Genomic DNA, 69,989 nt, shown 5'->3' with positions numbered 1-69,989 from the left:
ATTTTCTATAAGATTGCGGTCAGGGCTTTGTGATGGCCACTCCAATACCTTGACTTTGTTGTCCTTAAGCCATTTTGCAACAACTTTGGAAGTATGCTTGGGGTTATTGTCCATTTGGAAGACCCATTTGCGACCAAGCTTTAACTTCCTGACTGATGTCTTGAGATGTTGCTTCAATTTATCCCCATAATTTTCCTCCCTCATGATGCCATCTATTCTGTGAAGTGCACCAGTCCCTCCTGCAGCAAAGCACCCCCCCAACCGTGCTTCACGGTTGGGATGGTGTTATTCAGCTTGCAAGCCTCACCTTTTATCCTCCAAACATAACGATGGTCATTATGGCCAAACAGTTCTATTTTTGTTTCATCAGACCAGAGGACATTTCTCTAAAAAGTATGATCTTTGTCCCCATGTGCAGTTGCAAACCGTAGTCTGGCTTTTTTATGGCGGTTTCGGAGAAGTGGCTTCTTCCTTGCTGAGCAGCCTTTCAGGTTATGTCGATATAGGACTCGTTTTACTGTGGATATAGATATTTTTGTACCTGTTTCCTCCAGCATCTTCACAAGATCCTTTGCTGTTGTTCTGGGATTGATTTGCACTTTTCGCGCCAAAGTACATTCATCTCTAGGAGACAGAATGCGTCTCCTTCCTGAGCTGTATGACGGTTGCGTGGTCCCATGGTGTTTATACTTGGGTAATTTTGTTTGTACAGATGAACGTGGTACCTTCAGGCGTTTGGAAATTGCTCCCAAGGATGAACCAGAATTGTGGAGGTCTACAATTATCTTTGAGGTCTTGGCTGATTTCTTTTGATTTTCCTATGACGTCAAGCAAGGAGGCACTGATTTTGAAGGTAGGCCTTGAAATACATCCTCAGGTACACCTCCAATTGACTCTAGTGATGTCAATTAGCCTATCAGAAGCTTCTAAAGCCATGACATCATTTTTGGGAATTTTCCAAGCTGTTTAAAGGCACAGTCAACTTAGTGTATGTAAACTTCTGACCCACTGGATTTGTGATACAGTGAATTGTCAGTGAAATAATCTGTCTGTTGGAAAAATGACTTGTGTCATGCACAAAGTAGATGTCCTAACCGACTTGCCAAAACTATAGTTCGTTAACAAGAAATTTGTGGAGTGGTTGAAAACGAGTTTTAATTACTCCAACCTAAGTGTATGTAAACTTCTGACTTCAACTGTATATACACATTGCATTTGGAAAGTTCACACAATACCCCACAATGACAAAGCAAAAACATGTTTTTACACATTTTTGCAAATGCATTAAATCAGGACAGACGTTCCGCTAGCGGAACCCCTAGCCAACAGCCAATGGCATCGCACTGCGTGAAATACAAAACCAACTAAAATACCACAATTCAATTTTCTCAAACAATCAACTATTTTACACCATTTTAAAGATAAGACTCTCGTTAATCTAACCACATAGTCCGATTTCAAAAAGGCTTTACAGCGAAAGCAAAACATTAGATTATGTCAGGAGAGTACCCAGCCAAAAATAATCACACAGCCATTTTCCAAGCAAGCATATATGTCACATAAACCCAAACCACAGCTAAATGCAGCACTAACCTTTGATGATCTTCATCAGATGACACTCCTAGGACATTATGTTATACATGCATGTTTTGTTCAATCAAGTTCATATTTATATCAAAAACCAGCTTTTTACATTAGCATGTGATGTTCAGAACTAGCATACCCACCAAAAACTTCCGGTGAATTTACTAAATTACTCATGATAAACGTTGACAAAATACATAACAATTATTATAATAATTATAGATACAGAACTCCTTTATGCAATCGCTATGTCCGATTTTAAAATAGCTTTTCGGCGAAAACACATTCTGTAATATTCTGAGTACATAGCTCGGCCATCACAGGCTAGCTAATTTGACACCCACCAAGTTTGGGGCTCACTAAACTCAGAATTACTATTAGAAAAATTGGATTACCTTTGGTGTTCTTCATCAGAATGCACTCCCAAGACTTGTTCTTCAACAACAGATGTTGTTTTGGTTCCAAATAATCCATAGTTATATCCAAATACCTCCGTTTTGTTCGTGCATTCAGGTCACTATCCGATGGGTAATGCGCGAGCGCATTTCGTGACAAAAAATTTCAAAATATTCCATTACCGTACTTAGAAGCATGTCAAACGCTGTTAAAAATCAATTTTTATGCTATTTTTCTCGTAAAATAGCGATAATATTCCAACCGGGCAACGTTGTATTCATTCAAAGGCTGAAAGAAAAAAATTGAGAAGTCTCGTGAACACGCATCTCAGTCTCACTGTCCCCAGGCTGACCACTTACAAACTCTGCTGCTGTACTTTGCCCAGAGACAGCAGACACCCCATTCCACTTTCTGCCGGCTTTAGAGAGCCAATGGAAACCTTAGAAAGTGTCACGTTACAGCACAGATGCTGTAATGTTGATAGAGATGCAACAGAAGGACAACAAATTGTCAGACAGGGCACTTCCTGTATGGAATCTTCTCAGGTTTTGGCCTGCCATATGAATTATGTTATACTCACAGACACCATTCAAACAGTTTTAGAAACTTTAGGGTGTTTTCTATCCAAATCTACTAATTATATGCATATTCTAGTTTCTGGGCAGGAGTAGTAACCAGATTAAATCGGTTACGTTTTTTATCCGGCCGTGAAAATACTGCCCCCTATCCCAAAGAAGTTAAAAATAAAAAACGGAAATATCACATTTACACAAATATTGAGATTCTTTACTCTGCACTTTGTTGAAGCACCTTTGGCAGCGATTACAGCCTCAAGTCTTCCTGGGTATGACGCTACAAGCTTGGCACACCTGTATTTGGGGAGTTTCTCCCATTCTTCTCTGCAGATCCTCTCAAGCTCTGTGAGGTTGGATGGGGAGCGTCGCAGCATAGCTATTTTCAGGTCTCTCCAGAGATGTTTGATTGGGTTCAAGTCCGGGCTCTAGCTGGGCCACTCAAGGATATTCAGAGAATTGCCCCGAAGCCACTTCTGCGTTGTCTTAGCTGTATGCTTAGGGTCATTGTACTGTTGGAAGGTGGACCGTCGCCTCAGTCAGAGGTCCTGAGCACTCTGGAGCGGGTTTTCATCAAGGATCTCTCTGTACTTTGTTCCGTCCATCTTTCCCTCGATCCTGACTAGTCCATGCCGCTGAAAAACATCCCCAAAGGATGATGCTGCCAACACCATGTTTCACTGTAGGAATGGTGCCAGGTTTTTTCCAGACGTGATGCTTGGCATTCAGGTCACTGAGTTCAATCTTGGTTTCATCAGACCAGAGAATCTTGTTTCTCATGGTCAGATTCCTTTAGGTGCCTTTTAGCAAACTCCAAGTGGGCTGTCATGTGCCTTTTACTAAAGAGTGGCTTCCGTCTGGCCACTTTACCATAAAGGCCTGATTGGTGGAGTGCTGCAGAGATGGTTGTCTTTCTGGAAGGTTCTCCCATTTCCAAAGAGGAACTCTGGAGCTCTTACAGAGTGACCATCGGGTTCTTGGTCTCCTCCCTGACCAAGACCCTTCTCCCCCAATTGCTTAGTTTGGCCGGGCAGCCAGCTCTGGGAAGAGGTTGGTGGTTCTAATATTCTTTAATTTAAGAATGGTGGAGGCCACTGTGTTCTTGGGGACCTTCAATGCTGCAGAAATGTTTTGGTACCCTTCCCCAGATATGTGCCTTGACACAATCCTGTCTCGGAGCTCTACGGACAATTCCTTCGACCTCATTGCTTGGTTTTGCTCTGACATGCACTGTCATCTGTGGAATGAGTAGGTGTGTCCAAAGAGTTGGACTGGTGGTGTGGGGGTGCTTTGCAGGTGACACTGTCAGTGATTAATTTAGAATTCAAGGCACACTTAACCAGCAGGGCTACCACAGCATTCTGCAGCGATGCGCCATACCATCTGGTTTGCGCTTCGTGGGACTATCATTTGTTTTTCAACAGGACAATGATCCAACTCACCTCCAGGCTGGTAAGGGCTATTTGACTAGGTGGAGAGTGATGGAGCGCTGCATCAGATGACATGGCCCCCACAATCACCCAACCTCAACCCAATTGAGAGGGTTTGGGGTGAGTTGAACCGCAGAGTGAAGGAAAAGTAGCCAACGAGTGCTCAGCATATGCAGGAACTCCTTCAAGACAATGTAGAAAATAGTAAAATAAAGAAAAACACTTGAATGAGTAGGTGTGTCCAAACTTTTGACTGGTACTGTGTGTGTGTGTAATATATATATATGTATATATATATATATATATATATATATGCACATACCTACTCATATATATATATATATACACAGTGGGGTCTGAAATTATTGACACCCTTGATAAAGATGAGCAATAATTACTTTATAAAATAATTAATTCAAATACTGAGCTATATTGTACGCTACATTTTTGCGGGAATTGTATAATTTTCGATTTTCTACTATTCAATTGGTTAGAGAATGAGATTTTGTTTAACAAATTTTCCTCTCAAAAAGATAGGGGTAAAAATTGACACCCTTAAAGATTCTCATAAATAAAGTTGTCAAAAGTTTAGTATTTCGTCCCATACTCCTAGCACGCAATGACTACATCAAGCTTGTGACTCTACAAACTTGTTGGATGCATTTGCAGTTCCTTTTGATTGTGTTTCAGATTATTTTGTGCCCAACAGAAATGAATGTTAAATAATGTGTTGTGAATTTTTTTGTCACTTTTATTATAAATAAGAATCAAATATATGGATGCTACCATGATTATGGATATTCCTGAATGAATCGTGAATAATGATGAGTGAGAAAGTTACAGAGGTTCAAAGATCATACCACCAAGACATGCTAACCTCTCACCACTACCAATAACAGAGGTTATGTCTTGAGGGTATGATTTTTTGGGGAGCATACAATATAGTTCAGTATTTGAATTATTTATTTTATAGTCATTCTTGCTCATCTTTATCAAGGGTGTCAATTTCGGATCCCACTTTTTAAATATTTTTTTTTCTTATTCTTGCTGTGTGATTATGCATGAGTAATCTTGGTATAATGGCAATGTTTTGGTTACTTCTAATGTGATGGGTGACTTTTTATTTCAGTTTTTTTGTTTAAATATAATGCTAAGGAGTTGTGATGCCATGACTGTTTAAATGGTGGACTTTTTCAGTAAACTTTGGGACAGCTTTTACTGTTCACTATGTACTGTGACTTTAAAATGTACTGTGTTTGACAGATACCACTGTATACAAATAAAAGATGTGTCTTCAAATGAAATAAAATGTTATTGGTCACATACACATGTTTACAGTGCCTTGCAAAATTATTCATTCCCCTTGGTGTTTTTCCTATTTTGTTGCATTACACCCTGTAATTTAAATTCATTTTTATTTGGATTTATTTAATGGACATACACAAAATAGTCAAAATTGGTGAAGTGAAATAAAAAAATAACTTGCTTAAAAAAATGTAGAAAAAAAAAATGGAAAACTGGTTTGACTCATTTAGAGGTGCAATTTGAGTAATTTAGAGGTGTACCTGTGGATGTATTTCAAGGCCTACCTTCAAACTCAGTGCCTCTTTGCTTGACATCATAGGAAAATCAAAAGAAATCAGCCAAGACCTCAGAAAATATATTGTAGGCCTCCACAAGTCTGGTTCATCCTTGGGAGCAATTTCCAAATCCTGAAGGTACCACGTTCATCTGTACAAACAATATTACACAAGTATACACACCATGGGACCACGCAGTCGTCATACCGCTTAGGAAGGAGACGCGTTCTGTCTCCTGGAGATGACCGTACTTTGGTGCGAAAAGTGCAAATCAATCCCAGAACAACAACAAAGGACCTTGTGAAGATGCTGGAGGAAATAGGTACAAAAGTATCTATATCCACAGTAAAACGAGTCCTATATCGACATAACCTGCCACTGCTCCAAAACCGCCATAAAAAAAGCCAGACTACATTTTGCAACTGCACATGGGGACAAAGATCGTACTTTTTGGAGAAATATCCTCTGGTCTGATTAAACAAAAATAGAACTGTTTGGCCATAATGACCATTGTTATATTTCGATGATAAAGGGGGAGGCTTGCAAGTCGAAGAACACCATCCCAACCGTGAAGCACGGGGGTGGCAGCATCATGTTGTGGGGGTGCTTTGCTGCAGGAGGGACTGGTGCACTTCACAGAATAGATGGCATCATGAGGGAGGAAAATTATGGGGATATATTGAAGCAACATCTCAAGACATCAGTCAGGAAGTTAAAGCTTGGTTGCAAATGAGTCTTCCAAATGGACAATGACCCCAAGCATACTTCCAAAGTTGTTGCAAAATGGCTTAAGGACAACAAAGTCAAGGTATTGGAGTGGCCATCACAAAGCCCTGACCTCAAGCCTATAGAAAATGTGTGGGCAGAACTGAAAAAGCGTATGTGAGCAAGGAGGCCTACAAACCTGATTCAGTTACACCAGCTCTGTCAGGAGGAATGGGCCAAAATTCACCCAACTTATTGTGGGAAGCTTGTGGAAGGCTACCTGAGACGTTTGACCCAAGTTAAACAATTTAAAGGCAATGCTACCAAATACTAATTGAGCATATGTAAACTTCTGACCCACTGGGAATGTGATGAAATAAATAAAAGCTGAAATAAATCACTCTAATATTATTCTGGCATTTCACATTCTTAAAATAAAGTGGTGTTCCTAAGTGACCTAAAACAGGTAATTTTTACTCTTATTAAATGTCAGGAATTGTGAAAAACTGATTTTAAATGTATTTGGCTAAGGTGTATGTAAACTTCCGACTTCAACTGTACACCTGTTCTGAAAGGCCCCAGAGTCTGCAACACCACTAAGCAAGGGGCACCACCAAGCAAGCGGCACCCCGAAAACCAAGGAGCTCTCCAAACAGGTCAGGGACAATGTTGGGGAGAAGTACAGATCAGGGTTGGGTAATAAAAAATTATCAGAAACTTTGAACAGCTCACGGCACACCATTAAATCCATTATTAAAAAATTGAAAGAATATGGCACCACAACAAACCTGCCAAAAGAGGGCCGCCCACCAAACCTCACGGACCAGGCAAGAAGGGCATTAATCAGAGAGGCAACAAAGAGAACAAAGATAATCTTGAAGGAGCTGCAAAGCTCCACAGCGGAGATTTGAGTATCTGTCCATAGGACCACTTTAAGCCGTACACTCCCAGAGCTGGGCTTTACGGAAGACTGGCCAGAAAAAAAGCCAACGCTTAAAGAAAGAAACACGTTTGGTGTTCACAAAAAGGCATGTGGGAGACTCTCAAAACATATGAAAGAAGGAACTCTGGTCAGATGAGGCTAAAATTGAGCTTTTTGACCATCAAGGAAAACACTTTGTCTGGCACAAACCCAACACCTCTCATCACCCCAAGAACACAATGTTTTTCATCGGTAGGGACTGGGAAACTGGTCACAATTGAAGGAATGATGGATGGCGCAAGATACAGGGAAATTCTTGAGGGAAACCTGTTTCAGTCTTCCAGAGATTTAAGACTGGGACAGAGGTTCACCTTCCAGCAGGACAATGACCCTAAGCATACTGCTAACGCAACACTCGGGTGGTTTAAGGGGAAACATTTAAATGTCTTGGAATGGCCTAGTCAAAGCCCAGACCTCAATCAAATTGAGAATCTGTGGTGCTAGTGATGGTATGACTTAAAGTTTGCTGTACACCAGTGGAACCCATCCAACTTGAAGGAGCTGGAGCAATTTTGCCTTGAAGAATGGGCAAAAATCCCAGTGGCTAGATGTGCCAAGCTTATAGAGACATACCCCAAGAGACTTGCAGCTGTAATTGCTGCAAAAGGTGGCTCTACAAAGTATTGCCTTGGGCGGGGGGAGTAGTTATGCATGCTTTCAGTTTGTTTCACAAAAAAAAATATTTTGCATCTTCAAAGTGGTAGTTTGTGTAAATCAAATTATGCAACCCCCCCCGAAATTCATTTTAATTCCAGGTTGAAATGCAACAAAATAGGAAAAACGCCAAAGGGGGTGAATAATTTCGCAAGCCACTGTAGCAGATGTTATTGCGGGTGTAGTGAAATGCTTGTGTTTCTTGCTCCAACAGTGCAGTAATATCTAACACGTAATATCTAACAATTTCTTAACATATACCTAATAGACACAAATCTAAGGAATGGAATTTTAGAATATATAAATATATGAACGAGCAAGGTCAGAGCGGCATAGACTAAGATACAGTAGAATAGAGTATATATATATATATATATATATGAGAAGAGTAATGAAAGATATGTAACATTATTAAAGTGTCCAGTGATTACAGGGGTATGTATACAGGGTAGCAGCCTTTAAGGTGCTAGTGATGGCTATTTAACAGTCTGATTTCCTTGAGATAGAAGCTGTTTTTCAGACTCTTGGTCCCAGCTTTGATGCACCTGTACTGACCTCACCATCTTCTGGATAATAGCAGGGTGAACAGGCAGTGGCTTGGGTGGTTGTTGTCCTTGATGATCTTTTGACCTTCCTGTGACATCGGGTGCTGTAGGTGTCCTTGAGGGGCAGGTAGTTTGCCCCCGGTGATGCGTTGGGCAGACCGCACCACCATCTGGAGAGCCCTGCGATTGTGGGCGGTGCAGTTGCCATACCAGGCGGTGATACAGCTCGACAGGATGCTGTCGATTGTGCATCTGTAAAAGTTTGTGAGTGTTTTAGGTGCCAATCCAAATTTCTTCAGCCTCCTGAGCACAGAAAAAAAAATGTATGAAATGTATGCATTCACTACTGTAAGTCGCTCTGGATAAGAGCGTCTGCTAAATTACTAAAATGTAAAATGTAAATGTTGAAGAGGCACTGTTGTACATTCTTCACCACACTGTCTGTGTGGGTGGACCATTTCAGTTTGTCAGTGATGTGTACACCGAGGAACTTGAAGCTTTCCACCTTCTCCACTGCGGCCCCGTTGATGTGGATAGGGGGGTGCTCCCACTGCTGTTTCCTGAAGTCCGCGATCAGCTCCTTTGTTTTGTTGATGTTGAGTGAGATGTTATTTTTCTGGCACCACACTCCCAGGGCCCTCACCTCCTCCCTGTAGGCTGTATCGTCATTGTTGGTAATCAGTCCTACTTTTGTTGTGTCGTCTGCAAACTTGATGATTGAGTTGGAGGCGTGCATGGCCACACAGTCATGGGTGAACATGGAGCACAGGAGGGTGCTGAGAATGTACCCTTTTGGGGCCCCTGTCTTGAGGATCAGCGAAGTGGAGGTGTTGTTTCCTACCTTCACCACCTGGGGGCAGCCCGTCAGGAAGTCCAGGACCCAGTTGCACAGGGTCCACAGTTAACTCTTTATCCACAATATAGCCGGGGCTGTAAAGCCATAACACATACATTTTTCCATCAACAGACTATGATCGATAATGTCAAAATCCACAATGAAGTCTAACACAACAGCCCCCACAATCTTTTTATCATTAATTTCTCTTTGCCAATCATCAGTCATTTTTTTAAGTGCTGTGCTTGCTGAATGTCCTTCCCTATATGCGTGCTGAAAGTCTGTTGGAAAAGCATTCCAGGTGAAGCTGGTTGAGAGAATGCCAAGTGTGTGCAAAGCTGTCATCAAGGCAAACGGTGGCTTCTTTGAAGATTCTAAAATATATTTGAATTTGTTTAACACTTTTTGGTTACTACATTATTCCATACGTGTTATTTACAAAGAAAAACCCTTGAATGAGTAGGTGTGTACAAACTTTTGACTGTGTCACGATCGTCTAAAGGAGTAGACCAAGGCGCAGCGTACTTAGAGTTCTACATGTTTAATAAATATGAAACTCACCAAAACAATACAGACGAAAACGAAGCGTGACGTTCTGGGCTGCTCACAGGCAGCTACACAAACACAAGATCCCACAAAGCACAGGTCGGAAAAGGCTGCCTAAGTATGATTCCTAATCAGAGACAACGATAGACAGCTGCCTCTGATTAGGAACCATACTCGGCCCAAAACAAAGAAATACAAAAACATAGAAAAAGGAACATAGAACGCCCACCCCAGTCACACCCTGGCCTAACCCAAATAGAGAACAAAACCCTCTCTATGGCCAGGGCGTGACAGACTGGTACCATAGGTCGTGACCTGCCTCACACTCCAGTACAGTTGGTGGCTGTGTACGCACCTGTCAGTTGGTTGTGATTCGCAAATAAACTTAAAGAAGACAAAGCTTTTGTTTAGATGTTAGGCCTATTTAACAAATGTGTTATTTTATGACAATAGTCATCTAACAAATCATTAACACTAAAACATAAATATCTAGCTAAAGAGGTTAGTGGCTAGCACACACTGGTAGGTAGCTAGGTAAGTTTGATGTCTAGCCTCCCGAATGGCGCAGTGGTCTAAGGAACTTTATCGCAGTGCTAGCTGTGCCACTAGAGAACCTGGTTCAATCCAGGCTCTGTTGCAGCCGGCCGCAACCGGGAGATCCATGGGACGGCGCACAATTGGCCCAGCATCGTCCGGGTTAGGGGAGGGTTTGGCCGGCAGGGATGTTCCTGTTCCATTGCGCACTAGCGACTCCTGTGGCGGGCCAGGCGCAATGCACGCTGACACGGTCGCCAGGTGTATGGTGTTTCCTTTGACACATTGGTGCGGCTGGCTTCTGGGTTAAGTGGGCGTTGTGTCAAGAAGCAGTGCGGGTTGGCTGGGTTGTGTTTCGGAGGACGCACAGCTCTCGAGCTTCGCCTCTCCCACACGGGAGTTGCAGCGATGGGACAGGACTGTGACTACCAATTGGGGAGAAAAAGGGGTAAACATTCTTTTACAAAAGTTGGATGTCTAGCGAGCTAGCTGGCTAACGGATGTTACTGTAATATCAGTGGATGAGCTATGCAGATTAAAACATTTACACGTCTGGAGTAATTGTAATATATTAGCACAATGAGGCAGGGATGCGGGTAAAAGAACAATGTTTATCAGATGCCATGGGTCAAGTACAAGTACCTGTGGAAATTAGTAACAGCACAGGCACTCTAGGTAAGTACATCTACATACATTACATGTTTTCTGAATGTTTCCATTAATGTTTTCTTCCCTATGTTTGTAGGATGACAACAATGATGATGACGTCTCCCTGTTTGATGCAGAGTAGGGTAGTCAAAGAAGACTAAAATCAAGAAATTTGGTTCAGCATTGCACTCAGTGGCTCAGCCAGAAAACTGAACTGGCCTGAATACAAGCCACAGACCCATTCATATCATATTTTACAGGCATCCAATGGCCTCCTCCTTCCACATGTTCCTCAGAGTGCTATCTTGGTGTACCTACTCTGTGAACTCCTCAGCAGTAGCTTCATTGTCTGCATGGTCACCGTCATCCTCTTCCTGTCAGCTGACTTCTGGACCATTAAGGTAGGCCCTAAACAGTAATACTGTAGAACAAAACAGCAATAGAATAGTAATAGAATAGTAAGAAAACCCCAATAGAACTGCAATAGAAGATCAATAAAATATCAATATAACATATTGTCAACCCTCTGTCTCTTTTGTTTAACTAAGTAGCCTAATGATGTATTGACTCCTCTACCATATTTCAGAACATCACTGGGCGGTTGATGGTGGGCCTGAGGTGGTGGAACCAGCTGGATGGACGATAGAAAAAGCCACTGGGTTGTTTGAGTCCAGAGCGGTAGGTCACACACATCCCAGTCCTTTCGGGGTAGATAGTAACTAACTGCCCTCCACTGAAATACCTTCTTCTGTAGGGGTAAAACCTAGTTCTATAGAACCTGTATCGACTCTGGATTTTGATGTCATAACAAAGCCTATTACTGTATATACATGTGGTCTTTCTTTGGATACACTCAAAGCATTATAACCCTCAATTCTAGAATTTACCCAGCACTTTGTATTGCCAAATACTTACTTGGTCAACAAGCTAGTTGGCATCCACAGATGTGAGATTGTCCTCTCTTTCCTATCAGCCTCGGGGGAATTTGAAGCAGCTGGTGTCAGATCCAAGTCGAGGATCTTCTGGTTGGGCCTGGTCATGTGTCCAGTCATCTGGGTCTGCTTTGTCTTCAGCACACTCTTCTCCTTCAAGATCAAATGGCTGGTTAGTCAAATCTAGTCCATTATATTTTAAAGTGAATATCACATGGGTGTCAACACAGCTTGAGTTAATTGTTAGTTCTTAGCTTTGCCAGTGCTCTCTCAATTTGTGGAGATTGCTTCATTGTCAGACATACTGTGTAAGGCGTCACTATTCACATTACTCATCAACACCCTCATCTCTTTCAAGATGAACTCGGCAAGTTAATTGTTAGCTTTGCCAGTGCTCTCTCACTATGAGGATGTTGCTCCGATGTCAGCCATAAAGGCCCAGTTCTTATAATCTCGTACCTCTCTCCTCCACCCAGACCACGGTCATCATGGGCGGGGTGCTACAGGGGGGTAACCTGTCGGATATGTTCGCTGTAAAGTGGGTGGTAGGACCAGTTTGAAGAACATGGCTACTAACTATTCTGGATGGGTAACTTTTTGAATGCATAGTCTGACAACTGTGACATGCTTAACACCCCGGCCATCCTACAATCTAAGCTTGATGCCCTCAATCTCACACAAATTATCAATGAACCCACCAGGTACAACCCCAAATCCGTAAACACGGGCACCCTCATAGATATAATACTAACCAACTTGCCCTCCAAATACACCTCTGCTGTTTTCAACCAAGATCTCAGTGTTCACTGCCTCATTGCCTGCATCCGTAATGGGTCTGCGGTCAAACGACCACCTCTCATCACTGTCAAACGCTCCCTAAAACACTTCAGCGAGCAGGCCTTTCTAATCGACCTGGCCCTGGTATTCTGGAAGGATATTGACCTCATCCCGTCAGTAGAGGATGTCTGGTTGTTCTTTAAAAGTGCCTTCCTCACCATCTTAAATAAGCATGCCCCTTTCAAAAAATGTAGAACCAGGAACAGATATAGCCCTTGGTTCTCTCCAGACCTGACTGCCCTTGACCAGCACAAAAAACATCCTGTGGCGTTCTGCATTAGCATCGAACAGCCCCGGTGATATGCAACTTTTCAGGGAAGTTAGGAACAAATATACACAGGCAATTAGGAAAGCTAAGGCTAGCTTTTTTCAAGCAGAAATTTGCATTCTGTAGCACAAACTCAAAAACGTTCTGGGACACTGTAAAGTCCATGGAGAATAAGAGCACCTCCTCCCAGCTGCCCACTGCACTGAGGCTAGGAAACACTGTTACCACTGATAAATCCACTATAATTGAGAATTTCAATAAGCATTTTTCTACGGCTGGCCATGCTTTCCAGCTGGCTACCCCTACACCGGTCAACAGCTCTGCGCTCCCCACAGCAACTCACCCAAACCTCCTCCACTTCTCCTTCACCCAAATCCAGATAGCTGATGTTCTGAAAGAGCTGCAAAATCTGGACCCCTACAAATCAGCCGGGCTAGACAATCTGGACCCTCTCTTTCTAAAATGATCTGCCAAAATTGTTGCAACCCCATATTACTAGCCTGTTCAACCTCTCTTTCGTATCGTCTGAGATTCCCATAGATTGGAAAGCTGCCGTGGTCATCCCCCTCTTCAAAGGGGGAGACATTCTAGACCCAAACTGCTACAGACCTATATCTATTCTACCCTGCCTTACTAAGGTCTTCGAAAGCCAAGATAACAAACAGGGGTCATTTGTAATTGTAGTATGGTCAGGGCGTGGCAGGGGGTGTTTGTTTTGTGTGTTTTGGGGTTTTTTGGTTCTAGGGGATTTTGGTTCTAGTTTTCTATTTCTATGTTTCTTTTTCTATGTGTGGCCAGGTATGGCTTCCAATCAGAGACAGGTGTCTTTCGTTGTCTCTGATTGGAAGCCATACTTAGGCAGCCTGTTTTTCCTGTGTCTTTGTGGGTGGTTATTTTCTGTATAGCCTGTGTGCCTTATGGAACTGTTTCGTCGTCTGTTTATTTTGTTTTGAGTGTTCTTTCAAATAAAGTAGAAAGATGAGCACTATACCCGGTGCATTTTGGTCACCGTTCATCGACGTCTATGACATTACCGACCATTTCGAATCACACCATACCTTCTCCGCTATGCAATCTGGTTTCAGAGCTGGTCATGGGTGCACCTCAGCCACACTCAAGGTCCTAAACGATATCATAACCGCCATAAGAGACATTACTGTGCAGCCGTATTCATCGACTAAGGCTTTCAACTCCGTCAACCACAACATTCTTATTGGCAGACTCAACAGCCTTGGTTTCTCAAATGACTGCTCTCCTGGTTCACCAACTAATTCTCAGATAGAGTTCAGTGGGTCAAATCGGAGGGAATGTTGTCCGGACCTCTGGCAGTCTCTATGGGGGTGCCACAGGGTTCAATTCTCGGGCCGACTCTCTTCTCTGTGTACATCAATGATGTCGCTCTTGCTGCTGGTGATTCTTTGATTCACCTCTACGCAGACGACACCATTCTGTATACCTCTGGCCCTTCTTTCGACACTGTGTTAACTAACCTCCAGATCAAATCAAATTAAATCAAATTAATTTATATAGCCCTTCGTACATCAGCTGATATCTCAAAGTGCTGTACAGAAACCCAGCCTAAAACCCCAAACAGCAAGCAATGCATGTGAAAGAAGCACGGTGGCTAGGAAAAACTCCCTAGGAAAAACTCCCTAGAAAGGCCAAAAACCTAGGAAGAAACCTAGAGAGGAACCAGGCTATGAGGGGTGGCCAGTCCTCTTCTGGCTGTGCCGGGTGGATATTATAACAGAACATGGTCAAGATGTTAAAATGTTCATAAATGACCAGCATGGTCAAATAATAATAATCATAGTAGTTGTCGAGGGTGCAACAAGCACTTCCGGTGAACAGGTCAGGGTTCCATAGCCGCAGCAGCACGGCCAGGTGGACTGGGGACAGCAAGGAGTCATCATGCCAGGTAGTCCTGAGGCATGGTCCTAGGGCTCAGGTCCTCCGAGAGAAAGAAAGAAAGAGAGAAAGAGAGAATTAGAGAGAGCATATTTCAATTCACACAGGACACCGGATAAGACAAGAGAAATACTCCAGATGTAACAGACTGACCCTAGCCCCCCGACACATAAACTACTGCAGCATAAATACTGGAGGCTGAGACAGGAGGGATCAGAAGACACTGTGGCCCCATCCAATGATACCCCGGGACAGGGCCAAACAGGCAGGATATAACCCCACCCACTTTGCCAAAGCACAGCCCCCACACCACTAGAGGGATGTCTCCAACCACCAACTTACCATCCTAAGACAAGGCCGAGTATAGCCCACAAAGATCTCCGCCACGGCACAACCCAAGGGGGGGGGGGGGACAACCCAGACAGGAAGACCACGTCAGTGACTCAACCCACTCAAGTGACGCACCCCTCCCATGGACGGCATGGAAGAACACCAGTAAGCCAGTGACTCAGCCCCTGTAATAGGGTTAGAGGCAGAGAATCCCAGTGGAGCGAGGGGAACCGGCAAGGCAGAGACAGCAAGGGCGGTTCGTTGCTCCAGCCTTTCCGTTCACCTTCACACTCCTGGGCCAGACTATACTTAATCATAGGACCTACTGAAGAGATAAGTCTTCAGTAAAGACTTAAAGGTTGAGACTGAGTCTGTGTCTCTCACATGGGTAGGCAGACCATTCCATAAAAATGGAGCTCTATAGGAGAAAGCCCTACCTCCAGCCGTTTGCTTAGAAATTCTAGGGACAATTAGGAGGCCTGCGTCTTGTGACCGTAGCGTACGTGTAGGTATGTACGGCAGGACCAAATCGGAAAGATAGGTAGGAGCAAGCCCATGTAATGCTTTGTAGGTTAGCAGTAAAACCTTGAAATCAGCCCTTGCCTTAACAGGAAGCCAGTGTAGGGAGGCTAGCACTGGAGTAATATGATCAAATTTTTTGGTTCTAGTCAGGATTCTAGCAGCCGTATTTAGCACTAACTGAAGTTTGTTTAGTGCTTTATCCGGGTAGCCGGAAAGTAGAGCATTGCAGTAGTCCAGCCTAGAAGTAACAAAAGCATGGATTAATTTTTCTGCACCATTTTTGGACAGAAAGTTTCTGATTTATGCAATGTTACGTAGATGGAAAAACGCTGTCCTTGTCGTACAACTCTCCTTCCGTGGCCCCCAACTGCTCTTAAATGCAAGTAAAACCAAATGCATGCTCTTCAACCGATCGCTGCCCGCACCTGCCCGCCTGTCCAGCATCACTACTCTGGACGGTTCTGACTTAGAATATGTGAACAACTACAAATACCTAGGTGTCTGGTTAGACTGTAAACTTTCCTTCCAGACTCACATTAAACATCTCCAATTCAAAATGAAATCTAGAATTGGCTTCCTATTTCACAACAAAGCCTCCTTCACTCATGCTGCCAAACATACCCTCGTAAAACTGACCATCCTACCGATCCTCGACTTCGGCAATGTCATTTACAAAACAGCCTCTAACACTCTACTCAACAAATTGGATGCAGTCTATCACAGTGCCATCCATTTTGTCACCAAAGCCCCATATACTACCCACCACTGCGAACTGTACGCTCTCATTGGCTGGTCCTCGCTTCATACTCGTCGCCAAAGCCACTTGCTCCAGGTCATCTACAAGTCTCTGCTAGGTAAAGCCCCGCCTTATCTCAGCTCACTGGTCACCATAGCAGCACCCACCCGTAGCACGCGCTCCAGCAAGTATATCTCACTGGTCACCCCCAAAGCCATTTCTTCCTTTGAGTCTCCAGTTCTCTGCGGCCAATGACTGGAACGAACTGCAAAAATAGCTAAAGCTGGAGACTCATATCTCCCTCACTAGCTTTAAGCACCAGCTGTCAGAGCAGCTCACAGATCACTGCACCTGTACATAGCTCATCTGTAAATTAGCCCATCCAATCTACCTCATCCCCATACTGTATTCATTTATTTATTTATCTTGCTCCTTTGCACCCCAGTATCTCTACTTGCACATTCATCTTCTGCACATCCTACCATTCCAGTGTTTAATTACTATATTGTAATTACTTCATTTTTACATTTACATTTTAGTCATTTAGCAGACGCTCTTATCCAGAGCGACTTACAGTAGAGTGCATACATTTTATAAAAAATTGTTTTTTTACATACTTCGCCACCATGGCCTATTTATTGCCTTACCTCTCTTATCCTACCTCATTTGCACATGCTGTATATAGATTTTTCTACTGTATCATTGATTGTATGTTTGTTTATTCCATGTGTAACTCTGTGTTGTTGTATGTGTCAAACTGCTTTGCTTTATCTTGGCCAGCTCGCAGATGCAAATGAGAACTTGTTCTCAACTAGCCTACCTGGTTAAATAAAGGTGAAATAAAATTAAATAAATAAATAAATTTAAAAAAGTCCTGATTCTCCATCCATTTCCAGAAGTGTGCACTTGAAGGCTCCCTGACATACTTCGGGAGAAGGATGGAGAATTGGGATGCAATGTGTAGGCCTTCCTGAAATGGACGAGAATTGTCTGTATTTATTTAAATAAGGATTTTGTGTGCGTATCTAATGTTGTGTTTTTGTTTTGTGTGTTTTCTCTCTGACAGGCAATGACTAAACAAGAAGAGTCATAGAGGGTGACTGCTCTCAGATTTTAACTTATGTTTGCATTATTTTGAATGCTACAGTATACCTAGAGTTTTACTAGAAACTAATGCAAATTAGAAACATTTTGTGACATTGCTTACCTTTGAAGAGTTTTCACATTATGATACCATTTCAAGTAAGAAAAAGGATAATTTCTAGATAAGTCTGTGCTTTTCCACTGTAGCTATACTGACTCAAAGCCTTATCTGTTTAATTTGTTGTTTTGCACTTTATCCCTAGACTTTATACAATACAGTGAATTGTTGTTTCTGACTTGTATTGTACAATCATGTTGCCTGTATAAATCTGATGGTTGTAAAGCAATATAGAAGATCAAGTTCATGTGTAAATAGTATATTTATGTTAAAAAAAATGTGAGGCATATTTTTGGGCAAATACATATATAACATTATAACATTTCCAAAATGAGCTGTGTGTTTTTGATTTATTCTGGATTTACTTCATGAAGTGCATTACTAAACTTTTTTAGGAATCTGAAATCTCATTATTTTATTGTGTTACTTATTTATTTTATTTTTTATTTATTTTATTTAGTAAATATTTTCTCAACTCTTTTTTCTTAACTGCATTGTTGGTTAAGGGGTTGTAAGTAAACATTACGTGGTAAGATTTACACCTGTTGTATTCGGCGCATGTGACAAATAAAATATGATTTGATTACACCTCTCTGTTTTACAGTTTTACTCATGTGAACTTGATGAGAAGGTATTTTCATTAAATTAAATGATGTGGCATAACTGAATCAATATTTTAAAGTAACTCATAAGACTACTTACGTCAGTCGTGCATGTTGGTCATAAATTAGGTTCAGTGCGCAACAAATGTTAGGATCGACAGCGACATCTTGTGGAACATTATTGCAACGTTTTCTTTCACAACAAAGATGGCCGCTGTTCATGACTGATGTGAAGAAGACGGATACGGAAGCGATCCCGTTTTGATTGCCCCGCCCCAGCTGATGAGAATCTGGGGGTCATTGTTATTATTTTGTTGAATAGCTTTTGCTATTATATTTTCAATATTGGTGGCCTTTCTTCTGTATCTACGTTTGCCAAAAACACCCAGGATGATTCCGACCGAGGATGCGTCCGCGAGGAAGAGGGAGATAGAGGAGAAACTAAAGCAGGTCCGTTTCAGGAAATGGGAAGGGAAGGAAATCTCTAGCTAGCTAACTAGCATTATTTACTAGCTAAGAGACATTTGACTTTGGCCACTACATGTTGTCCTCTCTATGCATGTTATACGTGTAATTTGTTGAAATGAGTTTACAAGTGTACACTACACAGTCATACCAGACTTGACCTGTCGTAACACAGCCACACAGAGGCGTTTTTCTGTGATCAGCGTTCTCAGACCTTTAACGTTACACTAGGAATGGTTGATAAGCAGATGTTCCAACATAACCAAGCTAGGCTTTATTGTAGACATTCCTGTCACTATCCTGCCTCTTGGGCCGCTGTTGTCATAATTCGTCCGTTCCCTCTATGAGTAACAGGAACAGGAAACCCTGTCCTTCATCCGAGAGAATATGGAGAAGAGTGATCAGCTGACTAAAGGAATGGTATGTTGCAGGTTGACACTCTTTTCCCACTCAATACTCCTAGAAATATATTTCATATAGTTGGTGAATACAAAAGTCAATCTGTACTGTACACTTGAAACCTAGGCCTAGTAATTCCACATAAACTGTTATTTTACTGCTGACTCTTTCTGCAACCCACCACTGCTCCCATGCAGGTGTCCATCTTGTCATCGTTTGAGAGTCGTCTGATGCAGCTGGAGAACTCCATCATCCCAGTACACAAGCAGACAGAGAACCTACAGAGGCTTCAGGAGAATGTGGATAAGACCCTGTCCTGCATGGACCATGTCATCAGTTATTACCATGTAGCCAAGGACACCGACAAGATCATCAGAGAGGGGTGAGAGTCAGACAGGGCTCCGGGGACAGACAGACAGACAGACAGACAGAGAGAGAGACTGGCATCTATTTAGATAGACAGCTGCACACTGTTAAATAAAGGTTAATTAAAATAAATACAATTTTCACACAGTTTTATTGAGTGTAACGTTTTGACCCAAAAGTCGGCGCAAGGCTATTTTTGCATTATCTCGCTCTACTTAACTATTATCCTATTATCCTTGGATTTAAACTTCCGTGATATGACAGTCATCATATTTTATTCAGCACTGTCCTATTGCTGTCCTATTGCTTCCTGTGTTGGAGTAGAGAGTACTGTAAGCAGTGCTGTTAACTACTAGCTAACAGTTCGGGCAAAATGTCTTAGCTTGGGATAACAGACCAAAGCTGATACCTGGTGCTATGTTTCTATGTTCCAGGCCAACGGGCAGACTAGATGAGTACCTGGCCTGCATTGCCAAGATCCAGAAAGCTGTTGAGTACTTTCAGGACAACAACCCAGATAGCCCTGAGCTCAATACAGTGGTACAGTACTCAAATATCGGTCTCTTTCACTCGCTGTTGTTTTCTTGCTCTCTCTCTTTCTCTCTTCTTTCTCTCTTTCGTCCCCCCTCTCTCATCCCCTGTCTCTGTCTCTCTCTCTCACTCCCTCTAATCTCATTCCTCACATCCTGTTATCAATAACAATACATTCTCAACATTAAATACTTACCTCACTGTACTTTTTGCTATCTACAGAAAGCACGGTTTGAGAAGGGTAAGGAGCTGCTGGAGGCTGAGTTCCGTGGTCTGCTGACACGCTACAGTAAGCCTGTTCCTCCCATCTTGATCCTGGATGCCATCACTGTAGATGAGGAGCTGGAGGTTCAGGAGGAGGTGACTCTAGAACACCTCCCTGAGGCCGTGCTACAGGATATCATCTGTATCTCTGGCTGGCTGGTGGAGTACGGACGCAACCAGGGTAGATCACCCACACTTTATACATTGTCACTGAACTCAGTCCCCAGTCATTTCTCCTTTAGCGTAGTCCCTTGGAGTATGGACTCAACCAGGGTACTTGTACTGTACATGAAATGCACTCACTCTTCCATTGATGTCCGTTTCATCGGTTCATCGGTTTCTTTTCAAAGGATGCTGATTCTCTTTTATAGTACATAAATCAAATCAAATTTTATTTGTCACATGCGCCGAATACAACAGGTGACCTTACAGTGAAATGCTTACTTACAAGCCCTGAACCAATAATACAGTTTTAAGGAAAATACCTAAAGAAATAAAAGTAACAAATAATCGAAGTGCAGCAGTAAAATAACAATAGCGAGGCTATATACAGGGGGTTCCGGTACAGAGTCATGTATGGCGGGGCGGGGGGGGGGGGGGGGGGGCAATGCAAATAGTCTGGGTAACCATTTGATTTGATTATTCAGGAGTCTTATGGCTTTGGGGTAGAAGCTGTTTAGAAGCCTCTTGGACCTAGACTTGGTTCTCCGTTACCGCTTGCCATGCAGTAGCAGAGAGAACAGACTATGACTAGTGTGGCTGGAGTCTTTGACAATTTTTAGGGCCTTCCTCTGACACCGCCTGGTATAGAGGTCCTGGATGGCAGGAAGCTTGGCCCCAGTGATGTACTGGGCCGTACGCACTACCCTCTGTAGTGCCTTGCGGTCGGAGGCTGAGCATTTGCCATACCAGGCAGTGATGCAACCAATCAGGATCCTCTCGATGGTGCAGCTGTAGAACCTTTTGAGGATCTGAGGACCCATGACAAATCTTTTCAGTCTCCTGAGTGGGAATAGGTTTTGTCGTGCCCTCTTCAGTACTGTCTTGGTGTGCTTGGACCATGTCAGTTTGTTGGTGATGTGGACACCAAGGAACTTGAAACTCTCAAGCTGCTCCACTACATGTAGACTTAATACTATTATGTAGATGTTATGTGGATTACGTGTTGAGGAGAGATAACAGGGCAATAGGAGATTGCAGTGCAGGTCACTCAGATGAAGCCAGTGTCAATGAGGAGGATGAGGATTCGGTCAGCCAGCAGGAAGAGCAGTAGCAGGACGGTGGATAGGGTCAGATGAGATCCCTACCAGCATCAACCCATCTCACCCTCAGGAACCGTAAGTGGCAGAAACAGACTAGCTGCCCCTTCTCTCAGGGTTAGTGCTATCCGGGATCCTTGGGACACCCCTACCATAAACCTAACCATACACCTAACTTAACCCAACCGTTTTCAACTTCAATGGGGTGAGGTCAGAGTTAGGACGTCCCAAGGATACCCTTCAGCACACTACATGATCAGTTGAAAACCTTTTCCTTGCATTGGTGTACTCAGAACCTACCACACCCTTGTCAGTTCCATAATTATGGGTTTTATGGTGGTTGTCGTCCAGACCACTTCTTCTCTACCTCTGCAGACTTCATGATTATGTTCAACAGTTGTACTCAAAACCTGCTCCTAACATAGCTGTAGATTTCATAACCATATTTATGTATGATAGTTGTCCTCTCCTCTTGACCACATCTCCTCTCTGCTCTGCAGACTTTATGAATGTGTACTTCCAGATCCGCTCCAATCAGTTGGACCGCTCCATCAAGGGTCTGAAAGACCACTTCCGGAAGAGTTCTGCCTCTTCTGGCATCCTCTACTCGCCCGCCGTGCAGACCAAACGCAAGGACACGCCCACTAAGAAGGCACCCAAGAGACCAGGTCAGTGCCCTGATGCGGCCCGGTAACGTTACACTCTGCTGTGCCTCCATGACGATTCAACTATAGCTATAGTGTCACTATCACTCTCATCCGTATGCTAAAATCATACCCACCACAAACAGGTTCATATCTACCACAAATTCACAGAATGCATTACTTCATCACAGTCACCAAACAGGAATATACACTCTGAGTGTACAAAACATTTTGAACATCTGCTCTTTCAATGAGACTGACCAGGTGAATCCAGGTGAAAGCTATGGTCCCTTATTGATGTCACCTGTTAAATCCACCATAGTAAGTGTAGATGGGGGAGGGGAGACAGGTGAAATAAGGAGTTTTAAGCCTTGAGACAATTGAGACATGGAATGTGTGTGTGCCATTCAGAGGGTGAATGGGCAAGACAAAAGATTGAAGTGCCTTTTGAACAGGGTATGGAAGTAGGTTCCAGGCGCTGGTTTGAGTGTGTCAAGAACTGCAGCGTTGCTGGGTTTTTCTCTCCTTTAACAGTTTCCCGTGTATATAAAGAATGGTCCACCACCCAAAGGTCATCTAGCCAACTTGACACAACTGTGGGAAGCAATGGAGTCAACGTGGGCCAGCATCCCTGTGGAACGCTTTTGATACATTGTAGAGTCCATGCCACAACGAATTGAGGCTGTTCTGAGGGCAAAAGGGGGTGCAACTCAATATTAGGAAGGTGTACCTAATGTTTTGTACACTCAGTGTAGATATCAAGATAATCTATTATCATACACTGTAATACAATTTCAGATAGCTCACACACTTAAGAATGTCCCTCTGGTCTGAACATTCTGAATCAGATGATTGGTTATAGTTCCCCCTCTTGCGTAATTCTATTCTGTTTCAAGTGTCCTCCAAATCACTGAGAGCATGATTCATCATTGTCGTCACGACTACCGAGCTTCTCTAGCATCATCAGCCGTATTAATGGACGACAGTGTCCCTCACCACCCCTTCTATGATTACATCCCAAATGGAACCCTATTCCCTATATAGTACACTGCTTTTGACCAGGGTCCATAGGTCCCTGGTCAAAAGTAGTACACTACTGTATGTAAGGAATAGGGTGCCATTAGGGACGTAGGCTATATGTTCCTGTGATTTTGTCTTCTCCTTGTCATGACCCCAACTAACCCCTCTGCTTTCCTCTTGTTTTATAATCCTCATGTGTATTGTGATGATGATGGTGATGACAGTCTACATCCCAGGTAAAGAGAAAAGCTTTAGTGTGTCTCTCTCTATCGTCTCGTTACCATCGCTTGCTTCTGTTAACTGGACGCCACATTTCACCACAAACGAGGGTGCCATAGTCAGTGACCAGAACACCGTGAACTAGAAACATGCCATCTGACGTGGAAACAGTTATGCTACCGCTCCCCTATTCAGCGTGATTGATAGTTTGTTGTTTTTGTCACTTAGGTTAGTTGGTCACCTCCAGTGGGGTTTCTTGATGTAGTTGGATACAGGAGGAAGAGGCAGACTTGACAGAAGCATCTTGCATGTCTTTATTTTGACCTCCCAGTTTTGCAGTTTCTTTGGTGTTTGCCAGAAGTGTTTGGGTTTTGTGTGTATTGTGACTGCTCTGCAACCAATATAAAAAGTTATAAAGTATTTTAAGGTAGTTTATAGATGGTTTATATTGACCGTCCTGAAAAGCTAACATTTTCTCCATCAAAATCAGCGAAATACAGAACATGAACATATTTATACCGCTTGATTTAGAAGTAATTTAACCACATGGCCTGCAAGATTCGATAACTAAATGCTCCTATGCTATAACAATGCATTTGCTACATGGCTTACAGTGAGGGAAAAAGTATTTAATCCCCTGCTGATTTTGTACGTTTGCCCACTGACAAAGAAATGATCAGTCTATAATTTTAGTGGTAGGTTTATTTGAACAGTGAGAGACAGAATAACAACAAAAAAAAAACAGAAAAACGCATGTCAAAAATGTTAGCATTTTACATTTACATTTTAGTCATTTAGCAGACGCTCTTATCCAGAGCGACTTACAGTAGTGAATGCATACATTTCATACATTTCATGCATTTTTTGTACTGGCCCCCCGTGGGAATCGAACCCACAACCCTGGCATTGCACACACCATGCTGATGTTGCAAACCCCATGCTCTACCAACTGAGCCACAGGGAAGGCATATATAAATTGATTTGCATTTTAATGAGGGAAATACGTATTTGACTCCTCTGCAAAACATGACTTAGTACTTGGTAGAAAAACCCTTGTTGGCAATCACAGAGGTCAGACGTTTATTGTAGTTGGCCACCAGGTTTGCACACATCTCAGGAGGTGAAGAGTTTGGAATCTGATTGATTGCTTCTGTGGACAGGTGTCTTTTATACAGGTAACAAACTGAGATTAGGAGCACTCCCTTTAAGAGTGTGCTCCTAATCTCAGCTCGTTACCTGTATAAAGACACCTGGGAGCCAGAAATCTTTCTGATTGAGAGGGGGTCAAATACTTATTTCCCTCATTAAAATGCAAATCAATTTATAACATTTTTGACATGCGTTTTTCAGGATTTTTGTTGTTGTTATTCTGTCTCTCATTGTTCAAATAAACCTACCATTAAAATTATAGACTGATTATTTCTTTGTCAGTGGGCAAATGTACAAAATCAGCAGGGGATCAAATACTTTTTTTCCCTCACTGTATATTCAATTCTATTATAATTGATCAAAACATTTGCTCAGTAATAGCTAATGTTGCTAGAATTGAAAACATCATAGGCAAAGCATAGGTTGAGGAATAAGGATTGTTTCAGACATTTCTACATAGATATATTTCTGCATCATTATTTCTATTCTGTCTCCCACTTCATTGATATTACTAATAATGCATCACATGCTTACTAACACAAAAACCCAAGTCGTAATCGCGTACTGTTTTACTTGCTCTCTATTTGTTTGCATTAACTCAGGCTTTTGTATGAATCTACACATCTATAAGATGTAAAACATATAACCATGTAACAATTTTACCTACCAATGCTACGTTAATGTTATAACAGTAGTAGTGTGAGTGAATGTCCATAATAACAATGCTGAAATGAATGTATTGTTAATTCTGATGGCTGTTTTTGTTTGTGTTTGTATAATGAACCTAACCTTTACATTTTCTTTTTGTGACCTTGCTGGTGGAGTGTGCTTCGGCGCACCCGTCATAGTGTGTTTATCTAGCTGTGCTGTAGTTCTACCTTGTAGTTGTATTTCTGTGTTGTGTAGTAGCGGTGCTAGGCCACGGTTCCCATTGCCCCCCCATCTCTTCTCACTCATGATTGGTGGTGGTGAAGGGATGTGGTGTTGGTGTATCTTCATCACACTTCCTAGCTCTCTTCCTCTCATCTCTCTTCCCCCGTTCCTACTTCGTTTCTCTATCTTCTTTTCTTCTCTGTGGACCCCTGGATTGTGTCTGTGTGTCACTCTATGGGAGCAGGGACCATTCGCAAGGCTCAGAACCTTCTCAAACAGTACTCTCAGCATGGTCTGGATGGGAAAAAGGGGGGCTCTAACCTCACTCCTTTGGAAGGTAACGCACCCTGGCTTTGTTGTCTTGTCTTCGGTGTCTCTCTCTCTCTCTCTCTCTATCACTATGCCAGTGTACTGGGGTTACTGGTCTGTTGCTCTTGTCCAGGTTAACTTGTTGTTTTTGTTAAACAACAGACACACAGGAACCACTACAGAGTCACTGGCTGTTAGACGCTGCAAATAATTTAAGTTATGTTGTTTAATGAATACAAAATATAGTTGTAATTCAAATGTTTCATCTTCAGTGTAAGGTGAATGTTATAACTCCTTTTTAGCTAGCCTGAAATATACCACATTGAAATGTAGTATTTGGTAATAGAAGTTTACTTCCAACACGTAATACGTGTTAGAACTGCAGCAGGTCTAAACTGGTGTGACTTCTGGCTTTCAAAGTCATGTAAATCTGGCTCCTGTAAAAGCTATAACATCCACTAACTATCTCAGACACAGGTCAAACAAACGCACAAACCCACTGGTCCCCCTGACCTCCCCCTGCCCCCCAACAAGGGTGTTCTCTGCTTTCCCCGCTGGGTGCTTGGTGGTCAGTATATGTTTCTAGGTGAGTCCCAGTCTTACCACTCGGCCTATAGGCCCCAGGAGTGAGCCTGGTTCCATCACTATACCCCCCCTCCCCCCACCCATCAGGTCACGATCATGACCAGCGGGTCAAACACCAGTCAGACGCCCTGACCGACAAGCATGGGGCAGCAGCAGGTGAGTAAGGGGGAAGTTTGCTCCAAAATGTCCAGTATGGGGAACAAGACACCCACCAGTATTCAAGCCCATAGGATGTGATACCAGGTTCAGCACACATCCATTGACCGCTATGGAAGCCAGTGGATATGTGCTGACAATTAAAAAGTTAGCTATTATTGTTTAAAAAAACCTCATCAAATAGTAGTCAGTGGTTCCTTTCAGCTAATATACTGTCATTATATCAATGTGAAGTAAATTCTCCCCTACTGGCATTCTCCATTTTGCTTTTGAAATACAGTGAATATAATTTTTTACAAATACATGCCCGATATTTATCGGAAAAAACACCATTCATGGAAGTAGCACATCAAGTAAGCATGCTGTAAATACACATATCTAAACAGTCATAATTCTCAGTCAGGATTGTTGGTATTATTGCAACCTGCCCAATGCCCCTGGTCCACCAAATCTCCTCTCCACCCTGTCCCCTAACTGACCTCACCGTGTGCCCCTCAGGGAAGGATGATGTCCTGGACATAGAGATCGACTCTTACATCCACTGCATCAGTGCCTTTGTGAAGCTGGCCCAGAGTGAATATGCCCTGCTCACAGAGATCATCCCTGAACACCACCAGAAGAAGACCTTTGACTCCCTCATACAGGTCAGGCCTCAGACAGGCAAACCACAGGCCTTTATGACTCCCTCATATAGGTCAGGCCTCAGACAGGCAAACCACAGGCCTTTATGACTCCCTCATATAGGTCAGGCCTCAGACAGCCAAACCACAGACCTTTATCATTTCGGTTGCCTCTTTTTTTCATGTCAGATGAGGACAGTAATATCATAGTTCACTGTATGGTCAGGTCTCAACCAAAGACAGGCGAACAATAGGAATTTCTTACCCAGAAGAAGACTAATATAACATGATTTATGTTCTCCTGAGTTTACTGTGTCTGTGCAAATAACAAGATTGTTTTCAAAGAGAATGTTGTCAAATCAAAGTTTATTGGTCTCATGCACAGGATACAAGGTGTTAATGGAATGGTGAAATACTTACTTGCAAGCTCTCCTCAACTGTACAATACACATGATCAAAAATGTAAAGAAATATATAAGAAAAAGTAGTAAAAATAGGAATGTTGACAGAGGCGTGAGGTACCGGCTCTGATATATGTACAGTGAAGCTGACTCCTCCTGTTTCTGTGTCTGATCTCCTGTGTCTTAGGAAGCCCTGGACAACCTGATGCTGGAGGGAGACAACATAGTAGCGGCAGCACGCCGGGCCATCATGAGACACGACTACTCTGCTGTCCTCACCATCTTCCCCATCCTCAGGCACCTGAAACAGACCAAGCCAGACTTTGACTCCACGCTCCAGGTAATGTAACCTACAGGCCTCACTTAAGCAGATGTATGAATTAACAATAAACAATCTGAAATGTAATGCCAAAGCCAATTTTACATTGGACAAAAAAAGCTTTTTGAATTAAATTGTATTATGATCTAATTTCCCTTTTCCCTTCATGGTATGTATCTACAGGGCACAGCTGCCAGTACCAAGAACAAGCTTCCTACCCTCATCACGTCCATGGAGACTATCGGAGCCAAAGCCCTGGAGGAGTTTGCAGACAGCATCAAGGTAAGAGCAACTACCCTCCACCGATCACTCCTTAGTTCTTTCAACCATATTATGCACAGCTTGAACCCATTAACAAACTATTCATAAACTATTTACAGTATAATATGTATGGACATTTTATTAGGACCAGCATCTCCTAATGTTCTTGTAAGAGAGAAAAAATATTGAAGACAAATTTGTCTCGCTCTCTTTTCTATGACAGAATGACCCTGACAAGGAGTACAACATGCCTAAGGATGGAACTGTCCATGAGCTCACCAGCAATGTAAACCAACACCCTCCCTCTTGACATACAGTCTGGAGTTTATATAGTGGCATATGTTGCTGTTAGCCTCTCCATGTCACATACCATCATCCCTTACATTATTCCTCACCCTGGTCTCTCTCTCTCTCTCTCTCTTCCCCAGGCCATCCTGTTCCTTCAGCAGCTGCTGGACTTCCAGGAGACAGCCGGAGCTATGCTGGCCTCTCAAGGTAGGGAGGGTTGATTGGACTGTCCTGTCTAGGCACCCTATTTCCTATAAGGACCCATACTTGTTACCAGGGCCCATATGGCTCTGTTCAAAAGTAGCGCACTATATAGGGAATAGGGTGCCATTTGGGATGGGCTCCAGGTCTGCTGTTAGTGTCCACCAGCTTCCGTCTGTCCATTGTTTGTCTGTTCTGAAACGGTAGTAGTAGACCATCCCATCTTTGTCGGAGAAGTCCCCATGTATCCACCAACTGATGTATGTAATAGAAACTAGACGTCCTCCTTATCTCCGGTTACGTCACATCAGCATTTCTCTCTTCCAGAGTTCTTTCTGGTCCTTCTTCCTCTCCCTGTGTCTGTAACTTCCTCTAATGTGTTGCTGACTTGAACTCATTTCTTCTTCACCTCTTCCTCGCCATCGCTGCTGCACTGCCTTTCTCTGCCTCTAGAGGGAGCCCCTAGACACTCCATATACTGTACTATGGACAGGTTTGTTCCCTTTCTAGGGACTATCTGGGTAACCATTTCTAACCTCAATGGCCACACATATCAGCATTTGAACCCTTTGAGAGGGTAAGATATGGACCGTCATAACAAGACCAATCATACTAGCAATAAGGAGGAAAAGGGGCCCCCACTGTCCGGGTTAGTCCCTCCTGTCCCTCCTGCATCCCGGTACCGTGACCCTATACCCTCACCCCATGCCCCTTTCCCATAAACCACCATACTCTCTACCTATCGCTGTCTGGCTGTTAACAGTACTTTGCTTACTCTGCACTAACATATCTTTTCTAACCTTTTGCACTTTGCTTCTCTCATCTTTTCTGTCTCTCTCTTTTTTGCCTTGCCTCTGCCCTAAAGTACTGGGGGACACGTACAATATCCCTTTAGACCCCCGAGGTAAGCCAACACAAGACAGGTTTCACAGGTGCTTCACTACCAGAGGAGTAGGGAAGGACAGAGCCATTAATTTGTTTCTGACTTTATGAATGGTCTCAGGTTTTTAGCAACATGTTGTTTAGGATTTAGTTAATGGATGAGTAATGTTACACAAAACCCATTAACAGAAATACATTGATAGTAAGTATGGGTAGTAGAATTACATCCTTATATGATTGTGAAGACTGGAACATGGATCATGCTACTGAGGTGCTTACAGTATTATGGAAATTGCGTTTTTCCAGCAAGTCACACTCTCCCATATATTTTACATTTCAATTTTAATTAAGCTTTCGCCTCTAACGAATTAAGTTATTTGAACAGGAAGAAAAATGACTATAATTGAAATCCCAAAAGAGATCATGGGAGATGATATGATATTATATCCCAGTTGAGGAATTAGCAGTGACACAGTGGATTATGTAACTCAACGGTTATAGATAGATCTTATGTTAACACTGTTTTACAATCTGCAGAGACCAGTTCGTCAGCCAGCAGCTCTGAGTTCAGTAGGAGACTTCTCAGCACCTACATATGTAAGTTTAGGAAGTGAAGTTGTGTATGTTAAAACGTTGCATGTTATAAAGAAAATCAAGAGCTTAATTAAAGGTAGACTCAGCGTTTTAACGTTGCCACGAGCAGCACTGCTGATATTGCGATTAATGCGATGCAAGATTTTGCTGTCACACAGAGTATCTGCGCATGTGCAAAGGTTCGCGTCACGCTGTTACAGGGTGGTTGCTACAGGACCAAAACAGCGGAGAAGTTTAACCTTCACCCTTCAATGCTCGTAGTTGTTGCGAAATGAACTGCTGCTGTTTACATTGCGTCTACGTCATCTCGCTGAGTCTACCTTTTAAGTAAAGATACATGCTGTATGTAATCCATTTGTACAGTAGCTATATAAAGGACAGCGCTTTGAAATGTTTTGGTCACATTATTTAACTTTTCTCCCACACAAACGTCCCCTCAATGACAAAGTTGATCCTATATATCTTATATCTCCTTAACTAGATGATTTAAAATGTGCAAACAGTTTACGAATGTCCTTGGTGCTGATTCTGAATCTGGTTTTCTTCTCTCTCAGGTAAAGTGTTGGGGAACTTGCAGCTGAATCTTCTCAGTAAATCCAAGGTGTACGAGGACTCTGCTCTGAGTGCCATCTTCCTCCACAACAACTACAACTACATCCTCAAGTCCCTGGAGAAGTAGGCCCCGATATCCCCTTATTATCCCACCAACGTGCCTGCACGACCTCACACACAAACCATTTCAATTGATATCTTTCGAAACTACTAGTAACCCTATTGATATCAGCTACTCAAACATATATATATATAGCCTACAGTAAACACTAATCAACAAACACTTTGCCACGGAGCCAAACACCTTTTCTAACGCAGATGCTCAGGCAGAGAATTGATATACCATAAAGCAAGAATATACTTAGTCAAAGTCACATGTTATTTTAACCATATTACCCTGTGTGTCCGTGTGTGTGTGTCTGTGTGTGTGTCCGTCCCTCCCTCAGGTCTGAACTGATCCAGTTGGTGACAGTGACTCAGAAGAAGGCTGAGAGTTCATACAGAGAGCTGATAGAACAGCAGATACAGATATACCAGCGCAGGTAAATACATAATGGGCTGAAGGGCATCTGGGTACGCTCTCATTTAGATGTAGCTACAGCATGTTCCTGAATCACTAGCTAGTACCAGCACTACGTTAACTATCTCCTGTGATCTTAGATAACATGCTGTTCTTTTGTTTGTCTTGCTTTTCTTTAGCTGGTACAAGGTCACAGAGCATATTACGGACCGGAACATGCCTGCCTTCCAACCAGGAACCAAGGTGAGACTGTTTACTTGATATGCGTATGTACACTGAGTGTACAAAACATGAACAGCTGCTCTTTCCATGATAGACTGAATCCAGGTGAAAGCTATGATTGCCCTCATTGATGTTACTTGTTAAATCCACTTCAATCAATGTAGATGAAGGGGAGGATAGAGGCTAAAGAATGATTTTTAAGCCTTAAAACAATTGAGACATGGATTGTGTATGTGTGCCATTCAGAGGGGTATGGTAGTAGCTGCCAGGCACACCGGTTTGTTTCAAGAACTGCAACGCTGCTGGGTTTTTCCACGCTCAACAGTTTCCCATGTGTATCAAGAATGGTCCACCACCCAAAGGACATCCAGACAACTTGACACAACTCTGGGAAGCATTGGAGTCAACATGGGCCAGCATTCCTGTGGAATGCTTTCGACACCTTGTAGAATCCATGCCCTGACGAATTGAGGCTGTTTTGAAGACAACTCAATATTAGGAAGGATGTACACTCGGTGAATATACAAAGCATACAGCCTTGTTTGCCATGCTTAGCTTGCTGTGCACATTTGCTATTTTATCTGTACATGGGAAGTAAATGGCCTTCCATATGTTCCCTCTCATCAGCTGAAAGACAAAGAGCGTCAGGTGATCAAAGACAAGTTTAAGGTAAGATAACCAACAGCATACAGGTAACACAAAACACATTCAATCCCTACCAAGGATATACTGAGGATTCAAGAGTGATGAATTGGATACTTTTTAAATGTGCCAACATATCAGTTAAAATGTCTTCAATTTAATCTCTAGCTCCATGAACGTATGGTTTAAACGTATGCTTATGGACTGATCCCTTGCTCTCTGTAGGGATTCAACGATGGTCTGGAGGAGCTGTGTAAGATCCAGAAGGTGTGGGCCATCCCAGACAAGGAGCAGAGAGACGCCATCCGCCACGCCCAGAGGAAAGTGGTGTCGGAGGCCTACAGGGCCTTCCTACAGAGGTGAGACTTAAGCACCACCACTACTGTGACATCGATGTTATTCCTCCTCTCTCTCACATATTGTAAAGGATGGTAACCATTGTAACTTGTAGGAAATGCATTTATTTTCTGGGCTCATCTTCTGTTAGTCAGAACCTCGCTAAAAGGGTTTCCTTTCTCTACGCAGCTCAGTTAGGAAGGACGGCTGTAGGTTTACACAAAACGTTGTTACTCATGAATGTTGAATTCCTTCACAGATACGCCAACATTTCGTTCACCAAAAATCCTGAGAAATACCACAAGTATCGTCCAGAGCAGGTGGAGGAGATGATCGAGAGGCTTTTTGATACCTCAGCCTAAGCCACGCCCATTGACCACACCGGCAAAGTAACCATACCCCCAACCCTCATAACACTCAGCTCAACCTCCTGGGTCCCCTACGCCTAGGGCCTGTTCAGGAGGATGTAACGTTCACATAGAAATGCATTGTGTAGAACAGATATGATTGTCTGTCAGATAAAATAGGGAATTGTGTCACCTCTATTCATTCTATTTATATCTGCAACATTTGGAAAGTTTTACTGAATAAACCCCAGAGCTCCTGCCTCCCCTGAGACACCCATTGCCATATGGGTGTCTCATACTTTATTCTCTTTTTTTATATAGTAATGTATTTATATGTAATTTACTTGTTCTCCAATCAATGAGCATCTGAATCTAATAAAGCAAAGTCTGTTATTTGCGATGATGCTGTTATTGTTTTGTTGGTGATGGGTAATGCAATTGCATAACAGAACAGTAGCTACATATAATTGTCCAGTCAGTGTGTTATGTACTAACAACTAATCTAATTGAAATGTTATCAGATGTTAATAGAATAGAATTACCAGTTGTCAATTATTGTTGTCCCATTGTCATTTATTCCAAATTATGGTTATTCTGGTGAAACTATTAGTTTCATCTTTGAAACCATTTGTTTCAAGGTATTAGCTTAATCTAGAATAGATGTTAAGATTGGATGAATACAGCAATAATGCATGACAAGGATTGCGTGGCCGGATCTGTACATTTTATAAGATACTACCTTCCGACCACACTAAATCCTGAAACCATCAAAATGCTAATAATGTCGAGAGTTAGCTAACGTTTGGATTTGAGTCGACAGACACATCAGTTGTAGAGGACCTTGGAGATGGGCATTGGAGAGAGAGATGCAATAGGAAGGTAGAGTAGTAGGATTATTGCTGGAAATGTAGAAACAATAGGAAGGTAGAGGAGTAGGACTATTGTTGGACACTTGGCCTTATTATTCAGCTCCTCTACATTAATACTAATACCCAGCATTGTTTGCAAGTGTTTCTATTTACATTTTAGTCATATATTCAGAGCGACATACAATTAGTGCATTCATCTTAAGATAGCTAGGTAAGAGAACACAACACAATCGTAAGTACATTTTCCCTCAGCAAAGAATTTATCAGCAAAGTCAGTGATAGTGGGAAAAGGGCTTGTTAATTTTTTTTCTGTCAGTTCTTGAGGAGTTTGTGACAGCAGAGTAGGCGATATCAATGGACAGTTCAAGAGGCCAAGGTCTAATAGATTCCCTAATGAATGATAGAACAGAGAGAGGTTGGATATACAGTGCATTCGGGAAGTATTCAGACTAGAGGTTGACCGATTAATCGGAATGGCCGATTAATTAGGGCCGATTTCAAGTTTTCATAACAATCGGTAATCGGCATTTTTGGACACCGATTATGGCCGATTACATTGCACTCCATGAGGAGACTGCGTGGCAGGCTGACTACCTGTTACGCGAGTGCAGCAAGGTGCTAGCTAGCATTAAACTTATCTTATTAAAAAACAATCAATCTTAACATAATCACTAGTTAGCTACACATGGTTGATGATATTACTAGTTTATCTAGCTTGTCCTGCGTTGCATATAATCGATGCGGTGCCTGTTCATTTATCATTGAATCACAGCCTACTTCGCCAAATGGGGGATTTAACAAGCGTATTCGCGAAAAAAAGCACTGTTGTTGAACCAATGTGTACCTAACCATAAACATCAATGCCTTTCTTAAAATCAATACACAAGTATATATTTTAAAACCTGCATATTTAGTTAATATTGTCTGCTAACATGAATTTCTTTTAACTAGGGAAAGTGTGTCACTTCTCTTGCGTTCTGTGCAAGCAGAGTCATGGTATATGCAGCAGTTTGGGTCACCTGGCTTGTTGCGAACTGTGTGAAGACCATTTCTTCCTAACAAAGACTAATTAATTTGCCAGAATTTTACATAATTATGACATAACATTGAAGGTTGTGCAATGTAACAGCAATATTTAGACTTATGGATGCCACCGTTAGATAAAATACGGAACGGTTCCGTATTTCACTGAAAGAATAAACATTTTGTTTTCGAAATGATAGTTTCTAAATTTGACCATATTAATGACCTAAGGCTTGTATTTCTGTGTTATTATATTATAATTAAGTCTATAATTTGATAGAGCAGTCTGACTGAGCGGTGGTAGGCAGCAGCAGGCTCAAAAGCATTCACTCAAACAGCACTTTACTGCGTTTGCCAGCAGCTCTTCGCTGTGCTTCAAGCATTGCGCTGTTTATTACTTTAAGCCTATCAACTCCCGAGATCAGGCTGTCAATACTAAAGTACCTATTAGAACATCCAATAGTCAAAGGTATATGAAATGCAAATGGTATAGAGAGAAATAGTCCTAAAATAACTACAACCTAAAACTTCTTACCTGGGACTATTGAAGACTCATGTTAAAAGGAACCACCAGCTTTCATATGTTCTCATGTTCTGAGCAAGGAACTTAAACGTTATCTTTTTTACATGGCACATATTGCACTTTTACTTTCTTCTCCAACACTTTGTTTTTGCATTATTTAAACCAAATTGAACATGTTTCATTATTTATTTGAGGCTAAATTGATTTTATTGATGTATTATATTAAGTTAAAATAAGTGTTCATTCAGTATTGTTGTAATTGTCATTATTACAAATAAAAAAATAAAACATTCGGCTTTTTTTGGCCCTCCAATAATCGGTATCGGCGTTGAAAAATCAGAATCAGTCGACCTCTAATTTCCAAAGCCACTCCTGCGTTGTCTTGGCTGTGTGCTTAGGGTCGTTGTCCTGTTGGAAGGTAAACCTTCGCCCCAGTCTGAGGTCCTGAGCACTCTAGAGCATGTTTTCATCAAGGATCTCTCTGTACTTTAATGAATCTTTCCCTCAATCCTGATTAGACTCCCGGTCCCTGTTGCTGAAAAACATCCCCACAGCATGATGCTGCCACCAACATGCTTCACCGTAGGGATGGTGCCAGGTTTCCTCCAGATGTGACGCTTGGCATTCAGGCCCAAGTGTTCAATCTTGGTTTCATCAGACCAGAGAATATTGTTTCTCATGGTCTGAGTCCTTTTGGTGCCTTATGGCAAACTCCTAGTGGGCTGTCATATGCCTTTTACTGAGGAGTGGCTTCCGTCTGGCCACTCTACCATTTAAGCTACAAGAGTATTAGTGAGGTCAGGCACTAATGTTGGGCGTTTAGGCCTGGCTCGCAGCAGCGCTCCAATTTATCCCAAAGGCCTTCCCCAAACTGTTGCCACAAAGTTGGAAGCACAGAATCGTCTCGAATGTCATTGTATGCTGCAGCGTTAAGATTTCCCTTCACTGGAACTAAGGGGCCTAGCACGAACCATGAAAACAGCTCCAGACAATTATTCCTCCTCCACCAACCTTTACAGTTGGCACTATGCATTCGGGCAGGTAGCGTTCTCCTGGCATCCGCCAAACCCAGATCCGTCCATCAGATTCATCATTCCAGAGAAGGCGTTTGCACTGCTCCAGAGTCCAATGGTGGCGAGCTTTACACCCCTCCAGTCGATGCTTGGCATTGTGCACAGTGATCTTAGGCTTGTGTGTGGCTGCTATGCCATGGAAACACATTTCTTGAAGCTCCCGACAAACAGTTGTTGTGCTGACGTTGCTTATGTAACCGATGTGAAATGGCTAGTTAGTTAGCGGTGGTGCGCGCTAATAGCGTTTCAATCAGTGACGTCACTCGCTCTGAGACCTGAAGTGGTTGTTCCCCTTGCGTTGCAAGAGCCACGGCTTTTGTGGAGCGATGGGTGACGATGCTTCGTGGGTGTCAGTTGTTGATGTGTGCAAGGGTCCATGGTTCGAGCCCAGGTTGGGGCGAAGAGAGGGACGGAACCTACACTGTTACACTTAAAGAGGCAGTTTGGAACTCGGTAGTGAGTGTTGCAACCAAGGATAGATATTTTTTGCGCAATACGTGCTTCAGCATTCGGCGGTCCCGTTCTGTGAGATTGTGGGGCCTACCACTTCGCGGCTGAGCCACTGTTGCTCCTAGACGTTTCCACTTCACAATAACAGCACTTACAGTTGACCGGGGCAGCTCTATCAGGGCAGAAATTTGACAAACTGACTTGTTGGAAAGGTGGCATCCTATGACGGTGCCACGTTGAAAGTCAATGAGCTCTTCAGTAAGGCCATTCTACTGCCAATGTTTGTCTATGGAGATTGCATGGCAGTGTGCTCGATTTTATACACTTGTCAGCAATGGGTGTGAATGAAATAGCCAAATCCACTAATTTGAAGGAGTGTCCACATACATTTGTGTATATATAGTGTAGAAATGTAGAGGTGGCAGCACAGCATAAAGGACTCAACCTATCTTGGGTGTTCTTGTCATTGCTCTCCCACTAGGCATTTGGTCCTGTCCGGACCGGCTGTCTTTATTATTATAAACATTTTTGGTGACATGTCATAGACGTCTATATTTGGTTCACATTTGGTCCGGTCCGGACCGGCCTTGATTTGACCCCAAAATATTATGTCTATGATTGGTTCAGATTTGGTCCATTCTTGACTGGGCATGATTTGGCCAAAATATAGACGTCAAAATTGGTCCAGAAGGGTGTATGCCTTTCACGCCCTTCAGGACCGTGAAACATCATGGCTGTTAGCCAAAGCAATATGGTGGAATTTCCTTCTACTAGCCCAGAATTCCAATGATCCTGCTTTTAGATTTGTGGGAAGTACTTTAGTGAACGAGTATAGGCCTACACTACCCACTAAGCATTTACTGACGGTGACGTCTTATTTTGGTCCGGATGTCTTTTTTGGATTTTCTTTTGGTGCATTCCGGACCGGCCTTGATTTCCTCGTCCAAGGACATATTTTTTGGGATCGAATTGGTTCAGTCCGGACCGGACCAAATCTGAACAGATCATAGATTGCTGTGTTTCACACGTTTGGAAAGCACAGTACAATACAGTAGAGCACAACAGAGTACAGTACATTACTGTACACAGTACAGTAAAGAAAATGTAAGTATAGTGACTGTATTGTACCCTACTTTACTCTAATGTTCTCTACTCTACTGAACTAAACTCTACTGTACTATATTCTACTTTTCTTTACTGTACTGTGTACTGTAATACTATACTCTACTGAATTAAACTATACTAAATTAAACTCTACTGTACCATGCTGTACTGTACAGTAAAGAAAATTTAAGTATAGTGACTGTATTGTACCCTACTTTACTCTAATGTACTCTACTCTACTGAACTAAACTCTACTGTACTATACTCTACTTTTCTTTACTGTACTGTAATACTGTACTCTGAATTAAACTCTACTGAATTAAACTCTACTGTACTGTACCATGCTGTACTCCACTGTACTCTACTGAATTTAACTCTACTGTACTGTTCTGTACCGTACCATACCGTACTATACTATACTCTACTATACTAAACTGCCATTCTGAAATGTGATGTTCAAACTTGTCAAACATAGCTAGACATCTATGATTCGTTCAGATTTGGATCTGGTCCGCACCGACCAAATTTGTACTTGTTTACCCAGCATGCTTTGCAAGTGTTTGTTTTTTGACATTTACATTTTGGTCATTCAGCAGCCACTCTTATGCAAGGCGACTGACAATCAGTGCATTCAACCAACACAGACAAAAAAACAACATATACAGTCATAGCAAGATAATAAAAAAATGTAATCATTACTAAGATTATTATTGTAGTTGAAGTGGTCTGTTGGTTAATTCAATGCCAGTTTTAAAGCTTATGAGAAATCTAACATAAGTGCATGTGACAGATGGGAGCAATAATGAATATTCTGTTGCACTCTTCATTTGACTCCTCTTTCCTATATTAAGAGACTTGAAAAAGTATTATTGTGATATAATATCGTCCGTATAAGACATATTTTCAATGTCCGGAAAATAAGTATTTTTGATGTCCGGATAAGACGTCTTCTAGCCTTTCAGTTAGCGCCTGAAATGCACGATGTCAACGTCTGGAAAATATTGATTTTCAACGTTATTTTGGGCTCTCTAATTCAGAAACTAAAGTGTGCCTCATCTGACCCATTTTACAGATGGCACTACTACTCTGAGACTATTTGCGAATAGGGGCCCTGATCACGGCTCCTCTATCAGACCCTATTAGGACAATCCGGCCAAGGGGGGCCTGACACTGAAGGTAGGTAGAACCCTCCGTTCATTCCCTTCTGAGGCACAACACTCCATTCACTACCCCTGCCTGAAACAAAGGCTGAATCCTAAATGGCACCCTATTCCCTACAAAGGGCCCATAGGGCTCTGGTAAAAAGTAGTGCACTAGGGAATAGGGTGCGATTTGGGATATAGTCAAAACCCTCAGTTCACTACCCCCCTCAATGATGGAGAATGGAGAGACCTAGGTATAATGAGTCTCAGCAGGATGTCCTCAGTCTTTATCATGCAATTGTTCTACAACAACACAACTCTCCATTATGCGTGTTATTGTGTTATCAGAATCATTCTTAACTCAGTGTACCATTATTAGGTCTTTTCACCTTCTTTGAACACATCAGCAGGCTACTGGGGAGAGCTGAACAACATCCATGCTCACAACACACACATGATGTAAGGTCATGCATGCAAAAACTCTAAACACGCTGATCAACTCACATCATTCTTCATTACGCAAAGGCAACCTATTGACGACTAAATTGGGTACGGCTTGCTGCTTGCGACAGCAGTACTTTTCTGAAAGTGTCTTCAATCAGATGAAATTTACGCAATGAGGAAAATCTTGAGACAACTATGACGACAACAACAAAAACACTTTAAAGTCGAGCCGGAATCTGTCCCAACAATAAGTCAAAGGTCTCAACTTATAATCAAAGGTAACACCAGCCCTGCTCCTGGAAGTAAACCATCCATAAACACAATTACTGATACTTTTTTTTAGACTCTTCTATTAGACAAAATGTCCTATTCCTCATTGTAACTCCTGGAAACAAGTGACAATGACTCAGCTTGTTGATGGATTCTGGAGAAGGTCATTTCTGTCATACTGGTAACTACATTACCATGTTGAGAAACGGAATCAACAAGGCTTTAATTGGTGAACTGTCCAACTGTTACTCTAGAAGTTGAAGCCTTAGACTCAGGAAGACTACTAAAATGTGTGAATAAGAAGGGTGAAGCTTCACAAAGTGAACATACAGAAAGAAAGGAACTTTGGTGACCCCTTATTCTTCAGACTCCAGGCAGACTCAAGTCAAGTTAAATACTTCTGGTTATAACCTTTCAAACTTTGAAAAGTAGTTTTGTACTTAAACATCTCACTGCATGAAAGCAGTTTCTGGGTGAAATTCGATCTGCTATATTCACAAGGTCCTGAGTGGGAATTTCCCATGTGAGTATCCCAGAACACTTGTGTGATACGGGTATTTCTGGGATAGGAAATTCCTGATTATGCATTAAAAAGTTTCTAGAAATGTACAGACTGTGCATGTCACGTAAACTCTCAACGGCTGCAGGCGCCTGCCTCTACTTCTTCATGTGTTGGAAGAGAAGCCCAGTGAACAGCCAACTCTCTGTGTCTCCTTATTTATCCTGCTTTCAGGTTTTGTCATGTGTGTGTAGGTGGCAGGGAAGTCAGGCACAGGAGAAACCAACTTGGTGTAACTGGAGTAGTTTAATTAAGATGAAACAAACTCCAAAAAACCAACATACATAAATAAAATAACATGGGTAAAAATAACCTGTCGCGCACCAATACAAAATACACGAGCACATAACAACAAACAATCTCTGACAAGGACATGAGGGGAAACAGAGGGTTAAATACACAACATGTAATGAATGGGATTGGAAACAGGTGTGTAGGAACACAAGACAAAACCAATGGAAAATGAAAAATGGATCAAAGATGGCTAGAAGACCGGTGACGTCGACCGCCGAGCACCACCCGAACAAGGAGGGGCATCGACTTCGGCAGAAGTTGTGACAGGTTTGTAACATTTATAAGCATGGATTCATTTTCAAAATCTATAGACAAATTGTATATCTAAACTTTTCTGGTCCTTTTTATGTATAATTTAAGTGTTTTGATTGAGTGAAAAATGTGTCACATTTTCCAATTTATATGATTGTAGCCAAGCTAAGCTAGCTAACTTTGTTTGTAAATTAATGAGAACAAGATGGCATCTTAGATGTTTTTTTTTCTTTTTCTATTATAAACAGAAGATGCTGGAGGAAAAAAGTATCTATATCCACAGTAAAACAAGTCCTATATCGACATACCATTTGTAACTGCACATGAGGACAAAGATCATACTTTTTGGAGAAATGTCCTCTGGTCAGATGAAACAAAAATAGAACTGTTTGGCCATAATGACCATTGTTATGTTTGGAGGAAAAATGGGGACGCTTGCAAGTCGAAGAACACCATCCCAACTGTGAAGCACGGGGGTGGCAGCATCATGCTGTTGGGGTGCTTTGCTGCAGGAGGGACTGGTGCACTTCACAAAATAGATGGCATCATGAGGCAGGAAAATTATGTGGATATATTGAAGCAACATCTCAAGACATCAGTCAGGAAGTTAAAGCTTGGTTGCAAATGGGTCTTCCAAATGGACAATGACCCCAATCATACTTCCAAAGTTGTGGCAACATGGCTTAAGGACAACAAAGTAAGGTATTGGAGTGGCCATCACAAAGCCCTGACCTCAATCCCATAGAAAATTTGTGGGCAGAACTGAAAAAGCGTGTGCAAGCAAGAAGGCCTACAAACCTGACTCAGTCACACCAGCTCTGTCAGGAGGAATGGGCCTTGTACAAGATCATCAGTTTCTTGGCAATTTCTCGCATGGAATAGCCTTAATTTCTCAGATCAAGAATAGACTGACGAGTTTCAGAAGAAAGTAATTTGTTTCTGGCCATTTTGAGCCTGTAATCGAACCCACAAAATACTGATGCTAGTCTAAAGAAGGCCAGTTTTTTTGCTTCTTTAATAATCAGCGCAACAGTTTTTAGCTGTGCTAACATAATTGCAAAAGGGGTTTCTAATGATCAATTAGCCTTTTAAAATGATAAACTTGGATTAGCTAACACAACGTGCCATTGGAACACAGGAGTGATGGTTGCTGATAATGGGCCTTTGTACGCCTATGTAGATATTCCATAAAAAATCTGCCGTTTCCAGCTACAATATTCATTTACAACACTAACAATGTCTACACTGTATTTCTCATCAATTTGATGTTATGTTAATGGGCAATTTTTTAAATTTTCTTTCAAAAACAAGGACATTTCTAAGTGATCCGAAACTTTTGAATGGTAGTGTATGTATATATATTTTACAAATGATGGCTCATATTAAGTGAATTTACACGTGTACATATGAACCACGCTATTGATTCTATTTTAGAAGTTTACTTTTTATTACATTTGTATCTAATGGCCACATGCTAATTGCTAACAGCTAATGTTCTATAGCTCAGCGCTAGGCGTTAGCTAGTCTACCATTTCGCCCTTCTAGCTAGCTACTTTTAGCTAGCTACTTTTTAACCACTAAATACACATTCACTCTATTTATACAGTGCTAATTGTACACACACATTATAGAAGAGAACTGTGTATTAAATGTAACAAAATCCCATGAATAGCTAGCTAACAATGATCTAGAATTATCACTAAAAGAGCAAAGAACCCTTTTGTGAACTGCAAATAACCCTTGCAGAGCTCAAAAGGTTATTTTAGTCATTATGGTTCCACATAGAACCATCACCCTTCCCAAAGAACCCTTGAGGAACCCTTATTTTTAGGCTTGTTCATATCCCTCTGTCTGAGGTATTTTTTGTTTTTATTACGTATTACCATTAGTTCCTTTTAAGGCAGCAGCTACTCTTCCTGTGGTCCAAACAAGATCAAGGCAATTACATCACACACACACACACACAAACACACACACACACACACACACACACACACACACACACACACACACACACACACACACACACACACACACACACACACACACACAAAAACAACAGTACATCATTCAACACATTATTACACCACTACTCTACTACTACATATCTACATTACAACAATATTACAACATTATAATATACGTGTCTGTAGATTGCGTGTGTGTGCTTATGCGTGTGTGTGTGCCTGTGTGTGTGTCTCTTCACAGTCCGTGTTGTTCCAAAAGGTGTAGTTTTATCTGATTTAAATCTGATTTGAATGCTTCCTTGAGTTACTTAATGTGGAATAGACTTCCATGTAGTCATGGCTCTATGTAGTACTGTGTGTTTTCTAGCCTCTCTTTTAGACTCAGGGACTGTGAAGAGACCCCTGGTGGCATGTCTTGTCTATGTGTCTTGTGGGGTATGCATGGGTATGCATGGATGTCTGAGCTGTGGGCTAGTCGTTTGAACAGACAGCTACTCAACATGTCAAAACCTCCCACAAGACAAGTTATCCTGTTATGGATAGGGGGCAGTATTTTCACGGCTGGATAAAAAACGTACCCGATTTAATCTGATTATTACCCCTGCCCAGAAACTAGAATATGCATATAATTATTAGCTTTGGATAGAAAATACTCGAAAGTTTCTAAAACTGTTTGAATGGTGTCTGTGAGTATAACAGAACTCATTTGGCAGGCCAAAACATGAGAAGATTCTATTCAGGAAGTACCCTGTCTGACCATTTCTTCCCCTTGTTGATTCTCTCTATCCATTACAAAGGATCTCTGCTGTTACGTGACACTTCCTACGGCTTCCATGGGCCCTCAGAGCCCGGGAAAAAGCTGAATGACGTAATTCAAAGCCCTGGCTGAAACACACGAGCGCTTTTGCTAAGTGGTCTATCAGAGGACAAAGGGCTTCATGCTCGTGCCCGATTCGACCCCGTGATTTATTTTCTTTCGGCTGTTTACCTAATTGCAGATTCCCGGTCGGAATATTATCGCTTTTTTACGAGAAAAATGGCATAAAAATTGACTTTAAACAGCGGTTGACATGCTTCGAAGTACGGTAATGAAATATTTAAAAATCTTTTGTCACGAAATGCGCCATGCGCGCGACCCTTATTTACCATTCGGATAGTGTCTAGAACGCACGAACAAAACGTCGCTGATGGAACATAACTATGGATTATTTTGGACCAAACTTACATTTGTTATTGAAGTAGAAGTCCTGGGAGTGCATTCTGACGAAGAACAGGAAAGGTAATAACATTTTTGTTATAGTAAATCTGATTTTGGTGAGTGCTAAACTTGGTGGGTGTCTAAATAGCTAGCCCTGTGATGCTGGGCTATCTACTGAGAATATTGTAAAATGTGCTTTCACTGAAAAGCTATTTTAAAATTGGACATATCGAGTGCATAGAGGAGTTCTGTATCTATAATTCTTAAAATAATTGTTATGTTTTTTGTGAACGTTTATCGTGAGTAATTGAGTAAATTCACCGGAGGTTTGCGGGGGGTATGCTAGTTCTGAACGTCACATGCTAATGTAAAAAAGCTGTTTTTTTTATATAAATATGAACTTGATTGAACAAAACATGCAGGCATTGTATAACATAATGTCCTAGGGTTGTCATCTGATGAAGATCATCAAAGGTTAGTGCTGCATTTAGCTGTCTTCTGGGTTTTTGTGACATTATATGCTAGCTTGAAAAATGGGTGTCTGATTATTTCTGGCTGGGTACTCTGCTGACATAATCTAATGTTTTGCTTTCGCTGTAAAGCCTTTTTGAAATCGGACAGTGTGGTTAGATTAACGAGAGTCTTGTCTTTAAAATGCTGTAAAATAGTCATATGTTTGAAAAATTGAAGTTTTTGTATTTTAGAGGAATTTGTATTTCGCGCCACGCCCATCATTGGATATTGGAGCAGGTGTTCCGCTAGCGGAACATCTAGATGTAAGAGGTTTTTAAGATGCAGTCAATCTCTCTACTTTGAGCCAGGAGAGATTGGCATGCATGTATAAGCACCACATTTGAAATTTCAAGAAAGTGTTTTCAGAAGATTTAGGCAGAGTACTGGCAAGAGTCATCCAGCTTGGCCCAGGGCTAGCTTCCATGGGGGTTACTTTAGTTTCAGGCCCTGCTTAGCCTAAATGCAAATACTATTTCTTGCTTTCTCATGCTCTACTGAAAATAATTCAAGAATTGATTAAGTGGATTTGTGTGTTTTATTCAAGGAACTAAGATATATAGTGTAGCAATGTTGTGAGGTGCTGGAAAAACCTTATAGCGGTGCTTGCATTTTATTTCTGAAAAAGTGTAGGAAACCTGATGTGTGATATTAATAGTAATAAAAAATAATTAACAGTAATTAATTAATTCATAATTCACCGTAATTCATTTAATAATGAATTGTGTTTTTAATATACCAGTGACAGCCACTAAGGCAAGCTAGCAATGACTAGCATTGGTATTCAATGTGGCAGACATTGGCATTGGCTGCATGGAGTCGCATTAACAGAAATCCCATGTAGCCTTGTTTACATGTTTGAACACTGGAATGTCATCGATTACGATGATAGAAGTCCTCCTTATTTATTTGAATGATTTTTCAATTTTTGTGCAATTATTTCTATATATCCTAAACTTTCTTGTTCTGAACATCTAACATGAGTGGGGCAGGTGTGGCTTCATGACATGATCAGTGAGCGTGACAATGATCTCAAGCAGTGGCGCGTATTAGTGGATGCCAAGGGAAGCCAGGCTTCCCCCAAAAATGTACAAAGAAAAAAAAACTTCAAAAATAATTTAGCTTTCGTCTCTCTGTTTCAAAATATTTCTTCAGTTTGCAAGAGGCTGAATGTCTCTCACCGGAGAAAGCATCAGAGCGAGCGAAACAACGCCCCTCTGGCTCAGACCTCTGAGTGCACAAAACGTTAAGAACACCTTCCCAATATTGAGTTGCACCTCTTATTGCCCTCAGAACAGCCTCAATTCACCAGGGCATGGACTCTACAAGGTGTCAAATGTGTACCACAGGAATGCTGGCCAAGTTGACTCCAATGCTTCCCATAGTTGTGTCAAGCTGGCTCGATGTCGTTTGGGTGGTGGACCATTCTTGATACACATGGGAAACTGTTGAGCGTGAAAAATCCAGCAGCATTGCAATTTTTGACACATTCAAACCGGTGAGCTTACAACCATACCATGTTAAAAGGTACTTAAATATTTTGTCTTGCACATTCACACTCTGAATGGCACACACAATCAATGTCTCAATTGTCTCAAGGCTTACAAATCCTTCTTTAACCTGTCTCCTCCCCTTCATCTACACTAATTGAAGTAGATTTAACAGGTGACATCAATCAGTCATGAAAAGAGCAGGTGTTCCTAATGTTTTGTACACTCAGTGTAATGTAGCCCATGTATCTGACGCTGTCTGGCCTAAAAGTGTATGGCATTGTTGCCGCCCATAGCACTGAATTCAATAGCAAGGGAAGCGAGCGAGCATTTGGCCTCCCTTGATAAAAAAAAATTGGTAGCTGGCTAGCTTGCTAAAATTGTCCCTTTCCTAAATTAGCCATGGATGGAGATACGGATTTGGACTTGTGGTTTTACTTAATTCTCCTACTGGCCATTGATTATAAGGGTGATTCTGAGCCAAACATCAATTCATACATTGTGCCCCTGGCCTGAGAGGATGGAATTTCAATTTGTAGCTAGATGTAATAGGGCTAGCGCAAGGCATATGATTAGCTATCTAGCTTATTGTCTTTGAGAAGGTCTGTTACTTATGCACTACTAGTTAGCTAGTTAGCTAGCTGCTAACTAAGAGTCCAATGAATGTTCAACATATATCAAACAAGTCTGCGCTTAAATTATGTAGTTAACTTCATCCATAACAATCCCCATGTGGTTTTCTCAATAACGTTACACAGTTGACGGCACAATATTCTGGTACTAAGACTCTGGGCTACCGAGAACAATCTGTCAACGTCCATGGACGATGTCCATGTCATTATTTACACCGAGCTGCATAGCCATGACAATGGCGCTGGAGGGGACGGCTGACGAGAAAAAGACAGAAATACAGGGGGCGGAGGGCGGGGTGCCTTGTGAGAATTCATTGAAGAGTGGGTAAACCGCCTCTACGTTCCGTTTTATTGGCCAATGTGCAATTACTGGAAAACAAAATGGATGATCTACGATCGAGACTATCCTACCAACAGGACATTAAAAACTGTCACATATTATGTTTCACCGATTCGTGGCTGAACGATGACACGGATAATATAGAGCTGGCTAAAAGCCAGAGCTGCCTCTTTCAAGGAGCGGGACACTAATCTGGACGCTTGTAAGAAATCCCGCTATACCCTCAGAAGAACCATCAAACAGGCTAAGCGTCAATACAGGACTAAGATTGAATCCTACTACGCTGGCTCTGATGCTCGTCGTATATGGCAGAACTTGCAAACTATTACAAACTACAAAGGGAAACCGAGCCGCGAGCTGCACAGTGATGTAAGCCTACCAGACGAGCTAAATGCCTTTTATGCTCGCTTCAAGGCAAGCAGCACTGAAGCATGTATGAGAGCACCAGCTGTTCCAGACGACCGTGTGAGCACGCTCTCTGTAGCTGATGTGAGCAAGACCTTTAAACAGGTCAACATTCACAAGGCCAGACAGATTACCAGTATGTGTACTCAGAGCATGCACAGACCAACTGGCAAGTGTCTTCACTGACATTTCCCTGACCGAGTCTGTAATACCTACATGTTTCAAGCAGACCACCATAGTCCCTGTGCCCAAGAAAGCGAAGGTATCCTGCCTAAATGACTAACGCCCCGTAGCACTCACGTCGGTAGCCATGAAGTGCATTGAAAGGCTGGTCATGACTCACATAAACGCCATCATCCCAGAAACCCTAGACACACTCCAATTCACATACAACCCCAACAGATCCACAGATGACGCAATCGCTCTCCACACTGCCCTCTCCCACCTGGACAGAAGGAACACCTATGTGAGAATGCTGTTCATTGACTACAGCTCAGCGTTCAACTCCATAGTGCCCACAAAGCTCATCATTAAGCTAAGGACCCTGGGACTAAACATCTCCCTCTGCAACTGGATCCTGGAATTCCTGATGGGCCGTCCCCAGGTGGTAAGGGTCTGATCCTCAACACTATGGCCCCTCAAGGGTGCATGCTTAGTCCCCTCCTGTACTCCCTGTTCACCCATGACTGCGTGGCCAAGCACAACTCCAACATGTGACAAATAAAATTTGATTTGATTGATCCCCAGCTTTGCAGCCAGAGCGGTCCTCCATGAAGGCGTCCAACAGCGACACAACAGTGAGAATTGGGTTCTCAATCCATCCCAGCGGAGCTAGCTGGTAAATCAAGCTCTTGCCGAATCCAGTCGGGAGAAGAGCAAAAACATCTTCTCCCCTGAGAAAAGCCTTCAACGCAGTTATTTGCTGTTCTTTCAATGAAGTTATGGCCTCCAGTTCTGCTATAACTGCTGCTATAGCAACCAACCTCCTCAAGAGCGGTCATTGTTATGATTTTCGACTTCAGCGCCCCGTACAGGCGCTTCTCGTTGTCACCATGAACTAAACCACGCCCTCAGATTATCATAGGTTGCTGATTGGTCCGGCCATACGGTGGAGGGAGAGGGCGGGGCTCAAATGGTTTGAATATGATCGTGGCCAGTCTGTATCTGTATAGAGAAACAGAATGTAAGCTCGCAAGATCAGGATGGTTCATACGAGGCTACAGTTCCACCTCAGACACGGCCAAAACATCCGCTATGCGGGTGTCTACTATCACCAGTTAACGTTTGATCTGATTGAATTTAGGCCTAAATACATTTTCTGATTTTAAATTGGTTACATAGTATGAAATAATGACTCCAAACACTTTATTTTCATAAGACTTTCACATTAACTGGTTATAACATTGTAACTAAATAGTGACCATCTAATTAATGGAAACCTTTCCTTGCTCTTTAATATCCCAATACTTACACAGATATAATTTAAGATTCAGTGCTGGCAGTGAACAGGTAATGCACCAAAAAAACTGAAAGAAAAACTGACCACATTACCTGGAATGACATCCAGCCAAAAATAAACTGAAATCCACGCTCCCAATAGTCCACGCCTCCAACTCTTCTGATAGACTGCCGCAGCTACATTGCACCCCCCGCTATGCAATGGGAATGTGAATGAGGTATTGAAAGCAATTTAGAAGCTTTCGTTCAGTAAAAAAATGGAATGTACTGTATCTGTCAAATTCGTTATTTAATTTCAGACATATTGAATAGAATAGTTTGAATGAACCAAAGCGTAATTGTGGATCATACTAATCAGAAAAAGCACAGAGATGTCACGACACCGACGGATGGTGGCGCCCCTCCTCGACCGGGCGGCGCTCGGCGGTCGTCGTTGCCGGCCTACTAGCTGCCATCGATCCTTTTTGTTTCACTTTCTGTTGGTTAGGTCTAGGTAGGCACGCACCTGTTTTGGTTTAGTTATTAGTAGGGGGGGTTATTTAGTCTACCAAGGTATGTCTGTGTTTGTGCGTGATTATTTTCGTCAGGTTGTACGTCTGGGGAACAGGTGATTTTTCCCTTCTGCCTGTAGGTTTTGTGGCAGTGTGTTTTGGGCTGCTTTCCTACGCTGTGTTCGGGCTGTTTATGGGTATTTGTTTTACCTTGCCCTGCCCTACCTGTTTTTGGCAAGCGTGGATTATTTATTAAAAAGAAACGAGTGTTCACAGACTTGTGTCTCCTGCGCCTGACTTCAACCCTCCTGCTTCCTTGAGCATTCTGACATTAGATGAACAACAGTGCCGCCCCACTTTTTACAGTGCAGCCAAATGGCAGCTGTGCCACTTGGTTGGCTATAAAGCAGAGGAATAGGGCAATATTGCAGATTGTACCTTTAATTCTAACCATATTAAGGAGGTCATATTTCCATTGTTGCATATTGATGGTTGTCCTATTGATGGTTGTCCTTCTGGAAGGTTCTCCCATCTCCACAGAGGAACTCTCGAGCTCTGTCAGAGTGATCATTGGGTCCTCCCCCCCCAATTGCTCAGTTTGGCTGGGCAGCCAGCTCTAGGAAGAGTCTTGGTGGTTCTAAACTTCTTCTGTTTTAAGAATGATGCAGGCCACTGTGTTCTTGGGGACCTTCAATGCTTCAGAAATGTTTTGGTACCCTTCCCCAGATTTGTGCCTTGACACAATCCTGTCTCTGAGCTCTATGGACAATTCCTTCGACCTCATGGCTTTGTTTTTACTCTGACATGCACTGTCAACTGTGGGATCTTATATAGACAGGCGTGTGCCTTACAAATCATGTCCAATCAATTGAATTTACCACAGGTGGATTTAAATCAAGTTGTAGAAACATCTCAAGGATGATCAATGGAAACAGGACCTGAGAACAATTTTGGGTCTCATAGCAAAGGGTTTGAATACACATGTAAAAAATGTATTTCTGTTTTTAATTTTTAATAAAGTAGCAAATATTTCTAAATACCTGTTTTTGCTTTGTCATTATGAAGTATTGCTAAGGATTTAAAAATGTTTTTAATCCATTTTAGAATAAGGCTGTAACATAACAAAATGTGGAAAAAGTCAAAGGCTCTGAATACTTTCCAAAGGCACTGTATGGCGGCGTATGTGTGAGACTATGGCTGCGTTTACTTAGACAGCCCAATTCTGATATTTTTCTCAATTAATTACAAAATGTTGAATCTGATTAGTCAAAAGACCAATTAGTTGCAAAAGATCAGAATTGGGCTGCCTGTGTAAACACGGCATTTGTATTGCTTTGAAGGATGTCAAAGGATATGTTTGAATGATTGATTAATTCAAACAGAGTATGATTTTGTTTTTGTCATAACTTACTGAATTAAAAGAGACGCAGGAGGGTTAGTAAAGCAACACATCAAGAATACTTATACATATACTATCTATATGAATAAATATACACAGTACTGAGTATTTTGTAGGCCTCTGTGGTTGATATCACCTTTCATAGTAATATATACACCTCTTGATTCCCCTCTGGTAATGACATTCTTGTTGAGACACTTCTTCACTCACACACAGCTCATCAGAAGAAATATATATAGCCAAGTATCCTCCTTTGGAACACCTTCAGTCCAATTCTGACACTTCCAGCACCGACAGAGATGGCCGCTTAGCTTCATGTTCCTAGGAAACTATTCAGTATTTTGTTTTTTTATGTATTATTTCTTACATTGTTACCCCAGGAAATCTTAAGTTTTATTACGTACAGCCGGGAGGAACTATTGGATATAAGAGCAACGTCAACTTACCAACATTGCGACCAGGAATACGACTTTCCCGAAGCAGAACCTCTGTTTGGTCCACCACCCAGGACAATGGATCGGATCCCAGCCGGCGACCCAAAACAACGGCGCCGCAGAAGGGGCAGACGGAGCAGTCTTCTAGTCAGGCTCCGTAGACGGGCACATCGCGCACCGCTCCCGAGTATACTACTCGCCAATGTCCAGTCTTTTGACAACAAGGTAGACGAAATCCGAGCAAGGGTAGCATTCCAGAGAGACATCAGAGATTGTAGCATTCTTTTTTTTACGGAAACATGGCTCACTCGGGATATGTTATCAGAGTCAGGACAGCCACCTGGTTTTTTCACGCATTGCGCCGACAGAAACAAACATCTCTCTGGTAAAAAGAAGGGCAGGGGTGTATGCATTATGATTAAAGAGACGTGGTGTGATCATAACAACATACAGAAACTCAAGTCCTTTTATTCACCTGACCTAGAATTCCTTACAATCAAATGCCGACCGCATTATCTACCAAGAGAATTCTCTTCGATTATAACCACAGTCGTGTATATCCCCCCCAAGCAGACACATCGATGGCCCTGAAAGAACTTCATTGGACTCTATGTAAACTGGAAACCACATCCTGATGCTGCATTTATTGTAGCTCGGGATTTCAACAAGGCTAATCTGAAAACAAGGCTCCATAAATTTTATCAGCATATCGAATGCGCGACCCGGGCTGGCAAAACCCTGGATCATTGTTACTCTAACTTCTGCGACGCATACAAAGCCCTCCCTCGCCCTCCTTTTGGAAAATCTGACCACGACTCCATTTTGTTTCTCCCAGCCTATAGACAGAAACTAAAACAGGAAACGCCCGTGCTCAGGTCTGTTCAATGCTGGTCCGACCAATCGGATTCCACGCTTCAAGTTTGCTTCGATCACGTGGACTGGGATACTGTATGTTCCGTATATCATCGGACAATAACATTGATGAATACGCTGATTTGGTGAGCGAGTTTATTAGCGGGTGCATCGGTGATGTTGTACCCACAGCGACTTATAAAACCTTCTATTCACATCGACGGGACAGTGGTGGAGAAGGTGGAAAGTTTTAAGTTCCTCGGCGTACACATCACGGACAAACTAAAATGGTCCACCCACACAGACAGCATGGTGAAGAAGGCGCAGCAGCGCCTCTTCAACCTCAGGAGGCTGAAGAAATTCGGCTTGTCACCAAAAACACTAACAAACTTTTACAGATGCACAATCGAGAGCATCCTGTCGGGCTGTATCACTGCCTGGTACGGCAACTGCTCCGCCCAAAACCTCAAGGCTCTCCAGAGGGTAGTGAGGTCTGCACAACGCATCACCGGGGGCAAACTACCTGCGCTCCAGGACACCTACACCACCCGATGTCACAGGAAGGCCAAAAAGATCATCAACAACAACAACCACCCGAGCCACTGCCTGTTCAACCTGCTACCATCCAGAAGGCGAGGTCAGTACAGGTGCATCAAAGCTGTAACTGAGAGACTGAAAAACAGCTTCTATCTCAAGGCCATCAGACTGTTAAACAGCCATCACTAACATTGAGTGGCTGCTGCCAACATACTGATTCAAATCTCTAGCCACTTTAATAATTAAACATTGGATGTAATAAATGTATCACTAGCCACTTTAAACAATGCCACTTTATATAATGTTTACATACCCTGCATTACTCATCTCATATGTATATACTGTACTCTATACCATCTACTGCATCTTGCCTATGCCGTTCCGCCATCGCTCATCCATATATTTTTATGTACATATTCTTATTCATTCCTTTACACTTGTGAGTATAAGGTAGTTGTTGTGAAATTGTTCGATTACTTGTTAGATATTACTGCATGGTCAGAACTAGAAGCACAAGCATTTCGCTACACTCGCATTAACATCTGCTAACCATGTGTATGTGACAAATGAAATTTGATTTGATTTGAATAAAATTTGATTTGATTTCACAGGGCTTATACATTTTTGTCTGCGTTCATGCTGAATAACTTGGGCCCAAATTTTTTGTAAATTGTAAGGACACTATGTGATGTATAGAGAGACTCACTTGCTCAAGATAATCTTCATGGTGATGGAGGGAAATAGAAGAAGTCCCAATGGACTGATGAGCCATTCATTAGTGAAAATATAAATATCTCACGCTTCCTAAACTGTTAGTAACGCCACAGGGCTTATTAGTACATGTTGTTGGTAAAGTTATGGGTCTATGTAACATGAATAAAATGCTTGCTATGCCTGCATTCATAAAATACAGTGTAATTTTCATCATAGGTTCACGTCAACTATGACAGACAAAATGAGAAAAAAAATCCAGAAAATCACATTGTAGGATTTTTTATGAATTTATTTGCAAATTATGGTGGAAAATAAGTATTTGGTCACCTACAAACAAGCAAGATTTCTGTCTCTCACAGACCTGTAACTTCTTCTTTAAGAGGCTCCTCTGTCCTCCACTCGTTACCTGTATTAATGGCACCTGTTTGAACTTGTTATCAGTATAAAAGACACCTGTCCACAACCTCAAACAGTCACACTCCAAACTCCACTATGGCCAAGACCAAAGAGCTGTCAAAGGACACCAGAAACAAAATTGTAGACCTGCACCTGGCTGGGAAGACTGAATCTGCAATAGGTAAGCAACTTGGTTTGAAGAAATCAACTGTGGGAGCAATTATTAGGAAATGGAAGACATACAAAACCACTGATAATCTCCCTCGATCTGGGGCTCCACGCAAGATCTCACCCGTGGGGTCAAAATGATCACAAGAACGGTGAGCAAAAATCCCAGAAGCACACGGGGGGACCTAGTGAATGACCTGCAGAGAGCTGGGACCAAAGTAATAAAGCCTACCATCAGTAACACACTACGCCGCCAGGGACTCAAATCCTGCAGTTACAGACGTGTCCCCCTGCTTCAGCCAGTACATGTCCAGGCCCGTCTGAAGTTTGCTAGAGAGCATTTGGATGATCCAGAAGAGGATTGGGAGAATGTCATATGGTCAGATGAAACCAAAATAGAACTTTTTGGTAAAAACTCAACTCGTCGTGTTTGGTGGACAAAGAATGCTGAGTTGCATCCAAAGAACACCATACCTACTGTGAAGCATGGGGGTGGAAACATCATGCTTTGGGGCTGTTTTTCTGCAAAGGGACCAGGACGACTGATCCGTGTAAAGGAAAGAATGAATGGGGCCATGTATCGTGAGATTTTGAGTGAAAACCTCCTTCTATCAGCAAGGGCATTGAAGATGAAACGTGGCTGGGTCTTTCAGCATGACAATGATCCCAAACACACCGCCCGGGCAACGAAGGAGTGGCTTTGTAAGAAGCATTTCAAGGTCCTGGAGTGGCCTAGCCAGTCTCCAGATCTCAACCCCATAGAAAATCTTTGGAGGGAGTTGAAAGTCCGTGTTGCCCAGCGACAGCCCCAAAACATCACTGCTCTAGAGGAGATCTGCATGGAGGAATGGGCCAAAATAGCAGCAACAGTGTGTGAAAACCTTGTGAAGACTTACAGAAAACGTTTGACCTGTGTCATTGCCAACAAAGGGTATATAACAAAGTATTGTGATAAACTTTTGTTATTGACCAAATACTTATTTTCCACCATAATTTGCAAATAAATTCATAAAAAATCCTACAATGTGATTTTCTCTATTTTATTTTTTCTCATTTTGTCTGTCATAGTTGAAGTGTACCTATAATGAAAATTACTGGCCTCTCATCTTTTTAAGTGGGAGAACTTGCACAATTGGTGGCTGACTAAATACTTTTTTGCCCCACTGTACCTGTGAATCCTGCTGTGCTGTGAAACTCTGTCAAACATATTGATTCACAACCTGGGTTATTGAACAACCACATTAATTTATTTTCAAAACTTTTGAGATGCGATGTAAAACACGACACACTGCAAGCATGATACTATTCAATGCATATCAAACAGATATATTTTAATTAATGTGGTATTTTTCTTACAGTGCACAATGATTTTGAACAACAGAGGACATCACTTTAAATATGCAGCAACCATGATAGAGAAAACCCCACCACGCGACTCTAAGGCGCAAGCTGTTACAATGGCACTGTCACACTCACCGACACAACGCTGAAGCACCACAGATGTTAAATGAGCCTGCAACACACTTTTTTCCACTGACAGCACAAGATCACCCAGCTCATCGTTTTAATGGCCCCTGACACCGGGCAACAGGTATTAACAGCTAGGTCTCGTACAGAGACACGTATGAGAGTTGTCATGGCGGATCAGTGGGTACTACTAGAAGTATATACAGCGGTAATTTAAGGGTACATCTTGGTTCTTGGGTTGGCTCGCACAATGTATTACTGTAGTAACTTCCAAACTGAAGTGAGAGCTCTCAAGGCAGACCAGAAGGTACTATGCCTAATACAAGTATATACAGGAGTAAGAGTACATTTGGTTGGCATGCACATTGCATAATGGTTGAGTTAGAACTGAAGTTCAAAGACACCCACAGTTGCTTACATTAAGTTAAGATCCTCTTGTGCTTCTCTGTCCAGGATGGGATGTGAAATATGGTCCCAATTAAAACCAAACATAACTTCAAAGGTTTAGGGCATGATTCCGTCCTTATCGCAGAAGAGATATGGTATAGCATAATTTAAATGTAAAGCTAATTTCTGATTGAGCAGATATATGCAGCATATGCAGCATAAACCGTGATTGTAGTCTACGCAAACTAGTGAACATTGCCTTTAAAGACCCACTCCAGCCTCCCTAGAACTTAATTGATCGCCTTATAGGTGGTCCAGGTGTCCTCTGACATGGCACAAGTGGGGGGGTTGGCCTTTGGTCTTCAATTGCTCCTCTATTGTTCCTGCAAGCAGGGGGAGGCCGATGACATCAGAGTGCACCATCAAATTCCAAGCCAGAATCTTAAGAGTGTGTATGTGTGTGTCAAGACTTATGATCTCTGGGTCCTTGTTTCTACAGTAAATTCCATTCAGGCCAGTGGTGCTGTGTTTCAGATTCAGAAACTGAACACTTTAAGTCCTCAATGAGGCAATTAATTTTGCAGCAACACAATACATACCAGCCAGGTCACCCTTGATACAAGTCAGTATTCAACGTCCATCCATGTCTGAGGATGTCGGGAGATGACGTGTAAACCAGCCACTAGGGGCAACAGTGTTACCTTCAAGTAGATTTCAGTTTTGCTAGGGCATTGTGGACAGGGATGGTGGATGGGAACATCAGCCTCTGATTCCAAAGGTTGTGAGTTCAAATCCAGCAATACAAAGTTGCTTTTGAGTTTGTCACACTGAAGTTAATTTAGCCATTGTTCAGTAGGCTCTTTCTCTTGGTACTATTGTCATTCCTTGTCTTGGCCCAGAGCTTATCCTTAGCTCTGGGACCTCCACTTATGGCCTGATTACTGATAGGGGACGCATGGCACGTGCCCTGGGGCCCCGAGCTCTAGGAAAACAGTTGGGCTTTCAACTTACGGTTGAGAGTTTGAATAGTAGAATTCTCAAGGTGTAATTTTGAAGTTAGGGACAGTTAGAAATTTACTGGGGTGGGGGTCCAAATTAGGGGAGTGTTGCAGGATTGGGGTCAATTGCACAAATTAAATTCCAATGCAATTACCTCTCCCTATAAATTCCGTCAATTAAAGTCAAAACTCCAGCAGGGTTGGGGTTAATTCCACAAATTCAATTCCAATTAAATTCCCTCTCCATATAAATGACATCAATTAATAAAAACATTCCAGAGAAGTTCTGCAATTCAGAGTCATTTCAAATCATCTCAAATTCTAATTCTAAGTCAATTTAAAACTACAATTCTTAATTCAATATTCTGTCACAAAAATGTACATAATTAAATTACCTCTGTAGACCAATACCCTGAATGTAAATTTGTCCACTTCTTTCAAATCAGCGGAACTTCACTCTCCATAATACTAAAATTTCAGAAAATTATGTAATGGCTTTAGAAGCTTCTGTTAGGCTAATTGACATCATTTGAGTCAATTGGAGGTGTACCTGTGGATGTATTTCAAGGCCTACCTTCAAACTCAGTGCCTCTTTGCTTGATATCATGAGAAAATCAAAAGAAATCAGCCAAGACCTCAGAAAAGAAATTGTAGACCTCCACAAGTCTGTTCATCCTTGGGAGCAATTTCCAAATGCCTGAAGGTACCATGTTCATCTGTACAAACAATAGTACGCAAGTAAAAATAACATGGGACGACGCAGCCATCATACTGCTGAGGAAGGAGACGCGTTCTGTCCCCTAGAGATGAACGTACTTTGGTGCGAAAAGGGCAAATGAATCCCAGAACAACAGTAAAGGACCTTGTGAATATGCTGTAGGAAAGGTGTATGTAAACTTTTGACTTCAACTGTATAGGACTTACACAACACATTCCATGAAATTTCTATGTTCTTCAGGGTGATGTTTAATTCCCACTGAAATCTAGCAAAATGTCAAGTTTAGAATACTACATCACCAACTTTATAAGACTATATTGTTCCCAAACAACCCAAACCATATTAACTGGTTCCACCATCCCAGTAACGGGTGCAAATAAATCCAACCACTAACAGATTATAGTAGACTTTAAAAAATATTTGTTGTTTATCTTTACTTAGCATAATATAAATAACAATCCTTGTACATCCAAAAACACACACATATACTGGTCAAACACTAAAGGGAACACTTAAACAATATAATGTAACTCCAAGTCAATCACACTTCTGTGAAATCAAACTGTCCACTTAGGAAGCAACACTGACTGACAATAACTTTCACATGCAGTTGTGCAAATGGAATAGACAACAGGTGGAAATTATAGGCAATTAGCAAGACACCCCCAATAAAGGAGTGGTTCTGCAGGTGGTGACCACAGACCACTTCTCAGTTCCTATGCTTCCTGGCTGATGTTTTGGTCACTTTTGAATGCTGCCGGTGCTTTCACTCTAGTGGTAGCATGAGACGGAGTCTACAACCCACACAAGTGGCTCAGGTAGTGCAGCTCATCCAGGATGGCACATCAATGCGAGCTGTGGCAAGAAGGTTTGCTGTGTCTGTCAGCGTAGTGTCCAGAGCATGGAGGCGCTACCAGGAGACAGGCCAGTACATCAGGAGACGTGGAGGAGGCCGTAGGAGGGCAACAACCCAGCAGCAGGACCGCTACCTCTGCCTTTGTGCAAGGAGGAGCAGAAGGGGCACTGCCAGAGCCCTGCAAAATGACCTCCAGCAGGCCACAAATGTGCATGTGTCTGCTCAAACGGTCAGAAACAGACTCCATGAGGATGGTATGAGGGCCCGACGTCCACAGGTGGGGGTTGTGCTTACAGCCCAACACCATGCAGGACGTTTTGCATTTGCCAGAGAACACCAAGATTGGCACATTCGCCACTGGCGCCCTGTGCTCTTCACAGATGAAAGCAGGTTCACACTGAGCACGTGACAGACGTGACAGAGTCTGGAGACGCCGTGGAGAACGTTCTGCTGCCTGCAACATCCTCCAGCATGACCGGTTTGGCGGTGGGTCAGTCATGGTGTGGGGTGGCATTTCTTTGGGGGGCCGCACAGCCCTCCATGTGCTCGCCAGAGGTAGCCTGACTGCCGTTAGGTACCGAGATGAGATCCTCAGACCCCTTGTGAGACCATATGCTGGTGCGGTTGGCCCTGGGTTTCTCCTAATGCAAGACAATGCTAGGCCTCATGTGGCTGGAGTGTGTCAGCAGTTCCTGCAAGAGAAAGGCATTGATGCTATGGACTGGCCCGCCCGTTCCCCAGACCTGAATCCAATTGAGCACATCTGGGACATCATATCTCGCTCCATCCCCCAACTCCACGTTGCACCACAGACTGTCTAGGAGTTGGCGGATGCTTTAGTCCAGGTCTGGGAGGAGATCCCTCAGGAGACCATCCGCCACCTCATCAAGAGCATGCCCTGGCGTTGTAGAGAGGTCATACAGGCACGTGGAGGCCACACACACTACTGAGCCTCATTTTGACTTGTTTTAAGGACATTACATCAAAGTTGGATCAGCCTGTAGTGTGGTTTTCCACTTTAATTTTGAGTGTGACTCCAAATCCAGACCTCCATAGGTTGATAAATTGGATTTCCATTGATTATTTTTGTGTGATTTTGTTGTCAGCACATTCAACTATGTAAAGAAAAAAGTATTTAATAAGATTATTTAATTCATTCAGATCTAGGATGTGTTATTTTAGTGTTCCCTTTATTTTTTGAGCAGTGTATAATCAAATAATTTGAAAAATAGACCAGCAAAACAGCATGCTGGGAATTATTTTAATCAGCCCCCTGACATCATTTTAAATGTATTTTTCCTAGTCTAAAAGTAGCAATACAGAATGTTGCAGTGCTCAATTGGTAGCACATGGCTCTTGAAACATATTTGTCATTTAGCACACACTTATATCCAGAGCAATTTACAGTAGTGAGTGCATATATTTTTGTACTGGTCCCTGGTGGGAATCAAGCAACATGGTATCAATGACAGGATAGTGGTTTCAATACCCGGGAACACCCTTAGGTAAAAAATGTATACGTACGTTGCTTCTGCTAAAAGTTTCTGCTAAATAGCATATGTTGTAGATGTATATGTTGTAGATGCAATAATTGAGTAAACAATAAATCAGTAGAATTCAAATTCTGCCTCCATGTAAAATGCATCACCAAAATGACATAGTTCATAGAATGCTTAAGGGTATAGAAACCAATATGTAATTTGGCTGAACTATCACTTTAATTGGACCAAAATAAGAAAATATTTATAAACAGTAATACTTATAATTATTTGATTTTAAACAACATTTGCATTCAATTTCAATGCTAAATGCATTAAATCCAGTAAATGGAATTTGCACAATTACAATGTTTTATTCAAAATCCATTCCAATTATGTTTTTATTTTCCAATTCAATTCCAATTCAGACAGTCTAAATTCTAATTCAATTCCGATTCCATTCTAAGGATGGTTTTCTTGTTCAATTCTTCTTATTGAGGGACAAGGCTACCCAGACTAGCCTACAACACCACCTTGAAATGAATAATTCATTGCGTTGTTTTTTTCAAATGTGCACAAAATTCTACTCTATTCTGTAAATAGCATATTTCATTCCATTTCGATCAGTTGTCTTATAATAATATGCTCCCAGCAGGCCCAGTTATTCAGAAAAGCTTAACTCTACTTCCCATCCTATTACTTGCGCACCGAATGCTTCAATATAGACAAAATATTTGTTATTTAACTTTTAAAATGTATGTCATTTTATGTGTGGCATAAACACAACCAGTCACAATGTTTTAATCTGATTAGGCTACTTTAAAAATCTCCTATAGTCTACCTGCGTACGTTCACCAAAATATTTTTCCAGCATCCAAACTGTGCAGACAGTGGCATAGAAACCTGTTGATGGAAAATTAGTTGCATATATTTTATAGAATTATGAATATAGCATCAAAATGTAAAATCTGATTTCCACCTAGCTGATAAATGTCTGCAGCGAGCTTTGATCATATTGCAGTTCTATTGAAACAGGCAGGGAGAGTTAGCTCATCCATGGTGGTCAGCAAACCCTCAACCTTTTGGCCCACAGCCCTGGATGGCATCGACTGTGCCATAAAAGCACACTAAAGTGGAAAAGTCGATATCCATGTTATTGTTATTTATGGTGTGGTTGTAAACATTGTTTTAAGTTAATACTATGAGGGAGGAGGGTGTGCAATTTTACAGTACAAGGTGAAAACGTTTGTACATTTTCAACTGTCCCTTAAGTATTTACATTTTGAATTTAGTATTGCAAACATTTTGTGGTTCAGTAGCATCATCCTCAGCAGGTGACTATTCACTGACAATTTGTTTCATGGACAGTGTCTTAGTTATTATCATTATTATTATTCCCCAATCAAAACTTAGTGCCCCCAAAAGGCTAGAGCCTGCCCTGATCAGATAACATAAGATGTAAGAGAAATTAGCTTTAAATCGGGAACATATTCTCTCAGCCCAATGACAAAATGTACTGTATAGAATAGGAAGAAATATGCTTTAAAACTTAAAAATCATCTCTCAGCCCCATGGCAAAATTTGTGGAATAGTAGGAAATCTAATTTAAAACAGCAACATATTCCCTCCGCCCCATGGCAAAAAGTGTAGAATTGCAGGAAATTTGCTATAAACAGCATATTTTTCTCTCTGCCCTATGGCAAAATATTTAGAATCGCTAGCCTGGCCTCAAAGACTAGACATAACATAGTAGAAGTAAATCTGTGACACTCTAATTAGTATGATATGTTACGTTTGGTATGGTTACATAAGACATAAGGTTACTAAGCTAAAAACAAAAGGTGGGAAGTTGGTCGGGATGATGGGTGGGCATATAACACAAACATCTAGCAATGCAAAGGTTGAGTGTTCACATCATGGGCAACTATTTATTAATTTGCAACTACTTAGTACGTTAGCTAACCCTTCCCCTAACCATAACCCCTAGCCCCTAGCCTAGCTTAAATTAGCCAACTAGTCACCTAGCTAACATTAGCCACAAAAATGTTTAATTTGTGACATATAATATGAATTGCAATTTGTAATATATCATACAAACTGGGTGATGGACATCCACAAATTAATAAATTCTATACGAAACTTAACATACCATGCTATATTGAGGGAGACAGATTTACTATGTTATGTCTACCCTTGAGTCCAAGTTGGAATTGCAGGAAGTTAGCTTAAAAAGAAAATCTCTCCACTGCCATGAGCGGGGCCTCCAAATTCTTCTTGCCCAGGGCCCCAGATGTGGTTAGTCCGGCACTATCTCCACGCTGTGACCCCAGGCTCTGATTGGACGTCTCACTGGACCCCACCTCCACCGTGCTGACCGCATGCGCCGCCTGAAACACATGCACCCGGTTCACCACCCTCTTACTCAACACACAGTCAAACACCTTCCGGAATCCCTTCCGGAAGTGTTTGGACACCAGGGCATACACTATAGGGTTGAGGCAGGAGTTAGCATAGGCCACCAGGTGAGAGAGAATACGGAGTATGTAGGTGGTGTGGTTTAGCGGAAAGTGACCAAACCACATACACAGTATAACCAGGTGATGGGGAAGCCAGCAGATGCAGAAGAGCACCGCTACGATAATAATCATCTTGGTGACTTTCTTCTTTGCTCTCCTGGACTCAGACGTGTCCTTGATGGGGTCCACTGTGGTCCACAGATAACGGATGGTTCTGGCGTAGGTCAGGCTGAGGGTGAGGACAGGGATGAGGTAGCCGAAGAAGAAGGTGCAGACGTCCATAAGGCGCCTGTCCTGGAACTGCCAGGCGGGGATGCAAACCACGGTGCCGTCCAGGTCCATCTGTCGGTAGTAGCTCAGGTATGGGCCAGAGAAGACCAGGGACAAACCCCACACCACACAGATGGACGTCAGGGCGTTACGATGAGTCCTCATCTCCCTGGAACGGAGAGGGTAGCGGATGGCCAGATACCTTGGGGGTCAACAATAGGAAGAAGAGGTGGACTCAGATAGTTGGGCAGACAGGACTTAGTGATACATAATATAATACCCAGGTATGTCCTCCTATGAGAAAAAAGTGCCCTGTCAGATTGGTAGCATTTTCTTATGAATACATTTTCATTTTTTTTTTAATTTTTTTATCCTGTCTGGTAAAGAATTTTCCATCAAACTTGCTAATTTCTCATTTTTGAATCTTGGAAAATCACCTCTCCCCGCTACTCTGCCCCCACGCGAGCGTGCACTGCAGTCGTCGTCCTGCTGCTGCACAAGCAGAAGCTACCGGCGCCTAGCCGTAGAAATGCTATAAGCAGGGTTGAAAGTAGATGTAATTTATTTCCATTACGGGACCTCCTACACACAAAAAAATGAGGTTTCCTCAAGGCTTCTTAGGGAAGGATGATTGTTCTATCTAGAACCATAATGACTCAAAGAACCATTTGAGCGCTTCAATAATTATTTCAAGTTCTCAAAGGGGTTCTTTGCTCTTTTAGTGATCATTCTAATGTAGGGCAGGTGCATTACAATACTTTGGGGCATGGTTTGCACCCAGGTCTTTTTGTGCAACCGTGAGTGAGAGTGTTATTCCAGTTTCTTTAATGTGTTGTGTTATATAATTATACTAAATAAAACATATAAATGCAATGTGTTGTCCCATGTTTCATGAGCTGAAATAAAAGATCCCTCAAATTTTTCAGATGCGCATTAAGCTTATTTCTCTCAAATTTTATGAACAAATTTGTTTACATCTTTGTTAGTGAGCATTTCTCCTTTGCCAAGATAATCCATCCACCTGACAGGTGAGGCATATCAAGAATCTGATTAAACAGCGTGATCATTCCACTGGTACACCCTGTGCTCTGGACAATAAAAGGCCACTTTAAAATAGGCAGTTTTGTCACACAACACAATGTCACAGATGTCTCAAGTTTTGAGGGAGCGAGCAATTGGCATGCTGACTGCAGGAATGTCCACCAAAGCTGTTGCCAGAGAATTTAATGTTCATTTCTCTACCAAAAGCCGCCTCCCAACAACATTTTAGAGAATTTGACACTATGTCCAACCGGCCTCACAACCGCAGACCACGTGTAACCACTCCAGCCTAGGACCTCAACATCCGGCTTCTTCACCTGCGAGATCATCTGAGACCAGCCACCCGGACAGCTGATGAAAATGTGGGATTGCACAACCTGAAGAATTTATACACAAACTGTCAGAAACCTTCTCACGGAAGCTCATCTGTGTGTTCGTCATCCTCCCCAGGGTCTTGACCTGACTGCAATCCGACGTTGTAACGGACTTCAGTGGGCAAATCATCACTTGCAATTGCTGCTGGCACGCTGGAGAAGTGTGCTCTTCACGAATGAATCCCGGTTTCAACAGTACCGGGCAGACGTTTGGCGTTGTGTGGCCAAGTGGTTTTTTGATGTCAATGTTGGGAGGCATAAGCTACGGTCAACGTACACAATTGCATTTTATCGATGGCAATTTCAGTACACAGATATACCATGACGAGATCCTGAGGCCCGTTGTCGTGCCATTCATCCGCTGCCATCACCTCATGTTTCAGCATGATAATGCATGGACCTATGTTGCAAGGATCTGTACACAATTCCTGGAAGCTGAAAATGTCCCATTCTTCCATGGCCTGCTCACCAGACATTTCAGCCATTAAGCATGCATGGGATGCTCTGGATCGACGTGTACGACAGTGTCTTCCAGTTCCCACCAATATCCAGCAACTTCGCATAGCCATTGAAGAGTGGGACAACATTCCACAAGCCACAATCAACAGCATGATCAACTCTATGCGAAGGGGATGTGTCGCGTTGCATGAGGCAAACCTTAGAAAATGGTGCTTTATAGCACCATACAGGTTCCATTTAAAACATTATGTGCATGTTTATTTGTAGAACCTTCAAAAAAGGGTTCTATATAGCAACAAAAAGGGTTCTGCAATGGTTACAAGCCAAATAACCCCTATTTGTTACTATTGAGAACCACAGTTTTTTTGTGTGCTGTTGTGCACTATGGGGCTAATAATAGAATTACATATATAATCCCTTTTAATTTCATAAGATGTGTGGGCCAAATTTGTCAATTAACTTAACAAAAATCAATTACCTTTTAATGTGGCATAAAAACAACCAGTCATGATGTTTTCATCTGATTGTCAAACAATCAAAGGCTCATGTGGGCTACCTGTGCAGGTTCGTCCACACACAAATTAATTCCAGCAACCACATTCTGCTCTGTGCATCTACCATTTGACAAATGAAAAAAAATGTTTTTTAAAGGTCCCGAACAGTCATTCTGATTCCCATATAAAATAGCCTTTTGCGTTACTAAAACATCTCCCATAATATTCTTTCACAATAAAAATGCTACATTTTTTAGAAAAAGTGCGGTTTTTGTCATATGTCAAACTACCAGGTAGTTTAAAAAGGCAGACTACGTGGGCGGGGAGCTAGCAGGCTAAGTGGGTGGGGAGCTGACTTTGACTGACGGTTTTTTGAAAATGCCTATGTCAAGCACCATGGACTCAGTGAGCAATGTTGCAGTGATATTATCTCAAGCAAATTTGCGGATGTAACTGATGTGAAATGGCTAGCTAGTTAGCGGGGTGCGCGCTAATAACGTTTCAATCGGTGACGTCACTCGCTCTGAGACCTTGAAGTAGTTGTTCTCCTTGCTCTGCAAGGGCTGCGGCTTTTGTGGAGCGATGTGTAACGATGCTTCGAGGGTGGCTGTTGTCTATGTGTGTAGAGGGGCGAGGAGAGGGACAGAAGCAATACTGTTACACTGATACACAAACCAACTGAAACAACATTAACATTGCATGCAACATCCAATCCTGTCATACATTACATCATGGTTTCAAAAATTATTTGCTTATCCAACTGTTTGGTTAACAGCATTAATATAGACAAAATGTTGGCTGTATAATTTTGCTAACTAGCCCAAATGGAACTGTCAGCACTGACAAGCTAGTTCACCTTTGACAATTTCCGCTTAAACTTTTGATTGAATATATAGTATATTGACTGTCTGATAATGTTCATATATAGTATCATGACTATCAATGATGTCAAGACATTTGTGTATATTTTCTGTTTTGGCATGTCTCTTGATGTAATGACTTGACAACTGCGTAAGAGTTTTGGGCAACCCTTCCTCCCATTTTGTTCCATGCTGGCTGAAGACCTAGCTAGCCAGTGAGGGGGTTCGGTTAATCTTGCTCGGGCGCCTGTTGTGCACCAGGTGAAAGTTGATTGCATTCCTTTTGGGTCCGGGCTGCCTCCCGAGTGTGATCCAGGTGCCCCTTTCAAAGCCCATGCAAAGTCAGCTCAAAGCAAAGTGACATAGGAGGGCTCCTGAGTGGCACAGCAGTCTACAGGATGGCATCTCAGTGCTAGAGACGTCACCACAGACCCTGGTTTGATCCTGGGCTGTATCACAATTGGCTGTGATCAGGAGTCCTTTTATTTTACAATTGGCCCAGTGTCGTCCGGGTTTGGGGAGGGTTTGGCCAGGGTAGGCCGTCATTGTAAAATAGCAATTTTTTCCTAGTTAAATTTTTTAAAAGCATGTGGAGTAATGGGTAGGATTCTGTGTTTTCACATGCAACAATAATTGCTTTTGAGCTTTATCTGCCATCCCAATGAAAACAAGTGAGAACATTTAAAAATAGATTTTATGGAAAAGAGATGTATGTTTCTGAACGATACACCACGCTGCCTTGTTGACAAAAATGACTCTGTATAGATTACTGTCGTGATTTGAGAAGGGCACTCATGCTCCTCCCTCCCCGCTTTCACCATTAACGGGCCTTTGCCGGTTTCCTGCAGGTCAGCATAATTGAATCCGCCCAATTACTAGCTAGCACCAGACACAAATGAAAGCGGAAACCTATAAGTATCTTTGCCTAAAATCTCAAATTATATTTGCTGACACGCTGCAGTAAAATGTTGGCACTACTTAACTATGTAAACCACACCCATTTGAACAAAACTTCTGTGGTACATATTTTAATTAGGTAAGACATTTTTCCCCTTTATTTAACTAGGCAAGTCAGTTAAGAACAAATTCTTATTTAAAATGACAGCCTAGGAACAGTGGGTTAACAGCCTTGTTCAGGGGCAGAATAACAGATTTTTACCTTGTCAGCTCAGGGATTCAATCTAGCAACCTTTTGGTTACTGACCCAATGCTGTAACCACTAGGCTACCGGCCACCCCAATAAGAATAAGATGTTACCATTGATGTATTCAAATTTGAGATTTTGTGATGTCACACAATGCCCTTTATAATCCCTATTTATTTTCACTTTGAGCACCTGCCCCTCAGAAGGTCTTTGCCCTGCCCTGATTGTACCCTAAACACTGACGTTAGACTGTATTAGAGAGGAAGAAATGAAGCGAGAGGGTTTACTCTGCCAAAAATCTGTCCACAAAAACAAGACCACGAAGTCAGGTATTTTTGTATGGAGATCAACGAGAGAGTATCGAATTTGGTCAACAACAAATTGCTGATTTGAGGCTTATCAAATCAAATCAAACTTAATTTGTCACCTGCGCTGAATACATGTGTATACCTTATGCTTACATACAAGCCCTTAACCAACAGCGCAGTTCAAGAGAGTTAAGAAAATATTTACCAAATAAACTTAAGTAAAAAACAATAAAATAACACTAATGAGGCTCTATATACAGGGGGTACCGGTACCGAGTCAATGTGCAGGGGTACAGGTTAGTTGAGGTAATTTTTACATGTAGGTAGGGGTGATGTAACAATGCATAGATAATAAACAGCGAGTAGCAGCAGTGTAAAAAACAAATGGGGGGGGTGTCAATGTAAATAATATGGTGGCCATTTTATTAATAGTTCAGCAGTCTTATGGCTTGGGGGTAGAAGCTGTTAAGGAGCCATTTGGTCCTAGACTTGGCGCTCCGATGCTGCTTGCCATGCGGTAGCAGAGAAAACAGTCTGTGACTTGGGTGACCGGAGTCTGACATTTTTTGGGCTTTCCTCTGACACTGACTAGTATATAGGTCCTGGATGTCAGGATGCTTGGTCCCAGTGATGTACTGGGCCGTACACACTACCCTCTGTAGCGCCTCTTGGTCAGATAACGAGCAGTTACCATACCAGGTGGTGATGCAACCGGTCAGGATGCTCTCGATGGTGCAGTTGTACAACTTTTTGAGAAACTGGGGACCCATGCCAAATCTTTTCAGTCCCCTGAGGGGGAAAAGGTTTTGTCATGCCCTCTTCACTACTGTCCTGGTGTGTTTGGACCATGATAGTTTGTTGGTGATGTGGACACCAACAAACTTGAAGATCTCAACCTCTCTCGACCCGCTCCACTACAGTCCCGTCGATGTTAATGGGGGCTTGTTTGGCCCGTATTTTCCTGTAGTTCACCATCAGCTCCATTGTCTTGCTCACATTGAGGGAGAGGTTGTTGTCCTGGCACCACACTGCCAAGTCTCTGACCTCCTCCCTATAGGCTGTCTCATCGTTGTTGGTGATCAGGCCTATCACTGTTGTGTCCTCATCAAACTTAATGATGGTGTTGGAGTCATGTTTGGCTATGCAGTCGAGGGTGAACAGGGAGTACAGGAGGGGACTAAGCACACACCCCTGAGGGGCCCCAGTGTTGAGGATCAGCGTAGCAGACATGTTGTTGCTTACCCTTACCACCTGGGGGCGGCCCATCAAGAAGTCCAGGATCCAGTTGCAGAGGGAAGTGTTTAGTCCCAGGGTCCTTTGCTTAGAGATGAGCTATGTGGGAACTATGGTGTTTGTTGAACAACATTCTTTCATAGGTGTTCTTTTTGTCCAGGTGGGAAAGGGCAGTGTGGGTCTAGGGTATCCGGGAGGATGCTGTTGATGTGAGCCATGACCAGCCTTTCAAAGCACTTCATGGCTACCGACATGAGTGCTACGGGGCGGTAATAATTTAGGCAGGTTACCTTCGCTTCCTTGGTGGTCTGCTTGAAACATGTAGGTATTACAGACTTGGTCAGGGATAGATTGAAAATGTAAGTGAAGACACTTGCCAGTTGGTCTGCGCATGCTTTGAGTACACGTCCTGGTAATCCGTCTGGCCCCGCGGAGTTGTGAACGTTGACTTGTTTAAAGGTCTTGCTCACATCAGCTACCGAGAGCGTTATCACTCAGCCGTCTAGAACAGCTGGTGCTTGAAGTTTCCTAATGGTCAGGTTGTTACGAATGCAGTGATATACAGTACCAGTCAAAAGTTTGGAATCACTTACTCATTCTAGGGTTTTTCTTTATTTTGACTATTTTCTACATTGTAGAATATGAGTGAAGACATCAAAACTGAGTGATGGTTGCTGATAATGGGCCTCTGCATACCTATATAGATATTCAATAAAAAAATCAGCCGTTTACAGCTACAATAGTAATTTACAACATTAACAATGTCTACACTGTATTTCTGACCAATTTGATGTTATTTTAATAGACAAAAAATTTGCTTTTCTTTTAAAAACAAGGACAGTTCTAAGTGACCCCAAACTTTTGAACGGTAGTGTATTTTGATTTGTTGAACACATTTTTGGTTACTACATGATTCCATATGTGTTATTTCATAGTTTTGATGTCTTTACTATAATTCTACAATGTAGAAAATAGTAAAAATAAAGAAAAACCCTTGAATGAGTCGGTGTTTCCAAACTTTTGACTAAGTGGAAGACGTTGCATTTCGGCAACTTGTATATGTTATATCGGAGTTGTGCCTGTTGCTCACACGCGTATCTTCCCGCTCATTGGCTACAATGTTCCCACCTGATCTCGCATCCTCTCATCTGCCTTCCATCTTTTTATGGACATGTATTTCCATCATTAGAGCGGTCACCCGACCAGCTTGTCAATATAATCTTTGGCTGTGTGGAGACAACACCTCCACCATTTTTTTCATATTTTTAAGGAACTCAGAGAGTGTTCTTTCAAATGTTTTAATTGGTCAGAGAGTGTCACTGAACAAAATAATCAAGAATGACTATCATGCACCCTTTCTCACCTTCCCTCTGTAGGCTATTTGCCTATAGACCATCTTCATACCATTACAGTACTATATATAAATGGGGTAACAAGACTGATCTTCCACAATGAAAAAGTATTTTTCAGCAAAAATGTATATTGACAAAATAACAATAAAATCATTAAACTACTTAAAATGTTATCTTTCACAACATACGACCCATTTCAACTTCTGTATATATATATAAAAAAACAAACAGTTGTTAACGGTAAGTGAAACGCACCTGTCCAACGACAC

At 42.1% G+C, this 69,989-nt stretch overlaps 2 protein-coding genes and 1 pseudogene across 12 annotated transcripts in view; 2 read left to right on the top strand and 1 right to left on the bottom strand.

Annotated features, from left to right (window-relative positions):
* Positions 1 to 10,953: 10,953 nt before the first annotated feature.
* Positions 10,954 to 17,637, top strand: LOC115152695 (Golgi apparatus membrane protein TVP23 homolog B-like; annotated as a pseudogene).
* A 955-nt stretch (positions 17,638 to 18,592) lies between these two features.
* exoc7 (exocyst complex component 7) lies at positions 18,593 to 33,325 on the top strand. Of its 11 annotated transcripts, none has more exons than XM_029699041.1 (21): positions 18,593 to 18,797; positions 19,167 to 19,232; positions 19,409 to 19,593; positions 20,012 to 20,117; positions 20,331 to 20,553; positions 22,132 to 22,299; positions 23,520 to 23,531; positions 26,518 to 26,586; positions 27,085 to 27,230; positions 27,795 to 27,947; positions 28,110 to 28,208; positions 28,411 to 28,473; positions 28,616 to 28,682; positions 29,542 to 29,580; positions 30,096 to 30,155; positions 30,707 to 30,827; positions 31,151 to 31,246; positions 31,404 to 31,467; positions 32,074 to 32,115; positions 32,314 to 32,447; positions 32,684 to 33,325. In XM_029699041.1, the coding sequence occupies exons 1-21, from the start codon at positions 18,738 to 18,740 to the stop codon at positions 32,784 to 32,786; spliced, it is 2,076 nt and encodes a 691-aa protein (XP_029554901.1). In that variant the 5' UTR covers positions 18,593 to 18,737; the 3' UTR covers positions 32,787 to 33,325. The 11 variants fall into 11 exon arrangements, with proteins under 11 accessions (XP_029554901.1, XP_029554899.1, XP_029554903.1 ...); XM_029699039.1 differs by lacking the exon at positions 26,518 to 26,586 and adding an exon at positions 25,781 to 25,873; XM_029699043.1 differs by lacking the exon at positions 23,520 to 23,531.
* A 28,569-nt stretch (positions 33,326 to 61,894) lies between these two features.
* Positions 61,895 to 69,989, bottom strand: part of LOC115152694 (galanin receptor type 2) — an 8,428-nt gene continuing 333 nt past the window's right edge. Inside the window, exons 1-2 of the mRNA XM_029697430.1 lie at positions 69,976 to 69,989; positions 61,895 to 62,657 (exon numbers count right to left, since the gene is read on the bottom strand). The exon at positions 69,976 to 69,989 is cut by the window's right edge and continues 333 nt beyond it. Coding sequence (XP_029553290.1) covers positions 61,895 to 62,657; positions 69,976 to 69,989 — 777 coding nt within the window. The remainder of the gene's footprint in view (positions 62,658 to 69,975) is intronic.

This window comes from Salmo trutta, chromosome 18 (assembly GCF_901001165.1).
Source record: "Salmo trutta chromosome 18, fSalTru1.1, whole genome shotgun sequence".
NCBI classification, from domain to species: domain Eukaryota; kingdom Metazoa; phylum Chordata; class Actinopteri; order Salmoniformes; family Salmonidae; genus Salmo; species Salmo trutta.
This window is presented reverse-complemented; position numbering and strand designations above follow the sequence as displayed.

Coding starts and splice junctions, on each gene's coding strand:
- exoc7 (XM_029699050.1), top strand. CDS start 18,738: ATGATTCCGACCGAGGATGCGTCCGCGAGGAAGAGGGAGATAGAGGAG. Junction 19,233..19,408: donor ATCAGCTGACTAAAGGAATG/GTATGTTGCAGG, acceptor GCTCCCATGCAG/GTGTCCATCTTGTCATCGTT. Junction 28,209..28,410: donor AGTTTGCAGACAGCATCAAG/GTAAGAGCAACT, acceptor TTTCTATGACAG/AATGACCCTGACAAGGAGTA.